Below are 72,089 nucleotides of genomic sequence, written 5' to 3' on the forward strand. Positions count from 1 at the left end.
TTTAGGAATCATAAGCTTTTTAATCAATGCTTATTTCTGCCCTAATTTGTGTCGACGGTGAATCGTGATATCTCAAGTAAATTTAGCTACCGACCTCAGATACCAACTAAAAGCACAGAGCGCTACTATGGTAACGAATATCACCTACATTGTTTTCCAGCTGAAAACATTGTTTCCGTTTATCTATATTCGGTAGATTTTATGATATACTTAGTAGTAGTATCGTAGCTCAGCAATAAAATAACATTTAAGGTAAAGAAAAACATTTCTTACACAGATTCATGAGTTTAATAATATAATCAGTATTCATCGAATAAATTATTATTCCGAATAGTGTTGAAACACATCCGTTGCAGAGGGTACGGAGGCCTGCAAGGATAAATAAACAATGTACAGTATTGTAGCCTTGTTTTTTTCGAGTATTCTTCTGCTTTTCTATTAAGAATCTATCAGATCAGTACATATAAAATATTTTAATCAGTTCATACCCCTTGACCTTCTCTCGTTTCTCCTAGGGTTGATCTACTTCGTATTAACCAGAACTTTTATTTATATAGCAGTTGCTAACACCGAGAATGGCAAGCCGGCCGTCACCGAAATCCATATAATATAGCACTTGTTATGTGCAGGTATATTCGTTACTCATTATTATCTTTTGACGTTGTCTGGTGAAGCTTATTGAACATCTTTGCTTATTTAAAGGTCTCTCAATCCAATGTAAGTGAGTTATATGTGTCCCTTATACGCCACTTCCACGTACGTATAATATTGAATAAATACCTGCTCAAAATTTAGGAGGGTAATAATTGTCAACATTCGTTGACTCTGCGGTGTAGTTACACATAAGAAAAAACTTTGTTTTTTCAGGAATTAAAGATTACAGAATATGCATTAAAATATTTTCATATCTTTGACTTGTAAACTAAAAGACCCAGTCAATCTTAAGCGTTTCATCTGTTAAGTTATATAAAGTGTTCAATGCGAATAATGCACCTAAAATTATTTCAGTCAACCATTTTTAAACTAAAATGTACCACAATTATATACCAAAAATGGAAAATCAGTGTCAGTAATATTTTGGATTCATGCAAATTTATGCAGATGTTATCTTAATAAGGAGGTGTTTCCCTATGTTGGAACATGTTTTATTCATTCCATGTTTTAGCAAAATTAAATCATATTTTATACCTCGAAGATGGCGAATCCCAGACGGATGGACGGATGAAAGAAACATATTTAACCAAACTCAGAGTTGTATACTTTCTCGATCACACCCATTTATTCGATTAGAAAATGTATAAATAACACAACAATCTTTATAAAACAAACCGAGCAATATCCATAAGTGAAAGTTTTAACGAAACTGTACCTAAAATCCACAATGGTTTCTCTCTGATATCTTGTTTTGATGACACATTTTATTTTAAAACATGGATGGCGCCATTAATATTGTATTCACTTGCAATCTTTAAATTCGCGCTGGTTATCATAGGACCGTCATAACCTATCCATTTTTTGCAGTTTTCCTGTTTGTATGCACTGTTTTATTTACTAAATGTCAACAGCAGCAAGAACATTTATGAAGTAAAATTATTTAACCAAGATAGTTTGGTTTTCTTGTAAAGTTATATGAATAAGGGCAAATTTGGATAACAAAATATCGCATGTATGCTACGAAATGGGCAAGACACAAAGCACAAAATGTTGGTGATGTTATGTGTAAATAATAAATTGCATGAGTAATTTTAATATGAAATAGATAGATAGATATATTGTTCGATAGATAGAAGATCATCTTTAATTGTTACCTCATTAATAACTTTGTACGTGTCTTCAACGAGTTCAATATTAACAACTCTTATGTCTCCTTTTACTCTTCCAAGCCTTTGGAAAAGTCTGCAACAAGTATTGCCTTGATTTTTGTTCTCTGAATCATCGCTGTTTAAATAGATTTCTTTGGCATATGACAATGCCAATTTTTTTAAAGGCACGCTTTTTCTAATTTGGTTTCTTTTGGAAGCATCTGTTGTCATTGCTGGAATAGGCATGAACATGTTATACTTTGATACATCTGCTGGAGACTATTTCCTACCGTCTATACCATTTCACAAACAATATATAGATATAATTCGTTTACGAAACACTCGATCACAAAAGACAGAATTAAGCAAATATTGTTATATGCTCATATTTTTTAAATTAATTAGATTTATATTTTTTCATACTGCACGGTTACACATTGCACGTGTATATAAAATTAGCAAATACGTCTCGTTAATTAGGAACTACTTAACGCTTATATAGCAGGGGGTTTTGCTTTATTAGATTAGCTAGTGGATGAACTACAGAAGCTGTTTCGGCCATTTGAGAGTATATAAAGTTAACTATCTAGACAGTTTCTGTGTTACTTATGAACCTTTCAAACAAGAAAACAAGTGAGAAATCCAATATTGAAAATACCATTCTGATCAGTTAAATAATTACTTATGTGAAATGATCGTAACCGTTCGCACTTAGAATGGCTCAGAATATAATCAGAATTTCCTTGGGTCTATATAAATAGCATATAAAAGCAATATGGGGCTAAGGGCTATCATATATCTATAAGAGAAGTACCATTTCATGAATCAGTTAGCACACTAAATTTGAGAAAAAAATCATTTAAAGGTTTTGGTAGAAGCATGAGCACCTTAGTGCCCAGATGCCAAGGCAACGAAGGGGTCTTTTTGTCCACTGGTTGAATCGACTGTCACACAACAGATGGTTTGCCAATCTCCCAGTTCAACGTTTTTGATACAATGCTAGGCTAGCGTTGGAATTCATACAGGTTATGTACATAGCTAGGGTCCCTCCCACAAATAGCATGCAAGTGACATGACATAAACATAGATTTATTTTAACTGGTAATAACTATGGCTATACAGTTTCGGATATTGAATTTCCTCAAAATGTACTTTACAGGATCGTATTGCAAATCCGAGGTATATGAACTATACCAAGGATCTCAAAACCTGATGCACATATTAAATTTATACTTTAATTTCGACTACATTTCAAGCACAAATCATGTTCTCCTTGCTCCACTCGAAACGAAATGAATGTGATATAAGAAAACGTCGTATAATAATTTCAATTATAAGAATGCGTATTTTCCCCACAATATGATTCCAAACGATCAATAACAGAACACAAACACAGATACAGTTTATGGCAGTCCTTCCACTGTTCGAGGTTTATGTAAGGTATACCATCAGATTTAATTAACCAGACTAATAAATGCAGTCAATCAAAAGAAACATTTATATGCATCGACAGTAAGACAAATTTCATCCATTCCAGACTTACTAGAAAAGATATTGAAATCCGCATTCATTCTCAAAATTTAAATTGTAAGTATACCAAAGCGAGCAATACTTTATAAACTATGTGTGAGCATGCAATAAACTTCAAAGATCGATAGTCGGTGCCAAGTGCGCTTTACTATCGAGACTGTAGATTGATGAATCTGCGGTTTTGTATTTGTTTGAGAATACAGCATACAATCAATTACTTTGTTTCTTGTAGTGTGTTATTTGTAATATTACGCCTAAGGTAGAAAAACCAAATGAGTATATAATAACAAAATAAATCAATTTGTAGGAAAAATATGAACTTGTTTTATCGGAGTAATATTGGAGAGCGCTTCAATAAAGCATCGGATTTTACTAAAAAGAGAGAAAACGTTTTTTCAAAAGGGGGATCAAAATGCAAAACGCGTTTTGCTTATGCATCTCATACATGTACGTGGGAAAAAATTGTGCATATGTTGCAACTTTTACGAATGGTTTCATTCTTATGTACTTTATTATACTTATTATCTGCACTTTTCTGCGACAATAAATTTTTTAATGTAACATAAGTAAATTCGTATTTACTTGCTACGTTCAGCGTATTTTCCCTCCTTGAAAAATCAAACTCGCAAAAGTGTCATAGCAGAGACGCATTACATATGTATAGAATTATACAGTATACCTGACACAAGAATAGCATAACCTGCCATGATGTGTATAGAAAAGAATCCGAATAAGAAATGCAGATGCTGTTGCATGGAGTTTATCCCATATGGTCAGGAAGGACTTTTTACCTGCGATGTAACGTTTGGTATTATAAACCCATCTATGCGTTGTGTAACGTAACTAAGTTACAACATGCAAACCAACTAAATGTATCCAGCTCTTAAAGCTAGAATGGGACAAACTAAGTATGACAGCAGAGAGCACTTAACTTGGAAACAATTTAGTTGGCGAAAATTTAGAGAGTTTTTGCTTTTAATACCAATATTTTTCATTTTCCTTAGGAGAGAGAATTTATGCTATATATGCTATGCATTTAAATCTTGTAAATCAATTATATGTAGACACATGCATGCTTAAAAGTAGAAGATAATAGTACCCGATCTGCTTAATGCGACTTTACACCTCTGCATGAACAAAATTAGAACTCCATTGATGATCAAGGAAATGGCAACAATTACAAGTCCAACCCCAATAAGCGGTCCTAGTAGACCTGGAAGGAAAGACAAATATTCATTGGTTCGAAGCTTGCATGTTGGGATATAACCATGAAATAAAGACAACAGAATGGATATAATGCCATGATTGTTCGAAATGTTATATGTGATACAATTCACAATCTTGCAGGGAGATACCTTAGAGTAGATGCACTTGTATGATCCACACTATTGATAATTATTTCATAACTGTAAATGACTCTTATTTGATTGCTAAACACATATATGCGTTTCATGGTCTGGTGCTTGAAACTATGTTTCTGCTCATTGTGCTATGTTATAGCATTATAGTAAATACACGTATAATACTTATCATTGAAATCTTGCTGCACAGAATTATTTCCGTTGATAGGTTTGGCACTGGATTGAGCTGAAATGAAATCAAACGGTAAATCAAACTTTCATTTACCCAATCAATATAAATCAATCCATTTGTAATATTTATATATTCAGAACAATATATTAAAACTGGATAAAGATTACACAGATTGCACAAAAATGTCATATTTATACTGGAAAGTTGTACAGAAGCAATAATGTATATATTCAGGTGTGTATGCATATATTCGTGCAATATATGCATCGGATGATTCAAAATATACCCACTGAATACAACATTTAAGCACAAGTGCTAAAATAAAACTTTAAGGTATCGCAAAAAGTACGCAACACGAGCGTTTATGAAATGCAAGTGGATGACCATGGCGACGGACATATAATTCTCGGGAAACAACACATACCATATAATATAAAATCTCGTTTTATTATGGTACAGAAATGAATCTGATAAAACACTACAGATGCATTACCAGGAAGTAGATAAATAAATAATTATTGTTAAAATTCAGAAATATTTTGAATATTGGTCTCTGGAACATAAATAAAAGAAATGATTTAAAGATTTCATGCATGTCAGATGCAAAGTGTGGACATTTAAGATCAAATTAATCAAATGATGAAATACTCAAATACTTCTGATAAATCGTTTACAATTTGTAAAAACTGCTAAAAGTTCAGCTGGATGCCACTAATTATAAGGTTTGATAGAATTTAACGTAATGGGAGAAAGAGTTCTTAAAAATTGTAATAACGTACAAATCAAGTAAAGACAAACTCAAAACGATCATCTATATGCTACTAAATTTCCCACAAGTGTTTCACCACAATATATAGTTAGAATGCGGGCGTTTTTATTATATTTGTACGGTAACTGGGTCACTTTTATTAGCACACATTACAGTCGCAACTACTTTGTCAAGGTTTGTTATCAAATATTTTCTAGAGTCACTATAATTCACCAAAACATTCGGGATTTCATCTTGACACATAGGTAGATTTCGAAAACATTAAGGACATAAACGAAATGACACTATATGTACATGGGGAATTTTACGTCATTCTTCCATTTCATAAACAAGACCCTCTTGATACAAGGGGAATGTTTCATATAAAATCATCCCTAGGCGTAACACTGAGGTAAAACCATAGGAGTAATAGTGGATGTCAGTATGGGTATGTAAGGGAACAAACCATGATTCTCCAGTATGAATATTTGTGCAGCAAATATTTCTTTCTCGACATGCAAATGCCCTTTAGCTAAAAAGTTGCTGTTTGTGCCAAACCTCTTTCATATGAAACCTCTTTACTATCGCGGAAGAAAAAGCAAATCTTGGTTGTCCAATATATTGTCAAATTTTTATTCTTTTTTTCCTTTCATACATAAGACAATCTTCTTCTTGCCATGCGTCCGTCAACGCAAGACGATGGTGTATCTTCAGGAAAAACTGTTGTTTCGCATTCTTCCTGGCTCTATTTTCAGCGTGCTTTATGTTACTGTTTTCCTTGCCATTTTGAACGCACAGTCTGACATCTAGGCGCTAGGTGGAGCTGTCGCTAGCACAACTCTCCCCGTCGTTGACGTTGATGTTGGCCGTTTCATGTAATTCTTACAAACGTCTTTTTAACGCATATGTTTCCATCCATTTGGTCGTGCGCCGTCTGCTAGTTCACTGTATAGCAGGTCCTTAAGAATGCAGCCTGGGTCCATTTCTTTGACGTGGCCGAGCCAGCAAAGGCGCACATCTGCGAAAATACAGAAAATGTTGATCATGTTAGCGTGTCCAGAACCTCTATGTTGGGTACTTTATCCTGCCACTGGATATGCAGAAGACACTACAGTCATCTCAGGTATAAGCTGTTCAGTTGCCTTTCGTGTTTCGCATATGTCATCCATGTCTCGCTGCTGTAAAGGAGCGTGTGGAGCATGCAGGCATAGTAGACGCGTAATTTGGTCTTTGTAGTGAGGTTGGGATTGTTCCAGACAGTCTGATTTAGTCTTCCCATCACTGTTGCTGCCTTGGCAATCCTGCTTTTCACATTAAAGTCAATGAAAAGCAAGCTGGAGATGGTGGACCCGAGGTATGTGAAGTTTTCAACAACTTCCAAGTTGTACACCTCGATGGTGATGGAGGGAGGGGAGTCATCCTACATCTCCATGACGTTCATTTTCTTCAAAGTGATGGTCAATCCAACTTCCTTACAGGCGAGGGAGAGGTAGCAAACCAGCAGTGCAGTGCATCTTCCATGTGTGATGTCTAGGCTGCATCGTCGGCGAAGAGCAGTTGACGGATGTGGACATATGTGACTTTAATCTTAGTACGGAAACGGACGATGTTGAACAGTTTGCCGTCAGCCCTGCTATGGATGTACACTACCTCGCTGCAGTCCTTTAAGGATTACTGGAACGGCATGGAGAAGAAGATTGCAAAGACCGCTTGCGCAATGACGCAGCCATGCTTCACTCCGCTGCTAACTTGGAAGGCCTCCGATGTTGCATCAATGAGGCACACGTGACGACACAACAACGAGTAGTCGAGGTGGGTAGGGGACAGTTGATCTGCAGGAGCCTAAAGAGTCCGCTAATATTGACCAGGTCAAACGTATTCGTCATGTGTAGGAAGTCGTAGTGAGACGACCATGTTCACTGTTGACTGGTCGCCTTGGAAACCATACTGTGACTGTGTAGATTGGGAAGGCTAGGGTCTTCGAGCGCTCCAGGACGACACGGGTGAAAGCCTTTCCGACGATGCTGAAGAGGGATATGCCCCGATAGTTGTTCCAGTCGTTACGTTCTATTTTGTTTTTGTACTAAATGACGATGTTGGCGACACGGATGTATCGGGATGTATCCCTGTGATCAGCAGAGGCAGAGGAGTACGTTCAGGCGCATGAGCAGTGCTGATTTCCCGCTCTGGAAGATTTTGTTACACTGAACCGTTCAATAGGGTGTCTTTTGGAAGAACTAGAACTCTCACTTACAAATACATGTTGAAAATTAAGAAGTTCAAGATCCTAAGCCCTGCATATAAATCGTCTGCGTTATTAATGACTAATTTGAATTTATATAGGATGAGTTTGATACTGTTTAAAATCTCAAATACGGATTTAATTTAATATTCCTCCTCAATTAAAACCATCTAAATATCTGACATAATTAAACCTTTTTAACAATTCAAAGACGAATTTTGACATTGCCGATGAAAAAATGCCCTCCAGATGAATCCGGTTTCACGTCCTACAGACAGCGTTAAACGTACAAAACCGTATATCACATGTGCATTGGCTTCCTACTTTGAAGCGAAGTATCATGGAGATGGATACCGACGAGGATCACATGGGTGTGGCCCTCATTATTGTGGTTTCTACAGCATATGCGTAGAAACCCAATGCACCAGAAAGGAAGCCAAAAATGAGGGGGAGATATAAGATCACACTTGCACCAAAGCCGTGACATAAAGATATTCATTGAGAACAATCTATAATAACAGCTGTGACAGTGCGTGGATCTAACGATATACCAAAATTGCACCAAGGACTAGCCCCTCGCTATACGTTGAAAATATGTCCTCATTTCATTCGAGGGTATCTGTTTTGAGGGTCCCAATTTCCTGTCGAAAACTGCATTCATGTTTATGATCGTCATTATCATTACGACGTCAGTAGAAGTATCAATGGACATGCAGTGTGCAGTTACTGCCGTGAAAATGTGAACAGGAATTTATCAAGCAGGAGCAACATGTTCAATGTGGTAAGATATGTCGTCACAGTTTGTCTTAGAATCCTTTTTCTTGTCAAGTCGTCGATATGTTTGATCAGTGTAGGCTGTAAATATGCTCACACACTGAATAAGTTATTTGATCATTTAAATATATTCAGGGACCTTCATTATATCAGTTTCGAAACTGAAACGTTATCGTACAGATATGTCCTCACTTTTTCAATACGGAAGAAAAACACGTCGTGCTCCGTTATATTGCTAAGTCCTCGATGGTATGAAAAAGATACAGAGGGAATCTATCTGAACTTGATACCTATCCTTTCATGCGCTACTTTTGATACTGAATTGATGAAGAGTTGTTTCTGCAGGACAGTTATTATCGGGCAGCAGGTAACAGTTCAGTGACAACATGTACGTTGATAAATGTATTGAAAGAACTTCATGCCCGAGAATACCCTAGTAATTTTACCATCTCAATCGTACCATTTTGTGAGCAGTCTCTATGCGGCCAAGGCTTTGCGTTTGTTATTTTACTTGTGCGAAACGCCACAAAATTTTACACAACAAAAATGGTGGAGAAAAACAGATCAGGGCCATATTCCATGGATGAGTAGTACTCTCCTGCTCTGCCGCATTTGTTTCAAGTAAACAATCTTTTTCTTACATCGTACATGTTCCGAAATCTACAATCAAGGTTAAACTCCTCCTCACCATGACGAAGACAGATCCTTGAAAGGACACTAAGTGGATGAGCGTACAATTGTGAATTAAATCTAAAACACATATCAAAGTTCCAACACAAGACCAAAAGCACGAAATTCGATTTGCAATCCAAATGTATTCCGAATAAATTATGATATTGAAAGCGTTCATGTGTATGCAGTCTCGAATGTGCTAATGTGGCAATGACAAGGAACGTGGCGATGTGTTGACAGTATTTCAATGTATCACAATACAATACTCCAGAATGTCCTAGTTTGAATTTTGACATAATTCCAATAATAATGAAATTAATGTTGTCCAAACATTTTATTGAGAACTTTGAAATTCAACGAATAATAGTTTTACTAAATTAATTCACCCAAATTAAAAAGGAACACAACAACACCAATAAATATGCCTCATATGTTAAGGCAAGGACGAGTAATTTGCCAAGTATACAACATTTATAAACAAGATATGAAACAAAGAGAGAGAGAGAGAGAGAGTGAGAGAGAGAGAGAGAGAGGGGGGGGAGAGAGAGAGAGAGAGAGAGACAGACAGACAGAGAGAGAGAGAGACAGAGAGACAGAGAGAGAGAGCCGTACGTCAAGGTCAAGTAGAAAGTACATATATAAATAACATATATGTATGGACAAAGTCAACAAACAGTATATATTAAATATACGCCACAGGGGAATATTGTGTTTCAGGTCATTGGTTTCTGAAACGGAAGAAGAGATCGAGTGGATATTCAACTTGATTTCATACCTCAGAAGAAAAGTATTTTAATCAAAGGTACCATTCCATAGAAGGCATCGACTAAGAACACATGGAGCTAAAGACAATGATAAATGTACAAATGTGATTTTTGGGAGAAACAGTTAAACAGTATCTCTATCTCTGTCTCTGTATATATATATATATATATGTGTGTGTGTGTGTGTGTGTGTGTGTGTGTGCGTGTGCGTGTGTGTGTGTGTGTGATGGTGTGTATGTATACAGAACAATCATTATCAGAAACTTATTTTATTTGACACTTTCGAGAAACTATAATTATATAGTCTGTAATCAGACGAAACTGTTATTATTTATAGAAGAACATTCTTTCACGGAAAGGTAGATTCGGGGATACCGGTATGTTGCAATATCAGGCAATTATAAGACAGTGACTGAATAAGACAAAAAGACCAAGATACCTACAAATATTTAATCTGTACGGATCACTCTCAAATCCAAATCCGGATGACTTACACTTGTAAATGCTGTACATATCATCAGGTGTTAAATTCTGTATAGCAAGAATCGTGCTGTTTTGAGAATATTTGCCATTGCTTTCTTTCATAGATCCATTGAGGCTCCAAGAAACCTTTTCTGTGGATATATTTAGGGAATTGCACTGTAACTCTATGTATAAATCGAAATGTAGTACCATAGTTATTTCAAGGAGGGGTCCCTTCATGTAGAAAAATGCAAAACATTCGAATAATGAGGATGAGAGAAGCATAGAAAATCAAACGCTAGCGGCTTCATTTAAAAACTAATGAATTGTCTGTAGTCGTTATGCAATTGTTCTTTTACTGAATATCCAGTTGTCATGTTGAACTTTTTTTAATTTATTTTCTTCTCATGAATTTTTCAAGCGTATCTTTATACAACTTTGGAAAAGAGAGGATTCAATGTCTGTAGCATAATTAGGAACGATTTGTTGGAGGTCTTACGTTGTACTCGAAATCAGACAAACTAGTTAAATTAGTATTGCTGTGGCCACGAATTAATATAAATAATATCACTCAAATGCTGAAATTCTGCAAATGTTAATTTATACCTTTGGCTCAGACATACATTGGTAGCGCATTGTACTTAAATAATCAGGCAACCGGTTTATACGTACTATCGTCAATTAAATTTTTCATCATAAAGTATGAATTATTTGTTTGATCTAAAATCTTTATATATGCTTAAAAATATGACTTAACCAGATTACGGGTGGTAGGCTTACAGAGATAATTAGGACGGTAAATATAAATCCTGGACAAAGTGTGTTAAAGAAGTGTTTGTACAAAACAAATGAAACCTTTTAGAAAGGGGTAAATACGAAATACATAAGTTAGATCGTACTTCTTTGTATAACTCTCTTCTGACATGAACAGCTACTGAGAGACATGCTTTCAGGTTCTCAGTTATAAACTCTGATTATAAAGTTAGCAATATATCTCTTTATTAATTATCACTTTTAACTACCTTAAACTGACAAATCCATATAATTCTAGTAAAATGAACACTTGCACTGTTGTAATTAACTAACAACTGATGAAATCTAAGGTTTATGCAACATACCAATTTGTAGAGTGACACTATCGTTGACGTCCTCTGAATCCCATGATCGTTCCAACTCGTATATGCCAGCATCTTTTCTTGTAACGTTTGAAATGCTAACAGTAACAGTTACCGTTTCGAAGGTACCGTTGTTTACGTAAACTTGTATTCTTTCATCTTTTTCATGCCAGACGATGTGATTTTTAAGTGGCCATACAACCAGAAGAAATGACGAGTTACGATAAATAGGTATAGAATTCCTGTTCATATTGTTGTATGTCCATGATAAAGACACAATTCTTCCTATAATACCTTCCACAGTGCTTCCTTCTGAGACCAAAGCAAATGTTATGCAGGAAGCTAAATCATACAAGAACAACATATTTCCTTGTACTTAAATGTGTTGATACTGTCCAGCTAATACTTTATGAAACTACAGCATCAAACTGAAGTAGTAATCTTGTTTATTTTCCATGTTTTGAATAAATAATAATCGTTGGATAAATGAAAATATCATTGATCAATTTACAAAAGACACATGTCACAAAATGAGAACAAGAGTTTCAAATCTGAAAAATAATGGATCGAAAAAATAAATTATATGTAGGAAAATGCCTCGAAAACCACACATTCTCCAAGTTCAATGCTTCGATTAATGTCTGAAGTCCAATGTACAATATACATCGATTAATAATAATATAATACACAGTATTTCCGTAACGTCAATTTAAGTTATGATCATCCGTTTATAATTATGTACATAAAATTACAATATGCGACAGAGTCGGAAATGTGTGTGATATTGTTTATTGGCTTATCGACACAAAATGAAATAAAATCAGACATTTGTTGTTCAGTATAGAACATGTTTTAATATTTTTAATAGATATCATCAATAAGAAACTAAAGAATATATATATATATATATATATATATATATATATATATATATATATATATATATATATATATATATATATATATATATATATATATATATATATATATATATATATATATATACTCGTCATCCATAGTCACTGCCACTAGCTAGTACAACTACTGCTAATGATGATAACATTATTTGCTTTTTATTGTTATTTTAGTTTTAGTTACAGTAGTGCGAGTAAAACAACAATAGTTGTAATGTTTGTAGCATGTTCAACTAAATGACGATTATATGGGGATGAGGACAGTACTAGACTTAAATCCTAATTAAATATCATGATCGATTAACACTTGTGTAGTCCCAATTATACGGTGCACTACAGTCATTATCGACTAGAGCGAAGATGAATTTCAGAGAATCCAGGTAAACAGAAGAAAATGAATATCATTATATTAATTGAACAATTATCATGGAAAGCTCTACATATTCTGTACATCATCAAAACTATTAGGGTGGGAGGTGAACTTTAAGGGGAGAGAAAATGAATTTTAGGACAACACACTCTCTGAATAATTGAAAACGATTTGATAGCAATGGATCTTGCATAATGCTCAATAACTAAATACTGAATGAAAATAATTAATATAAAGAGAAGATGCTTACACAGAAAACGTTAGAATTGTTGGTAAAGGCAATGAAATTATCAGTTATAAAAGCAGAATTAAAACAGTTTTTTTAATGAAGATTCGTTCAGCTTGGGGACTTAAGGTAAAAGGCATTTATTATGATTGATTATGTATTTGTTTTTTGTTGACGTTTTGCCACCGAACTGAGATTTGATAGGAGACTTAGACTTTACGCGCCTTGTTCTCCTGCCTATAACGGTACACGCACCAAGTTGGAAAAGTAACAAACGCCCAAGAAAACACATGTGGTAGCTGTCAGGAATATCGGTATAACAAAAAGTACTTAAATCACACTTTAGAATACAACAAACATTTTGTCTTGAATATATAGTTTATATTTCGAAATATACGTTTCAAACGCGTTATGAAACAACAATATTTATATCAAATGATCTCGAAATCGCAGTTGCATCGACAATGATGGTAATGATTATGAACGTCACACATATTATTTCTGATCTTATATTTTTGCTCATCATCAAGTATTAGGGATATTATATTACCAGCCATTGCCTTCTACCCATAAATACATAAATAAATAATGTACTCACACTAGACTAGCAACGCGCAACAGGCCATTCACGATCAACAACGTGAATGTTGTTGACATACGATTCAGAGTTTCTATGGTAAAATCCTGATAATGATGATACCAAGCAAGAGCTTCGTTTTTATTCAATTTGGATGCAATTTGGGAAGCTTTTATGTAAAGGAATGATGTCTCAAATATCGGTACATGTGACGTATCAGTAGTAGTAGTGTAGGATTTTACCAATAGTCTCATGTTCTAATGTTAACTTTCAACAGAAAAATCTCGCGTCAATGCGATCCTTAATTTCGTTGTTTCAGTTCGTCTATGTTCATACCATGAGGTTCAGGTTGTTGGGTAGTACGTTTTCCAATGTGGCAGCGCAAAACCTGCGTATCACAGAAACAAAGGCAATGTGACAGTAAGAGGATACATTTGAAAGTCACACACACACACACACACATCCAAGCACCCCCCGATATATATATATATATATATATATATATATATATATATATATATATATATATATATATATATATATATATATGACCAAGGGAAATAATGTGTTCAATTTAAACATAAATATTACATGATATTATACATGTTGATACAATCTTATAGCTTATTTTGATAATATCTTTAAAATGTCTATAATATACAGTTAATATCATTAGAGTATGCTGTGCTAGTAAACGATTGCTGTACTAATTCAAGTCAAGAATAGCATAAAAAGTATATTAATTAAATGTTCATTCGGGTTCATTACATTATGGTTGATACTATACGTATGTAATGGTGGAATTATTTTATTTTAGTATTTGTGGCATTGGCCATTAACACAATTATAAAAGGTGTAATGTTTTTTCTTTTTATTGAATTCTTCTCTTCTAGTCTCCGTTACAAATCACTCCCTTTAGTGGTTCTACCAAGGCCATTTGTCTTTCGTGTAGTTTTGAATTATATTGTATCTTACCTATTCTAGCATTCTCCAAAGCAGGCTCCCGAACTGCATCAGTATATTATTGGCGCTGTCGTATCAGTTATACATATACTGTCTCCCAAGTGTTTCTACTTAGTTTGAATTGTATTGATTTAAATGCAACCATTGGCATTGAAACATAGTTACACAATTCAAGTAAAACGTTTTTTTTTTTACAACAAATTTACAATATTAGGCTTTGATGTTCCCAGAAATAATAGCAGGACCGTTATTGCAAGAAAAACAACTGATTTAAATATACACCATAACTCCCCTTCCTTCTTTATATTTTTATATATTGTGTTCTTATTGGTGTGTGATATCCAACCAATGACATAGTCTCGTTTTACATTCGAATCGAATTATATTCCAGTAAGCGCAATATCAAACTCACCCAATGTGTCTCTACTAATAATTTGTAATAGGTCATGAAGGCAAATTGATAAAATATAACAAGCTGATTCCTTAAAAAAGAATAAAAGCTAAGGGGTGTATATAAATCTCGTGGTAGTCAAATCTCTCGCGTTTCCGACCCCCTTCTCCAGAATATGTATGTGGTATTTATGGTATGCCAACCAGGAACAAGGCTGTTAACATTGAAATGTATGCTGTGTAATAACTATGATAGCTGCAGATTGAAATGAGCACTAGGCTACCTATTGATGGTACACAATGAATCAGTTGTACAATTCGATGGCTTTGCCCCCTATTGGGATTCTTTATGCTTGAAGCCAATGACATGTCAACATTTTTGCAATATATTTGTTGAACATGTGGGCGCGTCCCCTTGCAGGGGCAACCTATTTGTCTGCTAAAATGCGGATGTATATGTCTGGTCACTGAAACGTTTAGTCCACATACGCATCAGACATTCTCGAAACCCCTGTTGACTCTGTAAAACCGCTCCTTGGGGCTTATGAATATACAATAAAGATTTCAATTTCGATTGAGTTTTCCAGAAAGGTAAATTCCGCTTTAAAGTCCTCACATTGAAGTTGTTCTTAAACTTCTCGCCATTTGACAATGTTGACAATGATAATGATTATGTATTTTTTAATCCTAATTATGAAGATGGGTTTTGAATTTGAGAGACTCAGATTCGAATGTAATGTAGTAGTTGTGTACAGTTAAAGTAAGTAGATCTTGTTTTACAAATTAACCTCTGAAGATTGCGATACGATAGATATAAGAGTCAAAAGGTCAAAATATGTGTATAGGTTCGATCAACATGATTTTATAACGCTTAAAACGCTATGCCGTTCTAGGTCTAGAAGCATAATGCTATGGTTTCTGTCTTCAACGAAGCATAAACTAGCCGCTGTGGTTGTATTGCTTTGTGATTTTGCATCTCTCCAAATTAAAGGAGAAAAAGTGTGTGTGAGTGTGTATGTGTGTGTGTGTGTGGGGGGGTCATTAAACCCGCAAACTCACGATAATATATGTAGGGAAACTATCAAAACGTCAATTTGAAACACCTATAATAGAAGTGGTCGATTGCATCTTAAATAACATAACACCCTGCTGAAAGTAAAAGGTCAGTAGAACTACAAACCAGTGCAGTAAAGTGAATTCTCACTCAACGTTGATCGATGGAATCTCTGGAGAAATACATTGACAATGTCTGAAAATGTTCGACTCATTATATTTATGATACAAACATAACACGTTTTGCTTAAAATAGACCATACCATATTGTATTTAGAATATTATTTACACACATATGTTGCAAATTTATTTTGATAGTAACATGTATAGGTTATTAATGTAGTACTGAAATATATTGGACCCGTTATTATGTCCCGCAGAATGACCATGTTAGCGAAGGCATCCTACGCTATATTAACGAAGACCCACTATAATTTAATAATGCTCAGTCAATAATCTGTACAATAAGCTCTTAAACTAGGCACAATATGCATTATGTTATGCTATGGAAATATCACAACTGAAGCATAAATTTAGTACAAAGCGTCTATGTTTTGCAATAGCACAGTAACAAAATGCATACTAGAAACATGTGCTGAAATGAGAAAGGTGTGTTATGAATTATGGTAGTCAAATGGACTCATACCTGAGAGTCCCGAGTGTAAACATTTCTGACAGCTGCCTATTTCGAGTACTGGTAAATTTGTTATCTCATCTTAGCATGTTACTATTGTCATTTATGGCAAAATGAAAGAGAGACTCATTTCACTTGTAAAGTTTATGTTTGGTGTCTTACGGCACATCGGCAATAGTAGGATAGTAGTACCGAGGCAATCGTGGTTAAGTGCCTTGCCATTGGACACACCACGATATCAAGCGCAGACTGGTCCGATTGTAGGATTGAAACTGGGCCACTTTCCCTTCATTATATACTTCAGTAGGATGGGCAAGATCCTTGATGGGAGTTAAACATTTTAGTATGTTACATGGAAGTCATTTTCTTCTGTGGCATGCACGTCGGCTTCTTTGAAAGATGTAATTCAACACGTAGGTCAAGATCACTGACGATATTTATAGAGGTTCAATTTGTTTTGGCAAGTTAGTTAATTTAACCTGACGTTCATATTTGACAATGATTTTTAACGTTTCAGTATCATACACAAACAATATATAGAAAGCTAACACGATGCTTTCGTCTTCACGCTAATGATTTCATCAGCAGACTGATCTAATATCTACTGACTGTTAACATCACTCGATGCGCACGAATGAAGATCGATTCCTTACCCTTCGTTCAAACAAGGCTTTTTCTCGATCTAGGGTTTTTATTGAGTTCCAGGTTACCGGATAACCAGGGCAAACATCATGGATGTGCCGTGATATGTTAGATGAGCTTGTATGTGGCAAATAATATTAGCTAAAAATATGGACTTCATTTATGCATTTACTCTGAATGATATACTGTTATGGAAACAAATATACTTCCTTTGTGAGCACTGGCTACGTAATGCATTGAGTTGCACTGAATATTAGTAATTCTGTTAAACAATATTGTAATTTATATATCTTTTTATCAATGTATAACTATAAAGGATGCACAAGTAGCATTATTTGTTTCATTGCTTAAGCTTAAAAATATTAAGTATTCATTTTATACCCTATTGTGTGTCAATAGAGAGCCTGGCTCTGTCATGTGATTTTGGTTATCAGCTTCGGATAATATCAACAAGCACAGTGAGTTCATATGGTAATGCGTATCACCTATAGGGTTATTCATATGCATACCTATATTATGTGTATTATCATTTATGATTACTGTTAATAAAAGTTATTAAGGTTATAACAAATTTATGTACTAATTTTCACCAATGATCCTTAAGATCGTACTTTAAAAAGAGTCATGCATGAAGTGCGTAGATTCATTAATAAAGTTTCAAGATTAATTTGCATTGTTGCTCCGGAGATCTAAAAAGCCAAGCCGTCCTAATTTATGACAATTCAGCGTAAATTAGGTGATGTTATTTAAAAGATCGCATTCTTCAGGAATTAATGTGCGACACTATCTGATCACTTTAGTCATGAATATAAAAAATTATATATAATTAGGCATTCTTATTAGTATTCACCAGTCTTGGATATCATTCATTAAGATCATTTTTTGTTTAATGTATTCATTCATTGCAATTACAGTTCTCGAAATATTCAGACTACATGAAATGACCGTTGTCAAGAAAATACTGTTAATTAGTGTCTGCTTTAACAGCATGGTCATGACAACAATAATGACGAAGTTTGAAGAGATTATTTTAATACTAGAGAAAATAAAAGGATATATTTTAGATACGTTGAAACAAAAAAGGAACAAACCTTTGATGAGACATTTAATTTTAAATTAAGTGTAGTAAAATAACCATAAGGTGATCTGTGTATGCTTTTAGCCACAAACCTCTTGTCATCATACATATACAAATGTGTACATGCACATCATATATACATAAACTCTGTTTTTAGAGATATGGTGTCCCGAAAGAGTTTGGATGGCTTAGTATGTCTGGTTATATACCTATTAACACACACCACTTAACTAAACCATATGCTTGGGAAGCTTCTCCATACTAAAGACCCGTACTCATTGAGTTGTTTCAAGGACCGATGCATTTTCCCCAAATGTTATTCAAACAATGACTCCTGATTTTTGTAGTCCATTTCTCTTCGTATAGATCGAAATGTTGTGATCAGGCAACACAGTAAAGGTTTCAGTCAAGTTCAATGTGCACATCAATATCATGGTTCTCTCAGAATCGATACCACAACTGTCAAACGTACTTACTGACTTACACTGACTACTGGCAACAGTAAGTCTTGTGTTGAAAGCAGGGTTACTTGGTATTCGAAATTTGTAGAGTATACAATGTAGCGGTTCTACGATTCACACTGTCAGATTTCACGCAATAAAATTACATTACTTATGTATAAATTTAAAACAACGACTCTATTTTGGGGTACACTTATATCAAATTAATATACCCTGAGTGACAGTACTACTATTGTTGCTGCTGTTACTATTACTTAACCGACGGCGTCATCTACTCCGGAGTATGTATTTATTTAGATTTAGATGTCTATGAATTTGTATTATCGCTGCAGAATTAGGCGTCAACGAAGGCTAAATGATCCCACACAACGTACGCTAAAGACGTCAACGAAGGCTAAATAGTCCCACACAACGTGCGCTAAAGATGTTAACCATGGCTTATCGTGACACCCTTCCGCTAATATGCTTGGTCTAAGACAAACAAAAGGATACAGCATGCATTTATATCATTTATTATGAATTTTATGAACTACAAAGGGAAGTAATAATGCCGGTAACAGCTATTGTTTCATATTTGAAAGATTGTTTCAGTTTCTGAGGGTTTTTCTTAATGTTTAACATAGTTTCGATTCTCCAATCCATAGCTGAATCATTATCATTGTAGCTTAGAAACAATTGTATTAATGATGACACTAATAGTTGTCTAACACATATTTTGATTAAATTCAGTGTGAGAGAGAGAAGGTAATGTATTAGCTTGCTATGTGTTGGCTGAGAAAACGAGAGAAGCTTTTCGCTCATTTAAGAACGGATATCATATATAATGAGAGGAAATGTTTTCGATGTAAATGTAAAAATGCATGTATATGTTTGTGCGTGGCTTGTGTGTATTTAGTATGTGACGAAATAGTATTTCATTATTTTTATATTATTTGTCCACAAATGCTGTGCTTCTAAGACGATACCAGAAATGACATCATCTGTTATTCTGCATTTTTGTTTACTTTTGTCTTTTTATATTCTTTTATCAGACTTTTCTTAAGAGGTGACACAATTCTGCTATACAATTTATAGTGTACTATAACAATGGTAGCCACACTTTTAAGTATAATATAAATTGCTATTTGTTAGTACAAGAACACTCACACATAATACATAATTAAACTATGAAGAATAATTATAGAATTGCGTTACAAAGAAACCCCACTAACTATAAGTAAAATTATGGTCCCTCTATTACTGAATATGTTTAATACAATAACATACATAAATTGAAGAAGAGTAAAAAGTACACCGTTTTATTTGTACTTGCATCGTTTGACTAATCTCGCATCAGATGCCATTTTACTGTAGCACATTTTCGACCGTAGTTTATAATTTTTCATTATCTGAACTTTTGGGACAGCGACAAATCATTTAGAAGGTCAGTATATACATTCTTTTCTTGCAATAAGAGAATTTAGTAGGTGTTGTGTCATTTATGGATTGATTGAAGCGTACCATGTAAGACATAAGTACGGTCGGTTGCTAATTCAATTTTCAAAGCAGATGTCTGTTTTATGTACTACTGAGTAAGGTAACATTCGACAGTTCAGCATGTTTGGTTGTCATTTGAGGCTTACAAGTACTGAAGATTTTAAACTAGTGAGACTGAAAATCCATTTTGAAGATGATGATGTTGATTTTTACTGCCTGTTTTGTGGTACTCTTGCAAATAATGTGTGGAGATATGTAGGGGATAATAACCTATATACAGAAAATATTTTGTCAATGAAGACGTTCACATTTTGCATGTGATATTTCATCTCTATAACACAACACAATATTTGTTAAGTTTATATAACTGATGACAATTATATTCATCATACTGTATTCAAATGCACAGATACATTTTAATGATTATTATGTCCTGTCATCATTTGATGAATTTGAAAATAATGTTAATATATATATATATATATATATATATATATATATATATATATATATATATATATATATATATATATATATATACACGTTTTAGGTGCGTTGTGGGCAGTCATCCCGAAAGTGGGTTTACGGGAAGGACATGCTATAGTTTACATTTCAAATCAAAATACATATACCAGATTGTATTTCTTACATAGTAATTATGTATATGTTGAAAATAAGTATATACACTTATGTTATAGTCCTATTCATGTTTTCGGTTCGTGGGCAGATATATAAATATCATGGGCAGTTTTGACCTTTAGGTTGAAGATGACAAAGTAACTGCCCAAAAATACGTTCACGAAGAACAAACATATAGCATTCTGCCCGCGAATACGGCCCCGGGAACAATATATAGCGTACTGCCCACGAATACGTTCACAAGTAACAAATATATAGCATGACTTTCCGATGTGCGCGCGCAAAATGGTTGTCAAGACACGACGATAAACATTAATCTATTAAAGCATCCTTTGCAATGGCCAGCGTACATATAGCGGACGTGAGGTTCGTTTTTCACAGCTTGTTTGAAATAAATGGATGATGATATATCCAGTGTAACAACTTGTCTTGACAGCTTATGGATGCTAATGTTTGACATTTATTGTGAAGATGATTGTTCACTGCTTGTTGATGAATTCGTAGCTTCTGTTAATCGATGCTATAGCTCAATTTAACTGTCATACACTGATATGTTTAAGTCTGCTTGCACAGTTAACTATGCAGAGCTATGGAAATATAACAAATTGGTTTTAATAACTTTCAGAGTTTGTTTTACTATTACTCAATATTTGTTTCAAGTACTATAAAGGCTGTGATAGGTTGGGTGGCTTAGATTACAAATCAGGCCCTTCTCACTTGGGGGGTGGGGGGTGAGTACTGCCCATTATGAATATTACTGGTCCTAGATGTCCAACCTGATATTTATGACATATAGGTTCAACATCTTACTGCCAGCAGAAATGGTGTTCTGTAGTATTTTTCCCAGTCAATAGTTTATGGATATATTATGTCATGTACTATGCTTGTTTAATTCTCTCATCTCAGTTCTGACGTTACCATTGAATGCTATAATGTTCCCAGACATCCGGTATTCTTGGTTATTAAAATTATATATATACACAGATAACTGAAGGTGAGTTCTCATTATTCCCTAACAATTGTAATTAGTGGGGCTGTAGCAATTGATGGTCTGAGAATTCAAGTTAACTGGTTCAAAACTTGGGTAAACAACAAACTGTTTTCTTCCTTTGACAGGCATCATAAAGTTTTGCATCTTTGTCACTCTGATGACTGTGGTACACAAGTTACAGACTTTGCCTTAGAATGAGCCTGATTTTTGATACTTGTTACTGAATGGGGTGGGGTAGGGAAGTAACAAAATTATTAAAGGTGGAATGTATGCAAACCATGCTGGAAATAGATATGTGCCAGCAACTGCAACATGTAAGCTTCAATCAATTTGGAAACTATAAGCTTTATCCTGTAAATATTAACAGTTCACACCCTGTATAAAAGATGATTTTGTGTTTGATTAACTGGAACTGTTAATTTATTATGTTAAGGAATTTATTGTTTTAACCCTAGTAAATGTAATATAATTAGGTCAAAAGTTCCAGTTTCTTTATTGTTTCCAGAGTTGATTATTGTAACTTGAAGAACCTGTTTCTAAGTGTTAAATGAAACGAAAGAGATATTGTTTACTCAAGTGATATAAAATAAAAGTTTAAAATGAACTGAAAGAAATATTGTTTATTCAAGTGATACAAAATAAATGTAAAAGTGTATATTCATTAAGAAGTGTATTGTCAATTGCAAATAAATGAAGATTTATCTTATTTTGTTCTTTACTTGTGTACAAAATTATACCTGGATTGGGCAATAATTACTTGGACTCCATTTGGAAAAGAAAAATCTATATGTTCTATATACCTAATGTTCATATCATAATGCTCTTTTAATGGATGATTATGCTTTTCAGCTGACGTTACCATATTGCCAAGTGAACTAATAGTATGGCCTTCGGTGTGGCCCACTAATCACATTTGTAAATGAATTATGCATACAATAGAGAAATAGCTCTTAAAATATCTTAGGAGTTGAACAATGTGTGTACACAAATAAACATGAAGCAAATCTTTGAACTTGTATGCCACACATGCAAGTGAATTGGTGGTTTTCATATTAACTTGTGTACTCTTATGGCTTTTGTCTATATTACTTTTAGCCATTTCTATTCACACACCAAAACACAACCTTTTTTGTCTGATTCAGGTACTAATGCAAAACTTATTTCAGCTGTAACTGAAGTATACCGAATTTTTCCTGATACTGAGGCCTACTGTGTAGACAGTATAGCTGTAAGTCATCAAATCAAATGGAAGACAACAGTGTGCAGTTGAAGAAAATGATATATACCCAGTACCATTTAGAGTTATCTTAAAGAAAAGTCACAGTGCACACTGATACAAGTAGTTTTAGAAAATGCATTTGTTCCACATACATTTTAACTTAACCCAAAAGTTCAGTCTCTTGCCTAAAATTCAATCAGATGTATGCATTTATTCCATAAAACACAAAGATATAATGAACCAAATCATTTTCATTATTGAGTTAGGTAGTAGGCTATGTTAAAGAGTGCAATCACTTTATCGATTTTTTTTCCATTACATTTTTATTTATTATAAAATGACATTTCTTAGTGGAGTGCTAGGAACTGTAACTTGAGGAATATTTTGTACATGCTGGCCTAAGTGTCATGAATATACTGTGCTACATTTTGCTTTATTAGGTATAATACTATCATGAGACTTGCTTGATTAAATCCTGAATTTGTCAGTTACACTTACAAGTCCACTGGTAGAATTTAAAATCTGTGACAGTTTGGGAACTTTTTTTGCAGTAACTGCAAATCACTTTGCCTTCACAGTCAATGAATTCAAGCCATTGATAATTGTCAAACCATTGTGACTGAAAATGTGATTGTCTCTTAGTTGTGTCCTATTCGATAATTTTGCTGCCACAGAGTCTGGATTGTGTCTCTGAAGAAATAGTTCATCTAGACTCTGTTGCAGTATTACATTTTATATGTTCAATTTAATGAATTTTCTTTCTTTGAATCATTCTTATGTCATAACTTGCGAAAATAGTTTAGTTAACAATATTTATTCAAACAGAAAAGATAACCTCACTTGACAAATCATCCTACTAAAGTGATCATGGCATACACTTTTATCTTTGAAATTCAAATATTGCCCACTCGTTAATTAACATAACTAATATTGCACATTGAAGGTGATTATATGTATCATCAGTTTTAAAAAAATAAAGACATAATACTATCATTTAATCACTGCATACAGGAAACAGACACTTGTGTCTGTAAAATGCCTTTCATTGGATTACTTTGGTTTATTAAAACCAAACAGCGATCCACTCAGGATTTTCTAGGGTAGATACAGAGAATATATTATGGTCATTCAGAACGCTATCAATACATCAGACCAGATTGTTTTTATTATTATTTAGGCAAAATAACTTAGTAAGTCTGATGGCAAACATGAGGATGGTGATAGGTTATGTGGAATTTGCATTGAATCATCTGATCCCAGAAGATTTGATACAATGTCACTGGTTGTGGTAATCATCAAGTGCAGTTGCACGGCACCATAAGACTTATCAAGATACCATAAGCTAGAAAGATGAAGAAAAAGAAAAACGATGACCCAAAGACAAATCCTGCAAACTGTGTGCAAAAACGATTCCACAGATTATAGATGAAAACTTTACTATATTTAGCTTCAAGATATTAATAAATTCGGATTACTTCCTCCAGTCTGCTACAGTAATTCATGCCCATTGCACTCATAAATTGATTATAGTCCTTGCAGTGCAGTATTTTGTGTGGGCCACAATATTTTAATTGATGCAACTGATGCTCCATTCTTCAGTTCAGTGTTGATTCAAACATAGCAATGTCCCTTTGGGATGTGTGCATAAATAAAGAATGCCTGTCCCTTCATTACCACACTTGTTGAATTTATCGTGTCTCTCTGAAAACTGTACCATGTGAGAAAGAATTTTATAAACAAACTGGACATACGTATTGCTAGACATATACTCAGACCTGAGACTTCATAAAAGACTGCTTACTTGTGAGGCATTATTAGTGCTAGGGTTTGAGGTAATAACTTGCTATATGTTTGGTAAGGCAAAATAAGGGGCCTTATGACTTAAATTGAAACTGTGAAAAAACAAAAGGTTCAAATGCAATAAACTTTTGTTTTTCCTCATTTGTTATATTACAGTGCCATGAAAGGTCATTTCTTTTATCTTTTTAATCCCTTGCCAATTTTAAGTCATCATCACTAACCAAGTCTCTAAATCAATTCTTGGCATATTTAGCTAAAATGGTGTCTACTGTTCCATTATATCATTGATTGTTTAGCTTGCTTGTATGGAGCTTAACACCATTTTTCAGGACATCATAGACTTTACATGGCAGCCAACATATTTATTGGAAGAAATCAACACACATAACGCTACTGGCAAGCTTTCCCATATACACACATTGGTTGGACTAGAGAGAGTTGATTAGTGATGTGTATGCCTAGACCATTCTATAATCCAGGGCCCCATGATTGAATACAGCTTAAAGAAATTAACCCTAATTCAATTTCCTTGTTGCATTTAAATCATAACACCCACCATGCAAAGTGACACGTCTCAAGATTTTCAAATTTGTATATGTTTTGCAACTTTTAATTCTGAGTTGATGCATGTGGATGTGGAAATTCAGTTACTGAATACTTAGCTACTTATATAAGGAGCTCTCACACTGGTAAAAGCATGCAATTGGGATTTTATTTGCAAGAGGGCAATTAATTGTTCAAAATACTGTTTTAGCTAACTACATAGGCGAAGGGTTGATGTATAAAAAAGAGGATCAAGAAATCCTAGCTGGTAAAGATAATTGTATCCAACTTGATAGAAAGTCAGAAGGCCTTTTAATTTTGTACAGCCGTTTCATTAAGGAACCAACTATAATACCATTAGAAGTTTATGAGCAGCAAAAACCACATTTAGGACCAACTAGACATCAAAACCATATGCATAGTTCCATTTACGGCCAACCAGACATCAAATAGGTCATCTAGTGAAAGCACAATGTCAAAATGACCAGCCATCTAGGAGAAGTAGCAAGGAAGGGGTTTTCCAGATGCCCATTAAAACAGCCATATTGGAGGTTAGATTGGCACTGTTTTCATTTACGTCCAACTAGACATAAGAAGTCTTTCACTGATATGACGATTCATTCAGGAGAAGTAGTTATAACAAGATTTTCAGGATGGCCACATTGGTGGCCTTATAGGATGTCTGTACAGCACCATAATTCTCATTCAGGACCTGCTAGACATCAACATAAGTATTTTGTACACATGTTGACACGCTGACACAATTATCCATTCAGAAGTAGCGATAAAAAGTTTCTTAATATGGCTACTGTGGCAACCACATTGTATGTGTGAGTGGCACCATCTTGTTTTTTCTTCCAGATATTTTCACACAAATATCATATTTAAAGATAACATGAATTCATACAAGATCTTGTCGGTTTATTTCATAACAGATTTTTCCCTCATATTAATATAATCTTTTGAAAACATTTATACATTATAGTTCTAGAAATTTTTCATGCTCTCAGAAACTATTAAAATCACAGCAGAAAGTGTTATGTTATATCTTTATTCAGCACTGAAAAATATTTATGAACTCTTAAAGTTTTTTCCCCTATATTAACTTAATTTAATGAAGATTTTCAGACTATAACCTTTCCATTGGATTTATTTTTTCAAACATGGCGTAAAAAGTATGTTATAGTAACCAATTTTTACATTGCCTTCACCATCGCAGAAATCTCTATAAGCAATTTCCTAGTAAAGAAAAGCCAAGAAAATAAATGGACAGTTAATATTCACTTCAGGATCACAGACCTGAGGCAAATATGTCATTGTTAAATCAAACATTTTTATTGTGTTTCCTTAGACCTAAATATATATATATACTTGCTGTTACTCTAAACGAAGGCTGGTGATCCAGTTGATAACCTTTTGGGGGTTTTAAGGATGTCTTTAAAATTAAGGCCTTAAAAATGTTGAGATCTTATATTAAAAATGACAATTTGAGTCTTGCAGATTCATGTCCACAGGTGCCCAAATAAAGAAAAAGGGGGGGAGGTGCAAGGGGCAAGCTTGTTGGTGTGTTATACAATAACTGACATATCATCGGTGTGCTGACAGGTAATGTGTAATTAAATCACTGTTGTAATATTAATAATGAGTGAGTCTGCACAAAGGAATTTCATACAGCTAAACTAACTCAACAACTAGAGGCAATTAAGAAATATATCCACATTCGTGATTCTGTCAAATGGCAGATACAACAGCATCAGGAAGCTCAAGTGGCATTTACAGAAGGTAAAGAGCCGCTACACTTGTTATCTTTTTAGGGATGTGCTTGGATTTTGCCCTCAAGCTGGAGCAGTCATAGGATATATAATAAATCGCCACGGTCGGAATTTATCCCCAAGCTGGGGTAATCGATGGGTAAAGTCTTATCCACAGTCGGGGATTTATTCAAGCTTCAGGTGCAAGTTTTTGTGCATCTCCATGCCCTTGCATAAAACACAGTTACACGTTTTTTTATATAGATATTTTTCAGTTGTAGACAGGAATAATATGTATTTGCGAGTGTTTGAAATGAATGGGTTCATTATGAATTGAGTGGCACTACATTTCAAAAGCAAAATTGGATTGAAATGCAAGAACTGTAGTACGGAATTAGTGTTGGTTCTGGATCGTAGAATGGAATTGTGTGTGTGTGATTGGATTTTTAACGTAGCTTGAATAATTTTTCAGTCATATTGCTACGATGTCTGCAGTGTGGCAGTTTATAGTGATGTATAGCACTGGGGCATCATGCTGCAAACATGTAGTATGATGTTGCACCCAGTCACATTATCCTGACACCAGGCCGATCAGTCCTAACACTAACCTCTTAATGCTGAGCGTCTAGCGAGGTAGCTGTTAATACCATTTTTGTAAGTCTTTGGTATGACTTGGCTGGGGTTTGAACCCATGACCTCCCGCTTCTGAGGCGGACGCTCTAACCACTAGGACACCGGAGTGGTCAGAATGGAATTGTAACAATTACAATGGAAGCAATTTGTATTATGCTTGTTGTGGCATTCCTCACTGATGGCTGTCAGTGACATCATCATGGGAATGTGTAACGGCCACATTTTGTAAGAACAAGGTGTAGTTGGTGAACAATACAGACACTTTTCTGCCATTTCCACTGGCATCATCTCATATGATGTTATTTAAAAAAACTTCCTACAACATACTCACAACATATAAAACCTATATGCAAATCTGATGAAAGCTGCTTGTGTTTCTGAAACACATATTCCATACTGGTGGCAAGAATGTCCAAATCTACATTACAAAAATGAAAACATTACCATCCACCTAGGAGTTGCAAATGTATGAAATCCTCTTGTTGGGTAGTTTTACTAACAGGCTTTACAGCAGGGCCTTCCATTAGATTTAAATGTGGCAGGTAAGTTGACAAAGTAGGGTGGGGGGTTGGGGGGACCTACCCCAATGGGGATAATTCATTTTTTTTTTAAAGTAGCATGGTGTAAAGTAAAAGTAGATGGGCTGATAAGGAATCCACTGAATTTACAGACTAAAGGTTCAGACATTTGTTTTTAAGAGAAAAATGAAAGAAGGAAACAATACAACAGATATTTTAATATGACTTTAATGTTTATTTTCTAGATTTAATTAAGATTATGAATCAGAATCAGTCTCCAACTCCACTGTAAAGTTTATCTATTACTTCTTCTGCTCAGGCACCTGCAAATTAAAACAAAATTGTAATGCTTAAATAAAGTCATATCATCTCAGCACTAGTTACATATGCAGAAGTCATGTTAATCAGCATTATAAAAATGTATGAAATTTTCTTCACTGCACTTTTGCTTCCCTTACTATCGTTAAGCCATGATACAAGATAACTTTGCACTTACTTATCATTTCTGGCAAGTGGATGGTGCAATCAATTTGCACAAAGATGAATTTATTTCATTCAAATATTTCATGTGAATAAAAACTCCAAATGGAGGCACTTGTCCGATCAGACAAGATATATGCATATTGTAGTTAGCTGGACTCTAGCTTTGATAGTCCTGGGCAATAGGATAAGCTGATTTTGTTATCAGTTTAGAAACGCATCCGCTTTGCAAATACTATGCCTTAAAAGACGAAACTGAATCCAATATTGATGAAATAAGAGTCATTTGGATTACCTTGTTTTTTATCATTCTGCGTTGGTTGGGTGCATATTTGAGGGTCTCTGATATGGTCTCTTCCATTCCATTTGCCTTTTCTTTGCCATTAGTTTTCAAGCAGGCTTCTGCAAGAGTAATACAATGTTTTAAAAAAGTTTCACAACAAAGGAGGCATTGCATTTTTCTAAATGCCAGCAATAATCAATGGAATATTTTTAAAACATGTACTTTGAAATGTGGTCTCAAGTTACTTCATCAATTCATTTAAAAATCTCGGGCAAGTCACATGAAAAACACAATTTAAATCAAGCCATACTTACTTATCAAAACCTGACATATCACAAGCTCTTGAAATGCTTTTTTCCCTTTACGTCCCTTTGGACTATACTCTGGCCAGTCTTTTTGTTTTAAGCTTTTTCATCATCCTGCAGACACTATCCCCAATTGTAAACCTGCCAAGGGAGCTCAAGTAGCATATCTGAAAATAATAATAATAATAATATTACTATTTTTTGATTTTGATATTATTATTAGTAGTAGTATTTCATGATCGATGTGACAAAATATGCTTGTATATAGTTATTTTTTGCCATGGTTTTGCAAGCAAATTTAATTTCTCTAACTTGAAAAAAATTTGATGACATTAACTATGCAACACAATGTACTAATAGCAATTATAAACCAAATTAACCACCGTGAATCTATTAACTTCATAAATGACATTCACTCAAGGATTGAATTAAAGTAGCCACATAATATGTAATAGTGTATATGTAGTAAAATACCTGTTACATGTTCATCTCTAAACATGTTTTGGCCTACATCCGTAAGACAAAACAGCCGACCACTACATGTTCACCCCACCCCCAAAAATAATTATACAGGCACTGCAGAACTTGCATAATGCATATTGAGGTTCACAACAGCAAATAAAGGTTATAACAGTTTTTTTTTTAAATAGAAAATAAAGCCCCAATTTACCATCTTCTTGGAGAGTTTGGGAATCTCCTCCAACCTCTGGCAAAGGCCCTCTAGTTCCTCCACTGAATCACATATCATTGCAAGAATTTCTTCTCTATATTCTGTGTCTGGGCCTTGTGTATGAACTTTGAGGGCCAGCTGCTCCAACAAATTCTCAATATTTGTGTCCAGTTTCATAAGTACATTGAACTGGAAATCTGTAACAGATTTGTGATGAAATTAGTTTTGAAAGATCAAGATCATTATTATAAACTCCTTAAAAAGATCTGTACAGTGAACATGGGTTTAACAATGAAATATATTTATGGAATGAAATACATGGTTTTTGTACAGTTTATATGAAAACTTTTCCCATAATCCTTTATTTTTTTATTCCCTGGATATGTTGTTTCACTGCTGGTGTCTGTAAAGTCTGCATTCAATGTAGATGGTTTAGGCGTCTGACTTACACAAGACAATGGTATACATCAGAAAGAAAAATAAAAAAAACCAATGGAATGATGAACAGTCGACACATCAATGAAAAACAATTCATTGTTTATTTGCACAAATAAGTCTTGAACAGTATGTTTTATGACCTATAATTTAATTAATTAACATCTCACAATGTTCTGAAATAACAGGATCTAAGCTACAAGAGCTTGTGCTTTCATGTCATAATCTTCCATTTTGCAAACAAATTTTGATGTTGAATCAATGTATATGACCTTAGCATTGAACACTAACATTCAAAATGTCTACAAGATGACAAGACTATTATCAACTGAAGTGACAACAAACCAATGAGTTTTACGTGCATTGAACATAAGCATTTTTAAATGCTACAAAATGTGTTTTTAGTGTATGGCCACAAATTACCCAACATTTTGTCAAACATAAAACAGTTCTACTACCTTAGATGAGAATTAAATTCATAAATACAATGTATAATTGACCTACTCGTATTTAGAGAGCTGTAAATGAAATAAGAGATTATATAAAAGTCAACACCTGTAGTATTTGTTTCATTATTCTATAATGTACATTTTTTTTCCATCCTCAATACTTACTACTTGCAGAGGAACTGGCAGAGAGAAATCTTTATATTCTCCACTCCAGAGTGGATGGGGATGGTGATGGTGTTGTCCTTCTGGATGCGGCTAAGAGTATAAAGATTATCACTACTCCTTAATTGCAGTAAAAAAGAAACAAAGAAATCAGACTGGATTTTTTGGCATGTAAACAAAATGCATACTGGTTGCAATGACCACTGTATATAAAGCAGTGATACAATATATCACAAAATGCATTCTTTTTTAACAAAACATCTAATCTCATATACACAGCATCATGAGTAAGTAAGTACTCTTAAACACATCTTATTAAACAGACAGAAAAATGATGAAATTTATACATACTTTTGATAAAGAATTTCCAATTGTGGCATGGTATAAAAGCAATTGATAAAAAATAAAAAGAGACCAGATAAACTAAATAGAACATACCAGCAGGATAAGAGGAAATCTTGGAGTCTGCAAAATACTCTCCATTTCAGGAAGTTTTGGATGAGATGGCTGACCAGAAAGGTTTCCACTTGAGATTTTCATCTTTTTTCAGTTCTTCATTTTCATCTGAAATGTCAATGAGAACTTGTAAATACTGTATGAGTCCTTGAATACACTGACTCCTTGTGACATACAGGGTTTGCAGAACAATCGCTAGCAATATTCACCACTTTTAAATCCAGCTGGTGAATTTTCACCATGAAATGCATCCGAATGCAGTGAATAATCCTGGATTAAAGACAAAATAGTGTACAGAAATGTGCAATAAATTAGTCAAGCTCCAGACAAAACAAAGATATGATTTATCTCTGATTCATAATGACTTTTCTTGTGCTACACATTTTACCAATGCAAATTACATTGAATTTTGTAAATTAAATGGTACAATTAAGATATGTATGTCAAAAGATTACTAATCTTCAGCTTTCCAATTAATGCTAAACACAAGTATCAAGTCATGTATTTAGTCTCTCACCACCAATAAATGCATTTTTAAGTAATCATCCTAGAGTGTACCAAAGTCATGTGAACTTGATCCAATTCCAACATTACAGCTGCTTGAGTGCTTAGATCCAGTATTGCCTTCACTAACTGATGTTATTAATACCTCTCTCTCATCAGCATAATTTCCATCATTTTTCAAAACTCCCATTGTAAAACCTCTGCTGAAGAAACTAACACTACACCATAAGGATTTAAAGAACTACTGCCCGGTTTCTAATCTCCAATTCATATAAAAAATCTTACAAAAGGTTGTTCAATCCCAGCTTGCATCTTGTCTGAATTCAAACAGTCTTTTTAGCAATGTACAATCTGCATATCGCCCTTGCCACAGGACACAAATTGTGTCTGCAAATAGATTACACTCCAGCCCAGTTGATCTATGTTGTGGTGTTGCACAGGGGTCTGTTCTTGGACCTGTTTTCTACACTCTATACACTCAGCTGCTCTCAAGTGTCATATATCATCATCCAGTGTCTCACCAATTGTACACTGATGACACCCAAATATACAAATCTAGCCACCCAACTGAAGTTGATGCTACCATCCAAGGTGTAGAGATGTGCATTTCTGATGTGAAATCATGGATGACTTGTAACAAGCTGCAGATGAATGATGATAAAACTGAGGCCATTCTGATTACAACACAAAGACTTTCTCATTCACATCCTTTACCTCACACAATAAATATCAGCAACACCAACATTAAATTCACACAATCAGTACAAAACCTAGGTGTTACTCTGGACAGTACTCTCACATTGCACCAACATGTCATGAACATATGCAAGGCTGCATATCTTGAGCTGAGACGCATCAGCTCCATTCTCAGATATCTTTCAGTTGATGCCACTAAAACACTTGTGTGTTCATTACTACTTTCAAGACTGGACTATGGTAACTCAATTCTGTCTGGTTCATCTTAATATCTACTGCAGAGACTTCAAAAAGTTCAAAACATAGCTGCTTGGATCATACTTAGAATACCACAATCAGAGCACACCTCCCCGCTGCTCTGTACCCAACACTGGCTATCCATTCGATCCAGAATCAAACACAACATTAGTTCTCTGTGCTACGTTTCACTGACAGACTCTAGTCCAACATACCTATCCGACCTCACCTATGTGTACACACAAGCAAGATACTTACACTCCTCTTCCGACAATCATATACTCATTATTCTCACTATGAAAACAGAGTCACATGGACAGCATTCTTTTGCATACCAGGGCCCAGCAACATGGAATGAATTGTCCACTGAACTTAGACACAAAGACGCAGTGATCCCATTCAAGAGTGCTCTCAAAACTACTTATTCTGACTGCAAAAACAAACTTAATGACTTAATAATGTTAACTACCTTAAATATTCTCAACATGTTTTTTATGTTTTCTAATTTCATGGTGTTTGTTTTTGTAATCATATCATTGTGTATGTTTTTATGTTGTCTAATGTTGCAAAGCGCTTAGAGCTTCTAAAGATTAGGCGCTATACAAAGTCCTCATTATTATTATTATTATATTTAGCTTGGATGAATATTTTTTAAATCAGTGGCCATAACTAAAACAATGGGATTTTGTTTTATGATCATAAAAGTATGTTGGACACCATCCATGATGTACAATGCTGTCTGACATTTCTATGCACCTAAGGTTTCCATCTCAAATATTAAAGCAAAATGCATACCAAATTTGACAGATTGACGAAAATAAAAAAGCAATGCTTACCATTTGAAAAGAGGCAATTGTCACTAGAATATTCTATTCAAAATGATATTAATTTTGGACACAGGGGATACCACCCCCATGTTTTCCTGACTCGTGATATGTCGGCCTATTCTGTGCACAGCTTTAAAAGATGTAATGTTTATCCATCGAGCTATAGAAATGAAATACATTTACTGTAGACTGTTTCTGTCAGCAGTTAAGTTGAGTAATTAGGTCAGGTTTATAGCTAGTTTACAAAATTCAATGTAGAATGCCAATAAATGACAAGATATATTTTTGCAAACTAAAGTGATCTTGAAAAAAGATTAGTAAAGTTTAACATTTTATAAAAAATAAGCTATTATGTGGAAAAGAAACAACAATGAAATAGGATGCAATGTGTTTACGTCTAGTTTTGGAAGGTACCGTCTCTAAGGTACCGTCAAAATTGTACCGTAGTTTAATGGGTGGAAAGGCCATTGAAAGGTAAGGGCAGTGCGGAGACCATCGAGTATGTTCCAGAATAGCTGAATCTTTGTAGATACATAGATCCATTCGTAACTTCTGTTCGCAAGCGAAACACTGTACTTCGTATCCCAATCCTGACTCAGGTCCGAAGTAGACAAATCCTGTTCTAGCTAAAACATACGAAGAAGGTAATCCTTCCCTATCCGTAGGCCATTTTTGAAACATGTCCAATCGACGGGCACAATCACAATAGTCAGGTAAGAAGACTGGAAAATGGTAGGGTTTGAACTTGGAGTTCTCGCTGGATTTCTCACTCGATTCTTGCTGTGGCGAAGTCATCCTTCTGGTGGGTGGCTATCCTCTTACAACCAATGTTTAATACCGACATGTCCATACGGCAAAGTAAAGTGGGTGGGAAGCCGCACTCGCTTCTGCTACACGATTTGATAGACTTTTTCCAAGGGTCGACTGACAATGTGGTGTGTGGGTAAACGTACAATCTTGTTGGGTTGATAGGTGGTCACTTTCTCTAGACTGCAAGGCTTCTTTCAATACGCCAAAGTTGACCACTCGACTGGTACGATAATTCAGAGTAAGTCCTTTCACTTTACACTTCGTGTGCACTTCTTGTTTGTCCCAGTATTCGTAGCCGTAATTTTTGGGACCACCACTGACGAAACTTAGAATCTTGTCATCGGGGTGCTCGTCTGTCCAGGCTCCTAAACGGTCTCCTTCGATGTCAGGGTGCTGTTGACTCGGGTGATCGATATAAATGCAACTGTCCACGTCAAAGTACAAGACACGTTCCCCTAACAGTTCTAAAGCTTCGTACAATTTTAAGCGAGCATGAGCTGTCATGTAAGCTGCAATGATGACATTTCCAAAGGGGTCATCTTCTACAAAGTTCAGATCTTCTTCGTAATTCACCAAGATCAAATCCTCACGAACGACGTCCACGTGTTTCATGAATTTGGCTTTGTCGTGAATCATCTGAAAGTAGCGGGAAGGTTCGGTCAAATACTCCGTCTTGGGTAAACACGGTCATTGTGCCATTTTACCCCACAAGCAATTTAACATCACTTTGGCAAACGATCGCCTGCCTTCGTTTTTCTCAATGTGATCTAAAGTAATGCCTTCTTGTGCCCAGAATTTCTCTCTGAATGTCTTTTGGTCTTCGGGAGTGTGACACCAGGACAGATAGCCACTGGCTTCTTGCTTCAGTTTCAAAAAGGCATCCACGTACTCTGCGAAAATGCCTTTCTGCGTGGGGTCACCCTTGTGGAATTATTGTGTCTTGGGAAAGTGGCAAATTTCGTACACTTCTAACAGTTGGTATCCCATGTTCAGAGCTTTGAACAATTCTACGCTGACCCATGTCCCCGTCAAGGCCCGTTCTTCCTGGGTGTGATGACAAGGTTGATCTTGGTTGCACGTTTCAGCACAAGTACGGCACAAAGGAAACATAAGTTTGCCTTGGCAATGGCGAGGTAAGACGGGATGGTATAGGTTCGTGGGAGGCAAAACTTTGCACTTGATCAAGCCTTCGTATTGTCGAATGTTTTTTAGGTCGATGTGTTCGGTGAACAATTGTGGGTGCCCTGCAGGAAAGCAACAATATTTGCACACGTAGGGATACAGTGAACACACGTCCAAGTATTTGATTTCTTCTCCTTTCTCTTGGTCAGCTTGGTACAGCAAACAGGTGGCATTGGTCCTTCCTCCGTACAAACTATCACTTGGGTTCAGGGGGTCCATGAACTGGTAACTTTCCATGAGGCGTTTAAACTCGGGATCGGTGTTCAAACGGTGATTGTATTTGTGTTCCCACATTTCCACCACTTGGTATCCTTCCTGTTCTAACTTTAGGCATCGCTGACAAATGGCCTGGTACAAGTCTTCCATGGTTCGTTGTAAGAACTGATTTTTAGTGCCGCGGTCAGGGTAACAGACGGGACATCCGTGAAATAAGCAACCGTTAAACTCGTACATGATCTTGGGGTTTTCTAAGTCCCAGCCATCGACCGAATGCATTCCGATGATCTTTTCGCCCTGTCCGTTGCGGGCATGCTGAATCCATTTGTCTTCCTTGTCGCACAAGTAATGCAACCAGCATGGGGCTTTGACCGAGTATTGACGTTTGACATAGTTGGTCGTTTGAGGACTGATGACAGCCACAGTGTTTTCAAGCATGAATCGTTGTCGGTAGACTAAGGAACACGCTTTGGCAATGGTGCAAGCTTCTTTCAAAGGATCAACCCCTCCGTGTTCCATGAACAGTTCTCGAAATTTTCCACAGCATCGCCGTAAAATGTCCACGTCGGAATGACGATACTTTAGCATTTCTTCCTGAAAGTCGAAAGGGTCCGAGGCGTGAGCCTGGTACCAAGCGTAGAAAGTTTCTCGTTCGGTACGCATGTTGTCAGGGTCGTAATAGTGAGCCTGAGGCAAATGGGGTAGAACGGCGTGTTGATTGGCTTCTGTATTGAAAAAGTGTGGAAAGTACCCTTTAGCCATTTCTGTCATTCCAAACATTTTAGGCATTCGACTCAAAGGCATGGCTAAGTAGCTCATCGAATCTTTAAACTGCCTTTGTCCCACTTGCAAGAAAATGATTTTGGCTCCGTTCAAAGTGACTTTAGGACGCTCGGTGCCACGTTCCGTATAGCATCTCAAAAGAAACTGTCCATCGTATCCGGAGAAATTATGAGCCATCACCGTGGCATGGTGATGACATTCTCCATAATAATGTTCGATGTCCTCTTGGCTCCACGTCTTGTCGATGGGGTCTAAGACCCATTGTGTGAAATTGGCTAGTGTGTTCGGTCCTTGAAAGATTTTTTCACGCCCTCCAGGAATCTTACGGCAGTGAGGGCATTAACTCAAGATAGGTTCTTCAATCACTTCTCGCACGCTCGATGAGCCACGCAGAAATTAGGAATGTGAATACCGGTCTCTTGCATGCATTCGAAATCGAAAAAGATGAAATTGCCTTTCTTCTTCTTGTGACCATCCTCTTTCTCTGGTTGGGATTGGTATTTTTGCATGTAGCATTGGTGTTCCAAGTCCACGATACAGTGACAAATGTGACATTTTTTCTTTCCTGAACATACGTGTGCCTTGGTACTGTTGATACATAGACCTTGTCCACACATTGGGCACAATCTCAGGAGTTGACAAGCACATTTCTTCTGTGAACCTTGCATCTTCAGATGTTGTTGGTAACAGGCAGGGCTGACAAATGTGCGCAGACAAGCAGGACAATGCACTGGTTCTTGCCCTTCGCTCAGACAGGGTTGAGAGGCCAAACATCCTGAGCATTTCGATCCACAATGTTTGTGTTGCTCTCGATTATTATAACCATCATAAGTCACATTTCTCACAGTAATATTTGTATCCCAGGAATCCAGTGATAGTGGTAATGGTATCGAAATGGTCATCGTGATGATAGAGGTGAATGTATTTTCCATCCTTAAAGTCTTTCCCTCGAAACAACAGAGACCCGCGCACTTCTTGAGGGTGCACTTTCAAGGTGTATCGTGGAGCTAGGGCATCTTGCAATTTTTGCATCTCAGGAATGCCACAGGATGTGTCTTTGGACAGGCATGCTTGTTGTAACAGAAGTTCTGCTTCATTTCGTTGTTTGGCTCGGTTCGATTTTCGAATGTTCTCCCAGGCTCTTTTCCATTCTACTGTGTCGTTCTTGTCGGCATAGGTTCATCCCACCACGATGGCTCGGGCTAAACACATGTGGTCTTGAAAATTGTTAATTTGGACAAGACTTGTTTTGGTAATGCGAAGGTTGTTGACCAATAAGGTCTTTCTGCATTGTCCGGTCCCTTGAGGAGGAGAGACGTGGGTCATGTCCAGTGTGGCTTTTCCATCGGTGATGTCAAACTGGTCATTAGATTGTTGCACGTGTTGAATCTTGTCCATGACTTTGGAGGTGGTCAATTCTGCAGGGCTGCTAAACTCGATCCAAACAGGGGATTTCAAGCCGTCATGTTGTATGGAAAGTCTCAAGCGATCATCTTCTTTGGGTTGACACTGTCGCTTGAGTGTGGTGAGCAAAGAATCCCACATGTCGGTGATGAACCCTTCTGCTTTCTCTAACAGTACTTCAGACTTGAAATCTTTAAACTTCACTGTGTATTTGTAAGCCGTAGTTCTAAATTTTCTAGAGGGACGCTTTTCCGTCTCTCGAATGTCATAGTACTATTCAGGGTTGACTAAGGGTGGTAAACTTTGTTTAGAGGGTTTGGATTCTGGTTCACTCATGTCCTCTTCAAAATCACTGGCATGAATTTGTGCCAAGACTTCAGCCCTGGTACGAGGCGATAGATCACGTTTCTGCCTCTTACTTTCTTCTTCTTTCTTCTCAAATGAATTGGATCATTTCATCTCGATAGCAAAAAGTCAAATGACTAAAGTTTAAACACCATGGACTAATTTATAGTCATAGCAGACCAGCGTATATAAAGGGTATATGTCTTGTCCTTTCACTATTCATTTCACTCTCAAACTGAGCACAACGATGGAAGAGACTACCAAGATCGAACGTTTCATCAGAGCTTTGCGAGGGGTCATTAGAAAATTCTCTTCAGACCAGCAGAGGGACTACTCTCCTTCCTTTCAAGATAAAAGTCAAGATACTTGCTATATCTGTCGGAAGAAAGGGCATTGGTCTTCAGAGTGTCCAGACCGTCAAAAAAGAAAAAAAAGGGGTTAGAAGAGACAAAAGTCAAGATACCTGTTATTATTGTCAAGAAAAAGGACATTGGTCACCAGACTGCCCAAAAAAGAAACAAGAGGAGTCAGAAGAAGAGAGGGATTCTTCAGAGGAAGAGGAAGAAGAAGAGGAAGAAAACAGACAGGTGAATAAAAAGAAACAAAAGAAGAAAAGAAGGGAAGAAAGTGAGGAGGAAGAGGAGGAAAAGACTATGACGGTGAAGAAATTAAAAAAACAGAGAGTGAACAATGAGACAGAATAAGTCTATGAACTTTTTAAAGTGCTCTGTTGTGAATTGTGAATTGTAAATATTTATAAAAGAATAAATTAATTATAAAAGGTAAGTGTCTTTGGGTTTTGATTTTAAAATAAGAACCTACACTCACGCACACTCATACACAGACAGGTACTATTGGGTAAAATGATTTTTTTTAGTTATTGGCAATTGAAAGTCTATCTCTTTTCGAGAGACGTGGATGGCCCTGAAAAGGGCCTTTTTTGGTGTAAGGGGTGAGTTTAAACAATCAACTTTAACTCTCTTAAGCCTTTGCCACGGCCAAGGCCTAATTCTGGACTGCGTACTGTTGATGATGATTTCGTTGAAATCACTAAGGGTGGTGCGGTAGGCGTAGTCACAGGGTTGGAGTGTTTAGCTTGGGAAGGTCGTATTCTCTTCTGATACATTTGTTTCAGACTTCTTAACTCCGCTAAAATGTCTAACAGTACCGTGACCGTTTGATTTTGACACCCTTGTTTCTTTGCTGCTGCTTCTTCTTGTTGTTGTTTTTTTCTTACCTTTTCTTCTTGCTGCTGTTGCTGTAGGAGAAAAGCTTGTTCCGCTTCCTTTTGCTGTTGTATAAATTTCTCCAATTCTTCTTTCTGACTCTGTCTAAAATTGTCCATGTGCGGTAATGAAGGAGAAGGTGACGAAGGTTCAGGAACAAATTCTTGCAAGGTAAAAAAAATCCACAAAATCCCAATTCACCTCTTCTGAAAGTAAGTCTGGGTTCCCTTGGGTAGTCTCCACCATCAGTACACCCCAATTGATCGTTTTCTGAGTTTCCGTCATGTTGAAAAACTGTCGCTTAGATTGATTGCGCACAGGCGCTAGCGAATCTATATTGACTATGTGACGTCACAGACTGCTCTCTTCGGATTGGACGTGGGCTGACTGAATTTTGTAACGCGTGTTTGGATTGGTCAACAAACTCAATCCGTTTCAATCCTTCCTCTCCCTATAAATAAGTACAGTTCACTGCATTCCTTCACCTGTTACTCAGCACCCCAACATGTGGACCGACGTACAATCTTCAACGCTTGTGTCTTCGTTGATGTTCTGGACGGACATACCAATGTATGTCCGATCCAACTGGACAGTTATCCACAGGACAGACACCAGCCTGTGGATGCGAAGAATCTTATGTGGAGCATCAAGGATGCCTCAAAAGAGTCTTAATCTATGGTCCTGCAGTCAGGCGCAGCCTAAGGTCAAGAAGAAGATGTCACAGATGCCCTTTATGTTAAGGGTATATTAACATAAAACCAAAGGCCCTTTTCAGGGCCATTCCTATCTCTCGAAAAGATCTTGACTTTCAATTGCCTACCCCTTTTTTTATTTTTTTGTTTAAAAAAATAATAAAAAAATAGAGACCCCTCCCTGTTTCAATTTTCGCCTGTTCCATTTTCATAGACCCATCAGGTCGGGACCTTATTAAAATAGGGTCCCGACCCTGTTCCATTTCCCCTAGTCCCAAGACAGTCCCACGATGTATTCCCCATGTTCAATTTCCCTTGTCCCTAGAGTGAATAGTTTTTTTTCTTTCTCCTATGTTAAATTCCCCTTGTCCCTAGAATGGATATTTTTTTTTTCTCCCATGTTAAATTACATAGTCCCCAGAGTGGATATACCCTTTTTAACATGGAAGTTCCCTAGTCCCTAGACCGTCCCTATTCACTACTACCATTGTCATTACCAGCCTGAAACCCAATTTAATGCCATTTGTATAAATTCATTTCAAATAAATAACTGAAGTGTAAAGTCAAGCAAGTATTCTGTTTGCAGATTTTACATTTTAGATATTATAGTAAAGTCATATTTTCTCTTGTTTAGTATACTTTATTGCAACTGGTTCCAAAATAGTAAATCTTATGTAATGTTCATTCACCAGAATAGGTATTAATACAATCCCGAATTAACTGTATGGTACTAAAATATACCCTGATCTTGTGTGAGATTGTAATATACAGAACTATACCTCAAGACAACAATAATATATTGAATTTATATTATATCAAGACTGTCATGGTTATGAACTCCAACTTTATTCAGGTTTTTTCATAATAAATGATCATCTTGTGCTATGGTTGAAAAGAAATCAAAGTTCAGTTTAACTCCATTCTCTCCACATTTGTCAGTTGTTAAGAGGCATACTCATCCTCAGTGTTATAGTAAAATGTAATCTTATTTGGATCAATCTTGGTGGTGTAATATATGAATGGAGAAAGAATATTATCATCCAGATTAAAATATGTTTTATTCAGACTCTACTAAAATTTTTAGTTGGATATGGGTTACGGAGCCTGATGTGTACGAACAAAGCAATGTGTACCATGACCTTTTTAATTTAACATTTTAAACTCCTGCAGAAGAAAGAGATTTTTTAGATCCATTAAACTGTATTAACAAAAACATTTCTTCAGTATGATTTTCCTGTACTTAGTATTGACAAAACTCATATTTTAAAGTTGTTGTTTTTTTGTGCTTGGTTTGGCCTTTTATGGTAAACCAACACAAGTAAGTTATTTAGTGCCAAGGCACTTTAAGTATAGTGCCTTGCCCAAGGACACACCATGGTAGCTAACCCAGGTTGGTCTGATGGTAGAATTTGAACCTACCTTATTTCACAGGTCCAGAAAGCTAACCACTGAGCCACTACAGCTCCCCATCTTATAGTGGAATGCTGGTATACTTTATGATCAAGAAGGATGGGTTGGGGTATGCATGTTGCATCTGAAAAAAGTGATGGAATTTTTGTTTACATAATATTTTAGTCATACAATATGAATCATTTTCTATAGATTTAAGATGTATCAGATCAAGTTAAGAAAAATCATATATTCTGTTTCCTGGGAATGTACTAAAATTCACTGTTATTGTTTGATTTTTTGGTAGTAAGCTTACTTGGTATTTTTTTTCTTTTTAACTTGAATACCTAATTTGTTAACATCCTATTCTAAATCTTCATAGTTCTGTCTATTAAGTGACAACTGTTGATACATGTAGGGAAGTTTCTGTTTATATCTTTTGATTTTTGTGATTCTGGAAGTTGCAGTATTTGTTGTTGTATTATTAACCATTTCAGTAATTTAATGAATGCAGAGTATACTGCTCTATAAATGAAATTTAAGGGGAAATAATGTAAAAGTATGTTTCACTGCAAATATAAATTGTTTAAAATAATATATCATTTATCATATGACTATTCAATTGTGGTAACTAGTATTCCATCCAATATCTATATATTAAAATATGTCTTTTCATACAGCTGGTGATCATTTAGATACAAGTCCAATTAAACATAATCAAATTGTCAATGCAGGTGTTTTTATTAGTAGTAGTATTGCAAGTATAAGTGTTAGTATTAAGATTTCATGTACAGGTATGATAAGTGTATCATAATGTTTAAATGATGCTCCTTGTTACAACATAAAATATGTTCATTGAAACAAATGGTTCACTGGTAAATTGGCAGCAAAGGTCTTCACTGAATTATGTTGCATAAACTATTTTACAATAAAACATATATGATGCATCTCAATTATGATGAATGTGAGGAGGAGGATTAATAATAATGCAATTTAAGTTATCTTCATAACATAAGTTCTAGCAGATGTGTAATTTTTATGTGGTTCATCATCAGTTTGAAACTGGTCTATGATTTCTGGATCTGGACATATCTGGTCCCCTGCTGTTGTGCTGCTATGGTCTTTACAGTTCATTAGGATATCAGTTACACTTGGTTTACATTTAGAACCCCATGGGATAGAATGCCCAGTTTGAAACTGAGAGAATGGTTAATTATCCATAATATAACTCCTGCAGTTATTATTAGGTTTGATATCAAGGTCTTTCTTTAAAAGCTTTTCAACTCAGGTTCTGTTCTACCATACAGATAAATAAAGTCAAATTCAAGGCTTTCAGATTTGTCCAGTTTGTTTCATGTGTTGCGGCAGACAGACTGTATATTGCCACTGTACCATATAAATATCAGTGCTTAGTCTGCTCTCAGTTGCTGTGGTTTGATTAGTTACAAGTGTCATCACATGGGACTAATTATTGACCAATGTAATGAAACTTGTATAATTAGAAGGCTGGACATAGTACACAATTAATTTTACTATATGTTCTCTACATTTGTTTCTCAGTACTGACCTTTCCACTGTGTGACAATCAATGCAAATCATATGTTAATCTAAAATACCTTCAAAGATGACTTCACGGTGAAGTTCTTGTCAAAGGTTGACGTGCTCTTTTTTTAGATCATTGACTGTCAACATAACAGCATGTAACCAGAACACGTATTTCACTTCCGGATCATCACCAAGGCCTTATTACTCACTGTGCACTGTCGCCAAAATACATACAGACAACAACACCCTGAGCTCATATTATCAAGAATAAACAGTTACCTTTAAATCCCTACCAAAAATGCATAAATAAAACTCTTCTATCACCACCAAAATGAGAGAGGAAAAAATGTTCTAAAAATAGACTAGAACTACATTCATGGGTACTGAACTGGAAGTATTAATTGTGATGTAATTCCTGACAGGCTCCATGTTTTACGCCAATTTTAGTCAAACTTTTATATTTGCATGCTATACCTATTTCAACTTTATACATGAAGTCTTTTTGAATTTCCTTGCAAGGAAAACATGTGACACCTGTCAGAAAGTATGTAGTGCTGGTGTTCCACAGGGTGCAAGTTCTGGTCCAAGTGCTCTTGAGAAACCAAAACTAAATTTGCTATATCTTCCTTAATTATAGGAATTTTTCAATGCAGTAAAAACCTAATTGTGATACAAGATAAGCCCTGTCTGAAAATATGTTTGAAAGTTACAAATGTTGATAAATTCAGTTTTAATGGCAAATTAAATAAACATTTAAATTTTAAAAACTAAATTTTATTGAAAACTTAAATTTTCATACAAGTTTTAAAACACAGTTTGACAAATTTTAGACAGAAAAGTTGACTAATGAATGATATTTAAAACAAATGGTAGTTTGGGTCTGTATAACTGATAACATTTTCCCCAGGGGTAGTGAAGCATCATAGCTCATAGTGATTTTGGCAGCAAACCGCAATATGCCTGTCCAGATGCATATAGGTGTACACACTAAAGAAACACTGACAGGTGCTATGTTCCACATTTATTGTGTCAGGTACTTAGGCAGTTGTTTCCATAACTAATAGCACATTCAGATTTAAAGTTCTAATGGGACCACTACCATGTTTTATAGCAAAAATACATTCCATTTCAATGTCGATAACAACAAAAGGTGGCAATGGGATAGGAAAATAGTTTCTAGGGAGGTTCTACCTTACTGAAAAATGGTGCTGATCTCTCTCATGAAAACCTAAGCCATGTCTTTGAGGTGCCATATATCAGTGTGGTGATATGAACTAATCTTGGTCACTTATGGCAGTACACTGCACATGCCCTTATGAAACCATGCTATTACCACCAGACTACTCAGGAGAGCTTCCAAGCTGATCCAACTCTAACACTTTGTTCCAGGTACCAGGCTAGACCTGAAAAGATACAATATGTTTCACTTAATTCTAGAAAACAGTAAGATCTATGTAAATGAAGTTAAAATGAGTTAGATATAGCGATTTCAAATTAACATTAAGGTTGCAAGCATGGGGGAAAATATTAAACTTGACAGAGTGACACTCAGAAATGTGAAGCAATGGCCATGTATTAAAGTGTTAAATTCATCCTAAAAGTATATGAGGTTTCTAGAAGCACATTTATCCATTTACAAGTTAAATAACTAATCAGGTAGACTATGTATCATAAAGTTTAAGGCAATGTTGGGGTGGTGAGGTTTGATCATTGGTGTAAACATTATTACATACCAGTATACAGGAAAGTCAAGTGACAATGTACTAAATTAGTAAATGTTCTAAAAATAGACTAGAACTACATTCGTGGGTACTGAACTGGAAGTATTAATTGTGATGTAATTCCTGGCTGTATTTAAAAACTCTAAAGATCTTAAATGTGTGCTAGAGGGTAGGGTTAGCAGTTATACTCCCAATTATGTTTGTGATGAGCAAAAGCAGCTGCACAAATTTGAGCTTTTAGTTTGGTTCTGGTAGGGTCAAAGGATGCAGGTACATTTTACATTCATTTTTTACTAGAAATAGCTATTTTCAATATTTTTCTGTGACAAGGCAACTAAAAGAATCAGTATGTGCCTTATGCATGAATAAAGTTCACTAGTACTATAACAAATTAGCATACTTTTCATCACCCCTCTACCATCAAGATTTTTTTATATTTACCTCTGTAGCAGACACAAATAAAAGTCGGCAGCTCATTTGCAGACTAAGTTACGCATATGATCTCCAATGCTCATCTAACTGTGACAGGCAGTCACCAACAAGCCAACCTATTTCCATGCCTAACTCAAAGTAAATCTGAACCACATTATAGATTTAGCTTATGTGTGAATTTAGAAATGCTAGGCTTGTGATAATTAGGTTCATGCCTTCTACCTTAAAAATTAGAGGGATGTCAAAATACGAAACTATCCAGTGAGACCTATGATGTTAATTTTAATCCCTATGGGATTTGTGACATAAAAAACCCAAATGCTTTATGTATTAAAAGGTAACTAATGGGGGCAGGATCTGCAGTGAATCAATGGTTAGTATGCTAGACTCCTGATAAAAATGTTTGTGTTAAAATCCTGTTATCAAGTCAACCAGGTTACCTACTGCAATGTACCCTTGCCTTACTCCAATTCCCTCAGTACTCAGTAAACAACTAGTGTTGCTGTACATAACAAAACCAGTCCATATTGATTTTACATATTTTACTAAATCCTGACAAAAATAATTCTCTAAATAAAGAATGATTAATATGTGATGGTCTCGCATGTAATCAAACTCTTCCAAGCTTTTAATGATATGAACCGATTTATCAATGTTTATCAAATTTGCATGAAAAACTATTTCTTATTTGTCATCAAATATGTTCAATGTTTTGATCATATAAGCATTTCTGCTACATTAGATCAAAATAATCTTTTTGTCAGAAATAGAGCCCTTATATTATTTGCAAGGTCAACCAATCAGATGCAGAATTTGAGTTTAATATGAATGAATATTTTTTTTTACAAAATTGCTCTTTTGCTATATCTTGATGAGATAAATCTATTCACCAAGTCTGATAAAATTAATGAGAAATAGTTTTAAGAGCAGTAGCAAGAATGGCTAGTGAGATGTAGAACCACCACATTATATGCATAGATTTTGCTTATAGCCTCAGACATACAAGCAAATAATTAAACAAGTCAGATCTAAATTGGATCATAAACACTGTTGTGCAAATCATAAGAAACTCTGCCAATCAGATGCAAGGTCACTTCACTACCATACCTTTATCACACTCATAATAAGCATCATTGTGAAACTTGACTATATAAGCCCAATGGCCAAGCATGATCAAACTTGAATCAGCAGTAGTGGTTATAACCTCATGTATTTGTATGCATCTTCACTTCTTCAATCTAGATCTCATTTATATAAGCATGTATTCTAAGTTTAGTAAAAACTGCACTACATGTATAAATATTGCATGCGGTGGTAACATACTCAGATGAAAGATCACCTTATTATTATTAATGGTTAACACTCATCAAACTTCAAGGACAACTTAATGATTTTAGCCTATATTGTGGAAGTATGGCTTTTAGGCTGGTTAAAAAACTCAACTAATCTTATACATGATCACATGTATATACTTGGATTTTCCTCATTATTAGATTTATCCAAGATGTTGATTTAAGCCCAAAACCAAGTTTTATATAAACAAATTGATCAGAACTATGGACTCCAAAGTAGCTAATTTCTTACTGTTGAAAGACAGAAGGGGATGTGAAATAAATAACACACTCTGGACCATTACATAAACCCACTTAGCCTTTTGACCAGTTGAGATAAAATATCAACAATATGGTAAATAAGATTGATAAATTATGTTTTCTCACATTACCTCTAGCCCTTTTCAACATGGATGGTATTTTTCTTCCACATATGTCAGCTCTTAATTAGTGGCCCTTTCCCATCATGAATGTTGTAGGTGAAACTCTCAGAATTAGGCTTTTTAATTTATATCTGTAGAAGAAAAAAAACTATTGGTCTGCATATATCAATGTCACCATTTCTGTATTAGATTAAAATACCATATGTGTGTGTGTGTGTGTGTGTGTGTTAATTTTAGAATTTAAGCAAACTTGTCTCCATGTGTTTATTTTAAAACTGATGATGATAACACATAACAGGTTCAATGGATAAAATGTTATTTCTTACTTCTTACAACTGCTCATTATATCTGAATTTACATTCAATGTTTGTTTTAATTAACATATTTGGGATAATGGGCAAATTATTTATTTTGTAGTTTATCATTATATCATTTACCAGTCTTTTATCATTCAAATATGTAAAATATAGTACCATTATACTGACTTCATATTCTATATGATATCCCAGCAATACATATTAAGCAGATAAGTGCAAATAAAAATGTTCAGAATGTAAAATTTACTCCAAGCTCAAAGAAGATCAGCAAAAGATAATATCCAACAAATTACCAAACAAAAAGCGAAGTTAACGCAGTTACCTTTATTATGATGTCTCCAACACCAACGGTACTGTACAGCTACGTCTTCTGAGTTTTACCGTCATCTTGTCTTTCAAACCAGAATTAATTTCTTGAGCTCTTACAAAATGAAGAAACTTTTAAATACTGTAATTTAAGCAGCTTCTTTACATGCCATCAGATAAATTATGGCACAGTGTTATGTCTGTCAGCAAAACGCAACTTCACATTTGGACGGCGCGCTGTGTGGGCATCGCCGACACAGCAACTGACATGAATTCTCTATTAACAGACAATGATTCGAAATAAATCCTTCGCAAATCTAACATTCTCGATTTTTCATAGTTCCACTTTTCATTGTTGCATCTGTTTGATTGTACAATTGCTAATGATGTTCAATGAATCAACTTCAATTCATCTGCTGTCTGAAATCCCGGTTCAGTTGGTATTTTCTTCCGCGCATGATGCCGTGTAAATAAAAGATACGGTCGACATTCAAAGTGGTTTAGGTTAATTTATTATTTTTCTTTATTAAGGTCATTTGCAGAAAGTGTTTCGCTAGGGTGAGAAAAAAAATATAACAAAAAGAAAACTTTCTTTTCCAACGCTAGTACTGTATATATTTCAATTTGTGATTGATGCTATAAATAAAAAAAAAAGTGATAATAAAGCATTTTAGCCCGTGGCTTCGGCACGGCACTCGTTTTTGTGGGTTTTTTAAAATGTTGTTAGTGTTGTTTTGGGGTTGTTTTTTGTGTGTGTACCACACTAAAAAACATACCAGGTATTAGGCCTAACGTAGGAAAAGAAATTATCCTCTATTTATTACTATTCTTACTGTCAAATGACGCAAAAGTGATCAAATTGCTATTAAGATTTTGTTTTGTATAACACTTACCGCTCGTTTTCCTCGAGATAAAGCAGCCACTTCAAAATGATTATAAAATTTGTGACAGATGAAAAACGTGGTTTAAATAATTCGTAATCGCCTGCCTTAAAATACTGTAGGAATTTGCTAATGTATTTCATGACCCTCGTTTGAATAGATACCAACGATCATGTATATCGACCAAAATTTGTATATTCCTGCCCACAATCATGTATTTTGTATTAAACCGTATATTACACGAGCGCTCTGTGGCAAACTCGGGGGGGGGGTCTCTATTATACCCAGAGGCGTAGCTATGATATTTTGCGCCCGGGGACGAACTATAAAATTGGCGCCCCAGCCCCCTCCCCGTTTAATCACATTTTTGAATATTACCCTTGTTTACTTATTATAATGTAACGTTGTAAGCCTCATTTTGGCGCCCCTGTACCTTGGCGCCCGGGGACATATGTACTCCCCTCCCCCCCCCCCCAGCTACGCCTCTGATTATACCTGCTGTATCAGTTGAGAAATATATTGAACAGATCAGGCCCCAATACTCTCGCTCTGAAAAACATTAAAATAATTATATGCAGAATATCGGTAGGTCTCCCTCTTGCCGAAAATGTCAGCACCGTATATATTTTGCAAGTAATGTAATGGGTATAATAACACACACACACACACACTTTTTTGGGAGTGGGGTGGGGCAACGGACAGATGCCCCCATTTCCAAAAAAAAATAAAAAGTATTTTATATTTGTGTATTTCCCCCTCAGATGTGTTCTACGTTTTATTAAAACAAAATTTTATATAAAAAATTTAGGTTTTAGAATTTTTGATGGGGTATTTATGTTTCCATAGTGTTATCTAAAGGGTTGTTCGTCCGAGTCTGGTTTCCCTCACCTTGCTCGAAGTTCCTTCCCTTGAAATGTTTTGTAACCTTTGCTATATGTCGCCTAGGTCTCAGTGTTTGCTATATGTAATGGTGTTATATTGTGTGTATGCTATATTTTCTTTATGTTTGAGACAGCAAGTATAGATCAAATATCTTTCCCAGTTGTATTTCTTCCTTTATGATGTTATATTGTATCTTTTAATTTGTTTTATGGTTTTCTAATTTTGACGATGGAATGGTGTACTATTTAGATTTTGTTTAAAAAAAATAATTTCCTATTTTATTATTCGAGTGATAATATGTGTCGTTCCTCATAATAGTCTTTAAAGATGTTGATAGGTAGGTTACGCTCGATCCAAGGTTCACGCTTCTTTATTCTCTATGTGTTTTTCCTGGGTCGCGTTAGGCCTCCTTTATTTAGTCTAACTGATTATGCTCTATTGAAAGATCCAAACGTATTTATCAGACCACATTATTCTATAGTGGTCAACCATGCAGTGCGGGAGAAGTTAGTAGGGTTTTAAACTAAGTGTTATACAGTATGTATTTGTGTCTTTATTTTGTCTGTTTATGTTCTACATTGGGTGTTTTCAAAGACTCATGATGGGCCTGTGCACTTCACTGAGCCCTGTGACTTAGCCCCATGATTTCATCGCCATTTACTTCCCCCTGATATTTTCCCTGTATCCCTTCCTATATATGTCTTTAGAATTTTCTTTCACAGAAAGAAGAAAAAAAATTAAATTACAAAATTCTTTTATTTTTTTCTTTCTTCCTTTCTTCCCTTTTCTCTTTTAAAAAAAAAAGTTATATGGGTTTCTTTGAAATATTTGAAATAGAATTTGAAATTTTCTTTGAAATATGGCTGTTGTGGGGTGCGAGGAGGGGGTATGGGTATGGCATCAGCTCGCAATTGCGCTACGCGACCCTTCGGTCTGTAATACCTATTCCTCCCTCCCCCTCTCTCCCCCAATTCCAACATCAATTGCGTTATATCAACCTGACGGTAAGTATCTATTCGTCGTAAGACGTATTGAGTTCTCGTTGTGGTTAATATTCTTATTTTTACCACGTATCTTATTTAAAAATCTTTATCACCTGTCCACAGGATATCATCGTAGTTACTATATAGTCTATACATTTTAGAACGATTTTGTTTTCGTAGTCTAAATCTATGAATAAAATGTTATTTTTGTTATACTTATATTTTTTGCAAATTGTCATTATTAACTTTATCCTATTATGTTTAGTTTTATCACATTGGACAATCGTATGTAGTTTGGTGAAGTTCGCTGTTTTACATAAAGGGCATTTCGGCATTATCCTCAGCATACGATGTTTGATTGTTTCTTCGCCTGTTAGCCAGGTGTTGTGCAGGTATTTAAAAATTATACTTTGTGTTTTGACAGATCTTATTTTCCCCAATTTTTCCAATTTTTTGTCCAATTTACCCCCTCAGTTGTCCTGCTCTACTATACATTTTATATTTTTGGTTACCTCCTCCCTAATCCAAGCGTGACTTTTACTTATTAAATTTTGCATAAATCTGTTTTGTCTCTATATTTTAAAATTAGTTCTCATATGTTTGCGTGGCACTTCGATTTTTTTATATTAATTTGTTATTTTTGTATATCTCTGGTCGGTTTCTCAAGGTGAAGCCGAACCAGTAGATGTACGGTGCTTCTCACGCTGTAGCCGGGTCTGAGTGCATTTTTTTTTTAATCTATTGATTATGTTAGTTAATTATAGTAGTAGAGGGCTCGGCAACCCCAAGCCCCCTCTACTTTTGGCCCTATATAATGTCTCTTTTTTTACATGATGCATTCTATGATTCCATATATAATCTATTATTTCGTTGTCTGTTTTGTTTAAAATTGTATTATCCATATCTATGGATTTAATTATGTAGTTAATATTTGAGTATAAATAAGTCTTGGCCACTTGGGCCCGCTCCATGATAGGTAATGGCGCCATGGCCAGATTTTCACATTTTCTCTTATTTTATTGATAATATGTTCATAATTTTCTACAGCTTCTTTTTTTTTATTACCAAAGTAAACCCCTAGAGCCTTTACAGTGTCTCTCAGTAAGTGTGTGTGTGTGTGCGGGGGGCGAAAATCCAGGGTGGTTGCCCCTCCAGTTAACTATTTTTAAGATTTCGTGCTTGTTGTGGTTTATTTTGGAACCCGACGCTTATAGCATTTCTCCTCTCTTATAAAGATGTTGCAATCATATGCATGTTAGAGCATTTTTTAATTCTTTTTTAGGTTTGGTATTTGTATGCCTTGTATAATCAGGGGCGGATTAAGGCTCACTGGTGCCCTAAGCACTGACAAATCTTGGTGCCCCCCTCTTTTCCACGTACACCTGAGAAGATAACCCTAGGGTGTACCATGATCAAGAAACAGAACATCATGATCAATTTGCACTAGTTGTATCAGTTTTTTTTACAAATCTTCATTCTTTTTTCTTTCTTTCTTTTCACCCTTTTCTCAACTTTGTGGTGCCCCCTTTGGCCCTGGTGTCCTATGCACGTGCTTAGTCTGCTTAATGGTTAATACGCCCCTGCTTGTATATCTGGGTTGTTTCGTATCGTGTGACGTAGGATTTATATTGCCATTACGTATTCTAGCATTGATAGTGGACATCCTTGTATCACTGATCGTTGTATTTCAATTCTTTCCTGCATTTCCCGTTTAATTATCCCAGTGTGTAGGATTTTGGTCCATTTTGGAAACTGGGTCCGAAACCAAATTTTTTAAAAACATTCTTTATACAGTTTTGTTCAAATCAGTCGAAAGCTTTCTCCTGGTCGAAGAGTACCATAGCACTCATCATACCAGTTTCATTTATGTAGTTAATTGTAGTTTTAATGTTTAAAATATTGTTTTGTATATCCCTCCCCCACAAGTTTGATTTACATTAATTATCTTGTTTATCCTACCCTTTACTGTATTTGTTAAAATCCTACTTAAAATCTTATAGTCCGTGTTTAAAAGTGATATAGGCCTCCAGTTTTTAATCTCGTCTCTATTCCCTTTCCCTTTGTATATAATTGTGATAACTCCCTCCCTTATAGATTTAGTCATTTTATTTTTACTTAAAACTATATTATTATACAAAGCGTTTAAGATCGGCGTCAGTTCACCGTGGAACTTTTGGTAGAATTCCACGATGAGTCCATCTTTCCCTGGTGACTTTTGTGAGTGTTGATATACTTTTTGTGATTTCTTCATCTGAGATGACATCATCACATTGGTCTCTATGTACTGTTGATGTCATCTCACAGTCGACATTTTTTAAGTAGCTGTCGATTGTGCTGAAGTATATGTTCTGTGTGGTGTGTGGTGTATAGTTCTTTATAATATTTGGAAATATTATTTAGGATATCTTCTTTTACAGTATGGGTTACATTGGTTATTTTGATATTGTTTAAAACTGTATCACCCCCTTTTCTAAATTCTTCTCGCTTATATACGTTTATTGCCTCGTTGTGGATCTCTGTAAATTTTCCCGCCCTTATTATTCTCCCCTGATTTTCGTCTTCTTCAACGATTTTAATTTTGTCTGTCAATCGTTTTTTTTTTCTTTCTCCATCGTCGTTTGTTGTTTTGCTTAGTTCTAATTTGAGTTCGTGTTTGTCTTTTTTTTCTGGGGTTTTTCCGCCCTCTATTTGAGTACTGAATATTTATTCCTTTTATTTTGTTTTTTAAAACATCCCAATCAATTATTATATTAATATTTTCTTCATTTTTGACGGTTTCAATTTCTTTTTTTAATTATTATTTCGACATATTCTTTGTCATTTAAAATCTTATTATTTAGTTTCCATAGTCCTGGCCCACATTTTTCTATTTTTTTCATTTTTAGGTCAATAGTGAGCATGAAATGGTCTGATAGCTTTTGGTTGGTTATTGCAGTATTAATATATATTAATGGACCATAAAAATTTCCGTAAAATTTATCAATCCTGCTAGACTGGTTTAATTTATAGTTACCCAGTTGAAATCTCCCCTTATGATTAGATTTTCCATCGAATATTGTTGTAGGTAGGTATATAAGTTTTCTTTAAAATTAGTTTCTTATTTCTATTAGCTGGCATGTACACATGTATAATATGCCAATTAAACATTTTAACACGTAGCAACCGTCCCTTAAAAAATTCCCCCCTCCTCAAACCTTTCCCAGCTTTTTAAAAATATTATTGTTGCAACCAACTCTAATATCATTATTTGCAAAATTGTTGCATATCTTTATTGCGTTAAGTTTGTCTTCTACTAAAATTTTGAACTCTGGCTTAATTCTATAGTGTGTTTCTTGTATCATTATTACATCAAAGTTTGTTTCTTTGGCTACTTTGTCTGCTTTCGCTTTGTCTATCCCATTGCTGTTGATAGTAGCGATCCGGAAATTTGTTTCTTCCATTTTTGCTTTACTCCCAGGTGCCGCATCACTTTTATATTGAATTTAATTGTATATATTTCAGTTAAAGTTATTATATTCCATTTTTTTTGTACACACACACCAGCACGCTCGACAAAGAGCGCTTGAGTAATATACAGTTTGATACATCCTACATGGTAGTGGGCAGGAATACATATATAGGTCGTTATCCTTCTCGACCGAAGTAGTAACATTGTTCCAATGCTAACACTCGACGTCCTCGATTTGTGCTTCATCGTATTTGCAGTATATACACTTAAAGTTACAATGGAAAAGTGTACATGAACATATTTATACCATAGACAGAGCCTTGAAGTACTACTTTTTTCGGTCTAAAACTGTCCAAAAAAAAAAGAAAAAAAACCAGCATGTAATAGTTCATTTCGATACAGTTGCACAGAGCATTTGACGTTCATTTTGATGTCAATATATATTGATATCGATTAAGTGCGATTTGTTTTCAAAGCTGCTTTATTGCTGGTAGTGCTTCTGTTTTCAAGTTCGATATATAATATACCCATGGAGCAGTAGTAATACAGAAATCAGAACAACAACCATCATCATCATCATCGGGAGTATTATTATCGTATATGTTGGTCACATCGATGATCATTAATAAAAAGCGGTTGAAATATGAACAATATTCCATCTCTTCAAATAGCAAATAACCAAGTAAAGTGTGTGTGTGTGTGTGTGTGTGTGTGTGTGTGTGTGTGTGTAATTTTTAACGTAGCTTTAAAAAAAATGCAATCATATCGCTACCATGTCTGCATTGTGACAGTTTATAATGATGTCTAGCAATGTGGCATCATGCCACAAACATACAGCATTTTGTCCCACCCAATCACATTATCCTCACACCAATATCTTAATGATGGGCGCCAAAAGAGGCAGCTGCTAGTACCATTTTTATGTCTTTAGTATGATTCGGCAGGGGTTTGAATCCGCGACCTCTCGCATCCAAGGCGGACGCTCTGTACAGACACTGCACCACCTGAGCGATCGCTTAGCAAAGAATGTACGATACTGTTTCCTGTTGTTCATAACAACTCGACCTGGAGACCTACCTGACGGAAAATGAAAGCGCATTATAACGTTATAATATACGAATCCGGAATTTTTTTGATTATTATAATTTTCAAGAAAGTTAGTGCCTTTTAGCATTTGACAAAGTGTGCTTGCAGTTGCATACTAAGGGGAGGGGGAGTTTACAACATACTTCGATGCTGACTACTGATTTGAAGCATAAAATTAAAACTAAACAACAGCATAACATGTTTATATATCTTATTAAATACGTCTTCATTTGTCTTTCCGTGCGCCAAAATGCCTTCCTACACGAACATGTTCCATATAGGTAAATAAGTTGTACCAATCGTAAACAACCACCGATTTCGACATATATGATATCAATTTATAGGTTTCTCATCAGTTTAAATCGATCTGTGCAACAAAAAAAAAAAAAACAAAAAAAAAATAATAATTAAAAAAAATGTGTGAAAATGAATAATAAAAAAGTTGCTATTTGTGACTCATTGTCGCTTGCGACTTTACCGATCTTCGTATCCTTGATGCTTCCATCCTTCCCGTTTAGGGATGGTAGCACCTACTTGGATGCTAATACTATAGATTTGAAGCATATAATTAAAGCTGTACAACAGTAAATAATATGTTTATGTATCTTCTTATTAAGTACGTCTTCATAATGTATGTTCGTGCGCCCAATGCCTTCCTCTACGAACGGTTTCGATATACACGAATAAGTCATACCAATAGTAAATAAACACCGATTTTGACAAATTTCATATTAATATATAGGTTTTTCATCTGTCTAACTCGATCTGTGCCAACAGACATGTGTGAACATGCAGAATACAAAAAAGTGTACTTTTTACTGAATATTGGGTTCGACTTTACTGATCTTCATATCCTTGCTACGTTCATATACCGTTCCCGTTCTGCGATGGTAGCACATACTTCCATGCTAATACTATAGATCTGAAGCATAGAATTAAAGCTGTACATAATTATAAAATATGTGTATGTATCTTATTAAGCACGTCTTTATCTGTCTTTCCGTGTGTCTACATCTGACCTATACGAAAGTTTTCCATATGGGCGAATAAGTCATACCAATCGCAAAGAATTTTTTTTTTTATCAGTCTAAATAGATCTGTGCCAATATAAATGGGTGAAAATGCAAAATAGAAAAGTTGGTATTTTTCACTCAGTATCGCTTGCAACGTTACCGATCATCGTATCCTTGCTACGTCCATCTGCCATTCCCGTTTTGCGATCGTATCACATTTTTTCGATGCTAATTCTATAAACCTGACACATATAATAAAAGCTGTTCAACGGTAAATAATGTGTATGCGTCTTATGAAGTACGTCTTCATTTGTACGTCCTTGCGTTTAGTGCCTTCCTAACCGAATATTTTCCATATAGGCGAATAAGTCATACCAATCGCAAACAACCAACGATGTTGACAAGTTTGATATAAATTGATACGTTTCTCATGATTCTAAGTCGATCTCTGCCAATAGACATGTGTGAAAATGCAAAATAAAAAAGATTGTTCTTTTTACTGAATATCGGGTGCGACATTACCGATCTTCATATCCTTGGTACGTGAAACTACCATTGCCGTTTTGCGATTGTACCACATATTTCGATGCTAATACTATAAATTTGAAGAATATAATTAAAGCTGTACAACAGTAAATAATATGTGTGTGTATCTTATTAAGTACGTCTTCATTTGTCTGTCTTTTCTCCTAATGTCTTCTATACGATCGTTTAACAAACAGGTGAATAAGTCATTACAATAGTAATAAACACCGATTTAGCAAAATTTGATATCAATTGTTAGGTTTCTCGTCAGTCTAAATCGATCTGTGCCAACAGAAATGTGTGAAAATGAAAATAAAATAGTTTGTATTTTTGACTCGATATCGGTTGCGACTTTAACGATCTTCATATCCTTGATACGTGCTTCTACCATTGCAGCTTGCCACGGTACCGCATATTTCAATTTTAATATTATAGATCTCAAATATATATGGAAAGCTATACAACAATATATAATATGTGTATGCATCTTATAAAGTACATCTTTGTGTGTCTGTATGTCCGCTCAATGTCTTCCTCAATGAGCGTTTTCCATATAGGCAAATACGTTATAACATTAGTAATTTTTTAAAAACGCGATTTAGACGAATTTGATATCAATTGATAGGTTTCTCATCAGTCTAAATTGATCTGTGAAATATATAAATGTGTGAAAATGCAAGTAAAAAAGTTGATATTTTTTACTTGGTGTCGCTTGCGATATTACGGATCATCAACGGATCATCATATTCTATATTCTACCTAATGTGCCTCTACCCTTGCCGCTTTGAGATGGTACCATATAATTCGATGATAATCATTTGAATATTAGTGCTCCTAGATCTTTACAACACGAACGTTTATCTTAGAGTCGAATAAGTCATACCAATCGTAAGCACACACAGATTTTGACAAATCTGGTATTATTTGGTAGGTTTCTCATCAGTCTAAATTGATCTATGCCTACAGAAATGTGTGAAAATGCAACCTAGAAAAGTTTATATATTTTACCCAGTATCCTTTGCGACTTTACCATTACCAATCTTCATATCCTTGTTACGTGCCTCTAGTATTGCTGTTTTGCGATGGTATCACATACCTCGATGCTGATACTAGTGATATGAAGCATATACTTAAGCAATAAAACAGTAAAAATTATGTGTATGTATCTTATTAAGTACATCTTCATTTCTCTGTCCGTGCGCCTATATCCTTGCAACATGATCGTTTTCTATAAGGCTAAATATGTCATGTTAATCGTAAAAAAGCTACAAAGATTTGGACCTATTTGATATCCAGTTATTGGTTTCTCGTTAGTCTAAAACGACCCGTGTCAATATAAATGTGTGAAAATGCTACCTTGAAAGTTGCCTTTTTTGTCTCGGTATTGCTTGCGACTTACCGATCTTCATATCTTTGCTACCCGCTTCTACCCTTGCCGTTTTTTGATGGTTTGTATATAACCAAATAAGTCATGCCAATTGTAAAGAACCACCGATGTTAACACATTTTATATCAGTTTATCCTCCAAATCTTTCTGTTTTTAAGAAACGTTTTTCTAATTCAACTAACGGGTCATCACGCTAAAATTACGCTACTGACAAATGTCACCTTAATATCCTACATACTAAACTTAGACAAGCAGGTAGTCTCCTGAAATCCGACCTTTACATGGTGAATTTAGTTAACTCTTTCACGTGTGCATGTGCTTATGATAATGAAGAAGTTGAACACTTTGTCTATTGCCCCTTACCTAATGCCAAAGATCCCAGCTCTTTCGCTCTACCTTTCAATACACTTCTTGGTTAAGTCTAGATTTATCATTGAAAAGTGACGTGACTACTCACCTACAATAGATGTCTTTCTGCTTGTGTGATGACACGTTAGTTAAATTAGAGAAACGTTTCTTAAAAATAGAAAGATTTGGAGGATTTCGGATATCATCAGGCAGAGAGTTCTAAAGACGAATCGTATATGGTAAAAGGTCGTGTGAAAATATAAAGTTTGGTTGAGATTGGTGTGATACTTTGAGAGTAACGTAGACGATAATTAGATGCCTCATATCTCCTTTGTGGAAGAAGTTCGTTTAAATAGTTAGGTACTTGAGTATTTATAATCGAATACATAATGCATAATCTCTTCCTTTTCCTTCGTTGTGCAAACCAAGCAGTTTCCGCATAAAGAGACTATCTAGAAGAATTAATGGGTATAGATCTGGAACGATCCGTGCATCTTCCATCTGATTTCCCCCCCCTTTATTCTGATCTTTCCGAATCTTCAATAGAACAATTATCCCAGACTCCAGAAGTATATTCTAAGGTTGGACTTATGAATAGTGTATATAATTTAGCTGAAGTCAACAATTAGTCTGCATTTAGACGGTAGTGTTTTATCTCCTTTCTTATACATCGGTATGTCATACGCTAGCTTGCACTGTGTTAGGAACACGCTGGCTGGGAGTGATTTATTTAAATGTATTTGCAATGGAACATACATTTCTTCAACTATACTTGTACAAGTTTATTACTTATTGGATTGGTTCCAGCGGTTTTGTTTAGGTCAAGACTAGTTACTACATCTATAATTTCTTGTTTATATATAATGATGGCAGAAATAAAAGTTTCATTTCTAACTTCAAAATGCGGTAACTGTTTATCATAATTTTTTAAACGTGTAACATATCAAACTTCCGAGTTCAACAGGTCGCACTTCTCCTGATCACTTGTTGCAAATTTAGATGATCATTTCGTACGTTTCAGTGGAGGTAATAGGTTCCATGTCTTTGTAGAATGTACTTGTTATCTCATTATTTTCCAATAAGGTCGAGGATTTGATCCGATGGCAGGGGTTGAACCTGCATCCTTTCGGTCGCAGGTCTGAGACGCTAACCACTGAGCCAATGTTGCTCCTCTTAAGATTAATATACCCATATGATATTTTCCAGTTTCATACGTAACTATATGATACGTTTAATAACACCCAATAACTCAGCAAATGCCGGCATGACGACATATGAATTGAAGGTGTAATGACGAATGTAATTTAAAGTCAATTATGTAACCTATTTTTATGCTTTTTATTGAATATCATTTCTGTCATGTCATACACATAACATAATCTTACATTTAAGATTATTTAAAATGAAATTTATGAAATTCGTTAAATAGTTTCAATCTTTTGCGACTCTCGTGAAAAGATCCTTCATTGCTGTTCATGTAATTTTACATGTCATTATATTTCTTTATTGATTTGCACTTTGGTTACAAAAGAGACAACTTTTGCAATTTAAAACTTATTTCATCTATACTACACTAGTATAGCTCATGAAATGAAGGCAGTTTACTTGGCCTCTAATTCATCTATAGGGAATGATACCTGCGGGAGACTGCTCTATCTGACCAGTGTGTAACTATGGAAACGGTAATTTAGTGACCTCTTCTCCAGCCTCGAGCTTTAGGTTAAGACTGAAATTCGCTGTCTTATGTAATGTTCTGTATCTGTAGTTTAAAGCTGGGAGAATTATACAAAGAGAATAGCAAGTAAACCCTTCTGTAAATGGAGCAAACTCGCACTTTTACATTGTAAAACTAATTTATCTTACAATCATTTATGAATAATTAAAAATTACTGAGTAGTAACTAAGAATATACAAATTCTTTAGATGCAGACCCAAATTTCATTTTTTAAATTATCGTATTTTTTATGTTTACTTTCCAGATACATTTTTAAAAAAATTCTCAAGAAAATATGAAATCTAACAAAAGATGAACGAAAGTCTTATTATTTTGATTTTTTGTAAAGAGCAAAGAAAGAAAACTATTAATGACATAAGCTTTCATCATGACATATACACACTAGCCTCCACAGAAGTACTTTTATGTCAGTACGGTTAAAATAGAAATAAATATGCATATACAGTTGTAAACTTTCCCGATTTATGACTAAACATTTATACTGTGATAGGGTATTCTTAGTAAGTAAAATGTGTATTATACAATGAATGAATAGGAGGTATTCGATGAATGGACTGCACGCATTTCAGGTGCAGTGGCTACTCAAGATTATTTACTGATGCACAAACTAGTTATAGTTGTCATACTGGTTGTCATTCCAGGGATACTGACAGTCAGTGATTTCCACCTTGTAAAATCTTTCCTCTAGGGCGGACAATAATAATAGTTTCTGAAGCTGATTTTATTAGCAATGGTTTGCAAAATAACAACAAATATCCTTGTGTTTTATCAACTCATTATGGTTCCGCTGCTTTGGTAGAACAAAAAGGAATGTTCTTTATTGTTTTATGAGTTTTATGCCCTGTGACAATGGCCAACATTTTGTAGGTCACGATCACTTTGGCATAAACTTATTTTATGCATGGCAGTTGGAAACTACGAAAATCTTCTTAGAGGCGAGCTGTATAATCGGCAGTTACATTGTTATTCTGAAAGAGTTCTGATAACTAAATAAATAAGTAAATAAATAAAAACACCATCTTTTATCATTAAAAGTTGCCAAGTGTTGTTTATACATTGTACGTGGCGTAATTCGTAAGTACTCGGCATATTTTCAACTCGGTAACGCCTGGTAACGGTCATACTTTTACCTAAATATGTGGGTCCTTTGAGAGCATCGTAAATGTATGGAGGAAAAGAAATAATTGTATTTTATGCTCATCTCAAAAGATTTGTTTGTATTTCTGCGAAATAGTCATGCCTAACCAGACAATAGCACAGACCCCCCCCCCATTGTAACTACAAAGCCTTGAGCAAGTGCGAAGTTACCAGTTAATTTTATTGTTTGTTTCTATTTTTCAAGTTGTCTTCGTGTGTGCGCGCCTAAATTGAAAGCTTGTTATTACTAGTCAATATCGTCAATCATATTTGCTCCATTATTCCATGCAGATAAGAAAGGAACTAATTTTGTGTTGAATTTGTGCCCCCCCCCCCCATCCCACCCCGCCCCGGCACGGTACAATAAACAAACACTTGATTGAAAATAAAATAAAAGAAACTAGCCTTGCATTGTTATAATGTATTCCTTCTTTTTTCATCATGCGAAATTTACAGAACAAAATATATCAACGAACTCCGTAAATGTAGCGGATGCCGGCATGCGTATGCATCCTTACTGTGTGTGTATCGCTAATGTCAGATAAAAAAAATATCGCAAAAGAGACGAAAATATCACCAGATTGCTTGAAGGCGCCTGCCATTCACGCATGATAAGTTTCAAGGTGCAAACGGACCAAGATTATATTGTATCCAGGTTAACTATACGACGATATCTCGCAAATAAAAAAATAAATCATTATTTTAAAGAACATACAATGTGAGTGCAAATGATAATCTTTCGCTAGTATGAGTTACGAAAGTATCGGGGGGGGGGGGGGGGGGCACCAGACAGATGACCCCCCCACAAAAAATAAAGTGTTTTCATGTACTCTTGTATACCCCAAGATGTGTGTGCTTGTTTAAAGTTTAAAAAAGGAATTTTGATCAAACTTTTAGTTTATAATTAGTCCTAGTGTTTTCTAAAGGGTAGTAGTCTGAAACATGGGTCTTATTCCCATTTTCAGATTTCATATCCTTGATTTTTAGTGATCTTTGTCAAGAATTTTCTATGTTCCGTGTATGCTATGTGTGTCAATGCTATGGTGTGTGTATGCTATATAGTCTGTGTGTAGGGACAGCAATACTATGTCAAATTTGTCTCTGTTGTCTTAATATATATTTTTCTATGGACTTTTCAAATTTATTTGTTTGTCCTGGTATAAATTTAGTTGCTTTTGAATTAATTTGCAATTTAGAATTACGGCGAGATGAACGGTATACTACCATTTGAAATTAAAATAAAACCTTTTGTTTTATGTGATTGACTATGGTGTGGCGTTTCTCACATTAAAGTCTATTTTCAAAATGAGGTAGGCTGTATTCGAGTCAGGGTCCGCACTTTCTTTCTTTATTTATTTGTGTTTCTCCCGATTCGAGTTAGGCCTCCTCTCTAGTATTTAATTTATAATGTAAAAGAAGTAAATATCCAACCCAAAACCCCTTAGGAAGCTTTATACATTAATGGTTTGGTTTTAGCATGAAAAACATAAGTGACATCTACAAAAATAATAAACTGGTAAAAAGACTAGAAACAACAAGGACCTTTAGAAGTATAAAGGAACTTTTATGTAAATATAGGGAAAATGAGGAACTTTGGGGAATTGAAACTAAGGAAACATATAATTGGATAAGGGAAAATTTAACCTCTAAAATTAAAAATAAAGTAGAGGAGGAAATATCTCGGTTAATTGGGACAGACCTTGGAGGTACTGGACCAACATCGGCTCTCCAAAAATACAAAGCTTGATATTCAAATATCTACACGACATATGCATACATGTAAAATATCTCATGTGCAAATGTGCGAACTTCACAAAATATCATGCGATGGCACAGTGCGAGTTTAGGAAACAAGACAGGATACAATTAATTATGGAGATATCCAAGAAATAAAAATACAGAAGAAACCAAGTTTTATATCAAGACGGCAACTTTAACAAAACTTTAATAGGAAAAATAACAGATAACATAACTAAAACCATGATGGCGTGTGACCAAGTCATAAACATAAAAAAAATGAATAGGCAATTTTTTTTGTAATCCTTTCAAATCAATTAGAAAAAAGAACTTCTAGGAAGATTTGTGAATGGGAGGGACGGGGCTGCAAAGGGTGAAAAGAAGGGGAGGGAGATGGGGCAATGGATAATCTCCCCTTAAAGGGGACCATCACAAAGTGAACCCTTGCCCTCATACCCCCACCCCGGATTGGAATCTGCTGTAGCCGTCACCCTTTTAATTTCTTATAAATTTTCCTAAACAGCTTCAGTTTCTTTTTATTATCCATTACAATTAAAATTAAATAATTAAATAGACTTTAATTATATTACGTAAACTATCACAAATCCTAATTATCGGGACAGAGAAACTATATGGGAAAAGTACGAGATAATGACGTCATGGGGCTATGAAAGAGTCGGGAAAAACACCTCATATAGGAAACTTTACATACATACACGAAAACAAAGGATCTAATAAGTCTCTCTTCTAATTCTATTTGCTCAAAATGTGCAGCTCTCGCACTGCACGGTAAATCCCCACTCTGTGTGTGTATGTGTGTGTGTGTGTGTGTGTGTGTGTGTGTGGGAAGAACAACCATTTTTAGAGATTTTGGCAGAAATCCAATAAATAATTTGAGACGGCCTAACTATAGGTGGGAGAAATACAAGCAAATAAAAAAGTGTATGGACTCCAACTCGAGTACAGCGGATTTCAATTTACAAATCCAATATGTGAATAATGACACAATATATTTGCACACAGAACACATTAAGTTTTTTTTTCTTAATTAAATTATAATACACCGTTACTTAGCCAAAATTCAAAAATATATTAAATAAATAAAAATAAACCTTTTCTTGATCCGATTATAAGGTCCTAAGATTACTGGGGAGATTTGGGAAAAAATAAAGGCTATCCCAACATGGAAGCAAAATATAGCATACACAAACTATAGCATATATATATATAGCACACACGGGATATAGGCGACCTCTAGCCAAGGTCAACCAAGAGTATAGGGAAGGGATTTCAAGTCAGGTGATGGAAAGATGGAAACCTATTCGGAAAAACAACCCTATAGATAAAACTAGGTTTCAAAAGAAATACCCCGTTAAAAAGGAGAATTAAATTTTTTTGACCTAAATTCTTTTGCATAATATAAAGCATACAACACATGGGGGGGGGTGATAAATACACATAAAACACTATAATTTTTTGGAAAAGTGGGGTGGGGGGTCTGTCTGGTGCCGGCCCCCCCCCCAGTACTTCGTCTTGTGGGGATAAATGTACGTCATTTCCTGCTGGCGTCCTCTATAGGTGGAAAATCGTATCTAAGTAACAGTGATGTATACTTTTATTTCGAGAAATTAAATTATTTTTTCTGTACACTTTATAGGTTTTTTTTGGTTCTTTTTGTTCAAGTATAACTACTTTTAATCATGTTATGCAAATCTGATGTATAAAGAAAAATGTTGGTGCATGGCCGGTAACTTTTATACGTCATGGCAACGGAAAATAAATTCCGCGCATGCGCATTTTGTGTGGGAGCACAAAAAAAACCACACAAAAACAAGCAATCTACTAAAACAAGCCATTACGTGAGAACTTGGCCTGAAAAGAGCAAATATAGGTACTATAAAATATTGCTAGTCTCGGATTTGACAATCCTTAGTTTTTTATGCTGATGAAACATTTTTCAGTAGAATTTTTCTTCCTACAGTTTAAATGCCTAATTTTACTGTTTATAATCATACATGTTCAAATGTACTGGTCACATATAACAATATCGTCGAAATATTAACTGATACCATGCTGGATTTATATAGAATGTCTAAATAATCATAAAACTAAAGGTGTAATTGATTATAACCAATATATATTTTTTGCAATAACAAGATAATGAGATCCGAACATTGACCAAACAGTACTTAGAGAAATTCAATATCGATTAGTTCATCCTCAACCTCCAACTGATATACTTTATTGCAAGGGGTAAATGGTACCGTATTGAAAGACGTGTTAGGATAAAAGATACCGTTGTTAAAGAATATCCTGGCCGACTGAGATCTTAACATCGTACATCATAGCTGAAAACAGTGCAAGCCAGTATACATATTTGCATTATGCTCACGCAAGAACTATTGTATCAACCAAATGGGTTTCTTGACCGAGCGATGTCAAGCCCTTGCGCGAATCCCGCTACGAGTCATAGGTTTCCCCGATTCAAAGGAATCCTGTACAACTACTTCTGCAAACTGGAAAGTCCAACGCGTCCAATCTATCAGTAATGTTACTCTAATTAATACATGACCACAAATCCCAACTTCCCAATTGTATGTCAATGTCACAACTGCAAAGCTTCTCTTCGTTAACTTTCCGCCAGTATTTCACGCCGTGAAACTATACAACTCAACAACCTAATACAGGGAACCGTTTTTACTACGCCACCTTAGGCCTTTTAAATCATGATTTTTAGCTTCATTTCGCCTGTAACTTTGTAACATATTTACCACCACAGCAACAATAAATGGCGCCCGCCGACGGCGGAACAGTCCTTTTCTGTTGATTCCATTGTATAATTTACCAATCTCCAGTCATAAATACTGCACCTGGAGTCACACGATCAATTCACGCAATTAGATTTGAATAGGGACTACTGAGTGACAGGGATACTCATGCGGCTCTTACCTGAATTCACCAAAAGTAAACCATGTCATCTTGAAACTCACTTACACTTCACTCCGTAACGTTTGCCCCTAGTAATTGGCTAATTATTTTGGTCTAAAGACTATAATCCCAGCACCGACTTCCCATATTCAAGCAAGTATATAAGGAATCCTTAAAATGGAGAGCGGTAAACAAATGCGCATACTCCAAAATATATTACAATATTATACATACCTTGGAATTTTATTAACTATTTTTGTTTACATATTTTCATTGTACTCGTGGATGGGTAATGTGATTTTGCGTTCTGCCTTGCTTATAAAATGTATTGTCTTTGGTCAACAAAAGTTGATTTAGAGAGGATAAGAAAAGAAGTTTTGTTAAACGATGATGGAATTAAATAAACACTGGGGACGATATCGTACGTTGCACATAAATCGCAGAGATTAATTGAGATTTTGCTTAACGGTCAATCAGTCCGCACTCGAAGTAGGGAAATAAGCGAATAGTGCAAAAGCCGACCATTGTCTGATAATCGACGTACATCTGCCATAGCCATATATTGTAAAAATCCCATTACTACAGGTAAAAAAGAATTAACTACAACTGCTTCTTTGGGGCGTCATGTGTGACCAGTGTATATTAGTAATGTGTTAGAAAAATATTGCGACAAACCAAAGTAAAGAAAACAGTCACTTTTATCAATCAGTCCATATCGTTTTACAAATTATACTGAATAACTGACTTCAGTAGAACTCAGAAGAATGTATTCCTGTAAGCACATCACGATTGTGGTGTTTGTACATTTATATAAAGTGGGATCATTTTACAAGCAAAGTATACATTTAAAAATTAACACTACAAATGAGACAACGCTTAAGTACATACGGATTATAATCGTGAGATGGCAAAGAATGGTTCATATGTTGAGAGGTAACCAATACACCAACAAAATAAGAGTTTGTAAGAACATCTTATTTCCTTCTTAGGTATACTTAGCCATAATGCAAATTGTTTCCTAATATGAAACATGTAAACATATTCCGACCATGCTGGAAACAAAAATAGTAAATTTAATTTAGTTCAGCGTAAACTGTAAGTTAGTTCTTTCCTTTTGGCATGGTGTCTGAATAAAAAAGTATATTTCTCAAATTTGCTAACCACTACACTGTCATTATGTAATTAGATACCTAATTGATGTACCATGGTTGTATACATATATCTATAAATATATATAGTTTTGTGGACATGTACGGTTGAATAATACCATCCCGTGTTTGTGTAGGGAAATGCGTACATCACAATCGCACTGGTAAATTTGAATCAATACCATCTCATGAATGGTTAGGGGCCGTCCATTTAGTATGTACGCATAGAGGGGTGGGGGGGTAACCCAAATGCATAGGCTTGAGCATGGAGGTATACTGATAATATACGTACGCATTTAAGGGGGGGGGGGGGCGCTGAAACCTCGAAAATAAGTTGTATAATACGTAACCTGTTCGACTTGGTTCAGTAGGCTTTTGCATTTTAGCGGACATAAGACAAACTTGTCCCACCCAGTCACACTATCCTGACACCAGGCCGACTAATCCGAACACTAACCTCTTAATGATCGGCACCAAAAGAGGCAGCTGCTAGTACCATTTTTATGTCTTTAGTATGATTCGGCCGGGGTTTGAATACGCGACCCCTCGCATCCGAGGCGGACGCTCTATAGACACATTGCACCATCGGAGAAGTCGCTTAGTAAAGAATGTACGATACTGGTTCCTGTTTTTCATGACAACTCGACCTGGAGACCTACCTGATGGAAAATGAAGGCGCATTATAAGGTTATAATATACGAGTCCATAAATACATAAATATTTTTTAAATTATAATTTTCGAGCAATTAGTGTCTCTTAGCATTTGACAAAGTCTGCTTGCAGTAGCGTACTAAGGGGAGGGGGGTTACAACATACTTTGATGCTAATACTACTGATTTCAAGCATAACATTAAAGCTAAACAACAGCATATAACATGTTTACATATATTATTAAGTACGTCTTCATTTGTCTTTCCGTGCGCCAAATACCTTCCAACACAAAGATTTTCCATATAGGTAAATTAGTTGTACCAATCTTAAACAACCATATATTTCGACATATATAATATCAATGTATAGGTTTCTCATCAGTTTAAATCGATCTGTGCCAAAAAAAGTCGAGAAAATTAATAATAAAAAAGTTGGTATTTATGACTCATTATTGCTTGCGACTTTACCGATCTTCATATCCTTGATATGTGCATCTACCCTTCCCGTTTTGCGATAGTAGCACATACTTGGATGCTAATACTATAGATTTGAAGCATATAATTTAAGATGTACAACATTAAATAATATGTGTATGTATCTTATTAAGTACGGTTTCATATGTCTGTTTGTGCACCCGATGCCTTCCTATCCGAACGGTTTCCATATAGGTGAATAATTTATACCAATAGTAAACAAACACAGCTTTTGACAAATTTCATATTAATATATAGGTTCTCATCTGCCTAAATCGATTTGTGCCAATAGACGTGTGTGAAAATACAAAATAAAAAAGTTCCACTTTTTACGGAATATCGGGTGCGACTTTACCGATCTTCATATGCTTGCTACTTTAATACACCCTTCCCGTTTTGTGATTGTAGCACATATTTCGATGCTAATATTAGAGATCTGAAGTATAGAATTAAAACTATACAATATTATAAAATGTGTGTATATATCTTAATAAGCACGTCTTTATTTGTCTGTCCGTGCGCCTAGATCCGACCTATACGAAAGTTTTTCATATGGGCGAATAAGTCATAACAATCGCAAAAACAACGGTTTTGACACATTTGATATCAGATGACAAATTTGATTTTAATTGATATGTTTCTAATCATACTAAATCGATCTGTGCCAATAGACATGTGTGAAAATGCAAAATAGAAGGTTTTGTTCTTTTTACTGAATATCGGGTGCGACTTTACCGATCTGCATATCCTTGCTACGTGAATCTACCATTGCCGTTTTGCGATCGTACTACATATTTCGATGCTATTGCTATATATCTAAAGCATATAATTAAAGCCGTACAACTGTAAATAGTATGTGCATGTATCTTATTAAGTATATCTTCCTTTGTCTGTCATTTCGCCTAATGTCTTCCTATACGATCGTTTTCCATACAGGTGAATAACTCATAACAATAGTAAATAAACCCCGATTTTGACAAATTTGATATAAATTGATAGGTTTCGCATCAGTCTAAATCGATCTGTGATAGTAGAAATGTAAGAAAATGCAATATGAAAGTTTTGGTATATTTGACTCTGTATCGCTTGTGAATTTAACAATCTTCATAACCTTGATACGTGCATCTTCCATTGCCGTTTGTCTCGGTATCACAAACTTCAATGTTTATAGTATAAATCTGAAGCATACAAGGAGAGCTATACAACAGTATATAATATGTGTATGAATCTTATTAAATACATCTTGATGTGTCTGTATGTCCGCCCAATGTCTTCCACAGCGAGCGTTTTCCATATTGTGTATTGTTCCACTTCCTATTTTTACACTACCTAATTTTGACCTAGTTTAATAAACACCCATTTCTACAGAGGACACATCTGTCGCAGCCTCGACATTTTTTTACACTTATCAGCATTGAGTCACTCGGACAAAAAGATTTGTCAAAAGTCATATCATTATTATTAATGAAGTGAAACAAGGACACATACGATGAAAAAAATAATACATTTCTCCAATTCACTTTTTCCAACCAGGAAGTCCTCTTAAAATCTTTACCAACTATTCTGACAAGGCAAATACAATTCGTTCCATACCAATCATCAAGTCTGCTACTCAACATGTGTTAGCTATGTGACTCACAGCTGATAACTGCATCTCCATCACTTTTTTAGAATTGTGTTTTGTGTTTTACGTGAATATGTCATTACTGATTTTCTGAGGTGGTTCTTGGGTATTTTACTTTGGAGTAATGAACATGAAACACACGTTTATGGTATATTTCATAAATAAATCAGCATCCTCTACTTTACTGCTAATTTAAATAAAATTACGTGTATTACTATTAGGATTTTTCTCTCAAAAATAGGCAATTTTACTTTAATAGTAAATTTTCAAACGTCCATTAAACTAATCTTGATATTTAACTTATTTTGACAAATTAATTCTTTCTAAATGTCTTCTGTCTCCTATTATTTGCACTATTAGAGAAATAAGTTATGAAGTATGCAAAACAGTTTTGTACCTTAAACAGTACATGTACATTAAAGAATTGGGGTTCTGCATATTCACAATGCCATTTAATTATTGCAAGGATGTTGTACACTAAATCTAGTATTCTTTTATTATAAGTAAACAATTGTATTATTATACCATCATGATTTTCCCCCAATTTTATTCTTTCAGCTTTTCCAACAAAATATCTGTTCCAAAACAAATTTTTTGATAAATATAGGAACAAATTCTGAGTAAACACCATTTTTCTTTTGTTGTCGTTGTTAATGGTAGACTGAGAGACGAAAATGCAGCAGCATATAATATGAACATAAGTGAAGTTATGAACTTACTAAGCCTGGATTTAAATAAATGGTATCACTTGTATTTCTAATGACAGCCACAATCCTCTTAGTTTGGGCTCAAGACCAGCAATAGTGAATAGAGGTATTTCGAAAGACATATAACAGCTCACTCATTATAATGTTACTAATTAGCATTATTGAAAACTTCTTAGATATCAAAATAAATAGTATATATGTATGGTGCTTGTTGGCGACATTGGCAGATTATTCACTCCACATCCTGGTTCCCGGGCAGTTTTGATCTCTCACAATAATAATCACGGGCACAGTGGCTCGTTACAAAGAAAATCAACAGATTTGGGTTCTAACCTGTAACACTATTAACATATTATATTGTTACAGGTTAGAACCCCATCCCTTGATTTTCTTTGTAACGACCCCCTGTCATCATGGGCAGTAAATTTGAAACATACTACTTCCGGGCCAATCTATTTTTAAGGTGCAATATATACTAGTACATAATGGGAGGTAACTCAAGTTGTGCTATTCAATTCAATTCATTAATGAAAAAATGGAAATAAGTAGGTAAAAAGGCAATTATTTATTTTGCAGATGAATATTTATCGAATATTTAACATTCAGCAGCGTACATATGCATTTATTTTATTGATATTTGTGGCAAGAGTGCAGAAAAGGACGACGTGCTTCGTGGGCAGATGGAAATCTGCCCACGAACTTTTATCTGCCCACGAAACCGTCTGAGGACGACAAAACTGCCCACGACCCACCTTAAATAATAGTATATATATATATATATATATATATATATATATATATATATATATATATATATATATATATATATATATATATATATATAGAAAATAGTTAAAGCTTCGTACAATTTAACAAGTATATTTATTTCACCAGTAGACAAAGTGAGAATGAGAAACAAGACATACAGTATTGCGAATAAATAATCGTATAATTACATAGAAAAGTCCAAGTAATTTAAAGTCCTAAATACAATTCAGTGAAAGTCCAGAAAAAATCCCAAAACTGAAGTCTATGACGTGTCTGTGGTACCTAGTAAGCTGCTTATATGTCAACAGTATTTTGTGGAATGAATCGGCGAAATATAATTCCAGAGTGGAATATACTTATAAATTCCAGTGAATTGCTCAGTCCGTAAATTGTCTCCGAACATTTTGTATTTCCAAAAATTAAAAGAATTACTTTAATTCAATGATTTGAACAGAAACGATTCCAGCCCCAAACTACTGGTTTCAACATACAATATAACTTGAAAGTGCTAGTTGTTAAAAC

The 72,089-nt window shown here is 35.1% G+C and overlaps 1 protein-coding gene and 1 long non-coding RNA gene across 7 annotated transcripts in view; both read right to left on the reverse strand.

Annotated features, from left to right (window-relative positions):
- LOC149793534 (uncharacterized) overlaps positions 1 to 12,242 on the reverse strand; it is a 15,217-nt gene extending 2,975 nt beyond the window's left edge. The window contains exons 1-3 of the mRNA XM_089966408.1: positions 11,646 to 12,242; positions 4,432 to 4,919; positions 1,809 to 2,035 (exon numbers count right to left, since the gene is read on the reverse strand). Coding sequence (XP_089822534.1) covers positions 1,809 to 2,035; positions 4,432 to 4,465 — 261 coding nt within the window. The 5' untranslated portion in view covers positions 4,466 to 4,919; positions 11,646 to 12,242. The remainder of the gene's footprint in view (positions 1 to 1,808; positions 2,036 to 4,431; positions 4,920 to 11,645) is intronic.
- A 16,489-nt stretch (positions 12,243 to 28,731) lies between these two features.
- LOC149793535 (uncharacterized) lies at positions 28,732 to 48,803 on the reverse strand. Of its 6 annotated transcripts, XR_016422838.1 has the most exons (10): positions 48,123 to 48,722; positions 47,493 to 47,614; positions 44,808 to 45,019; positions 42,102 to 42,216; positions 31,743 to 31,868; positions 31,308 to 31,397; positions 30,259 to 30,455; positions 29,598 to 29,755; positions 29,296 to 29,402; positions 28,732 to 28,843 (listed from the first exon to the last, which is right to left on the reverse strand). It is a non-coding gene; the product is annotated as an uncharacterized LOC149793535 (long non-coding RNA). The 6 variants fall into 6 exon arrangements; XR_016422839.1 differs by having other exon boundaries at positions 31,308 to 31,868; positions 44,813 to 45,019; positions 48,123 to 48,723; XR_016422837.1 differs by having other exon boundaries at positions 31,308 to 31,868; positions 48,123 to 48,723.
- Positions 48,804 to 72,089: the final 23,286 nt, after the last annotated feature.

This window comes from Sinohyriopsis cumingii, chromosome 8, assembly GCF_028554795.1.
Source record: "Sinohyriopsis cumingii isolate HCF-2022 chromosome 8, ASM2855479v2, whole genome shotgun sequence".
NCBI classification, from domain to species: Eukaryota; Metazoa; Mollusca; class Bivalvia; order Unionida; family Unionidae; genus Sinohyriopsis; species Sinohyriopsis cumingii.